Genomic DNA, 60,948 nt, shown 5'->3' with positions numbered 1-60,948 from the left:
CTCTCCAGATGGCTGCGCCAACGCTTACGCTAGCAGCGCCTGGCCTCAGCCAAAGCCTAAGTTTTGTGAAAACGTGGCACTACTTACTGAAGTGAAAAAGCCAAAACATGGACTCTTAGAGCAAAGGTTACCAGCAAGGGAGGGAAGGAGGGGAACAGCCCTGCCTTCTCAGGGACCATACAGACACACCATTGAACCTGGCTACTCCAAAGTGGGGCACTACCTCTGCAAAACTCAAAAGCACACATGAATCAAATTTCCTGATACGCAACAGGTTTAGTTTATAATTCCTGAAAGTCTGCTGCAAGTGTCAAAATATTACTTGACATCACTTTACACGATTTGCAGTGAACCTAGTATGCAAATCTAACATTTAAAAGCTCTCACTGCGAATTAGTTGGTTCAACAGTATAGCACACAGGAGTTTCACAGGGGTGTCGTGTAGAAGTCAAGGACAGCAGTTAAAATGCCACTGACACTTACTGTGTGGGGTTTTTTTTACACTGGTTAAAGCATGACTAAAACACACCCATAAATACAAATTTATTTGGAGAGTTTGAAAGAAAATAATAAAAAAAAATCCCTTTTGTAAAGCTCCTTCCCCACCTTCAAAAGTACCCAATTTTCATTATGCACATCTCTATAGAGTCAGAATCCTTGTGTTTATGTTCAGAGCAAGCTAATGTCAGGTCTAAAAATAGTTTCCGTATTTGGAAATATTTTGTTGTTGTTGTACTACTACATGCCATCCCTTTTTAGTATAGTAACTTGCACAGTTTTGCCTAAGGTAGCTACACTTAAATACACCATTTCTAGTGAGTTTATCAGTTTGCAGTTTTCTTGCAAAAAATAGTATCACCTTTACAGTTTCTACCAGTTTGATATGCAGATCCTAACAGGATTCTTTGGTATAATGACAAATTCAGTAGTAAACAGGTATTTCCAATCTTTATGCATCAACGAAAATAAGCAAAATTATCACAAGTGATGACTAAAATGTAGATGAACAAAAGTCTTTGGTTGCATAAACACAATATCTACACTATACCATTTCATGTTTGGAGTTGTCCATGTAGCTTCTTTTCATTTAGATATGCTGTGTCCAAATGATACATTTATTTCCTGAAGTTTGCTTATAAAAAACAGTACACTTATTGAAGTCAAATACAGTCTTCCTATAAATGCAGTGAAGGGAGACACTGAGTCAATTTAAATCTAATTCCCTTTCATTTATGGTTTTTGGACTTTAATTTCTTGTTCCCTTTTCAAAGGAGTATTTTTCTTGTAGGCCTGAATGAAGCAGCTTAGCAAAACAGTAATACTGACAAACAGCACCTTACACCATTAGCTAAACATTACAATGAAGGCAGTGAACATTTACAGTATGAAACACTGAGATGTCATCAGCTGACGTGAAGATTTATGTCAATCCAATTTCTTCAAGTACACTACGTGGGGTCTCTGCTTCCTATGGAGGGAAAATTTGAGACAGTGGTAAATGGACCCTGTGCTTTATTGAACAGTACCGTACATGAGTTAGTATGAAAGATGCTTAATTTAAAAAGCTGAAAGACATGAAAAGATAAGAGTACTGCAGTTCGCAAACATGGTATTAGCTGTATTTCTCAAAGAGCTGTTAATTAGATTGTCATGGTTCACAGGAATAGCTGGTAGATTTTATTGCCCTTAAGTGCAATAAAAATAAAGCAATTCAGTTGTACCAGCAGGAAACAAATCACAACCCAGTAACAGAGATATGAATCGGGGAGGGATGGGCAAGCATCTTGCAGTGGAATCAGTGATTTTTGTGGTGAATTGTTTCATGGGTCTCAAAAATCTGTTACAGAAGAATGAATAAATGGATGAATGAAATGACTGGCACAACTAAGATACAGTATCCCTTAATTGCTTTATAAGGAGCTGAGATTTTTTTTTTTTTTTTTACACCAGTCTCATGCTTAGTTCATAAAACCCGGTCAAGGTACCTTGGAACCCCTGGTGTCAATAAATTGACCCCTACAGAAGTAGAGGAATCACCAGGATTGGAATTCTATTATTCCACACCAAGCATAAGGTTTTAGGTTAATTCTAACCTTAAAAAGCTTTGTTTAGATTTAGAACAAGTCATTTAATACAAAATTCCGAAGGGTTATAATTCATTTTGTATTCATTATTCCTATAGCATCTGAAAAGAAATAGTCGTTTAATTAGAAATATGATGCTGTCCTTTTCCGTAGTTATTAACAATATCATAGTAAATAAAAAGGGATACTGTGTCCTTATGGAAACATAAAGTGTTGTAGTATCCAGGGCATGAATAAACTTACTTTAGCATCCTAAAACAAGACATGTCATGAAGCAGAAAAAAAGCAGATAATAGTTAAGGCAGCAAACAAATTATTTTTCAACCGCTTTCTAAATAGTCTAAATATTTATTTTTAAAAATTGTCAGTAAAATATATAATTAAACACCTTAAATCTTACAAATAACACCAACCTCTCTATAAACCTTGACTATGTAGCACAAAACAATCAAGTTTACAGTCTTCATTCAGTTCATACATAAGGTAATTTAGTATTGAAGGAACAAGCTATGATATTTTAAAGGCAACTTGATTTGAAAGTCAGTCAGCACTTTGAATAGGCCACCTGTGAGCACTTCAAGATGGCTTCCAAAATCCAGCAGCAAGTAAGAAATTGCAAGAAAAAGCCAAGTTAAAACTGGAAACAAAAAACTGGAAACAAGATACTCTGTGTATTACAGGGTTTTTTTCCCTCTGATGCAATATTTAAATGTTCTTGGAACTGCACTGACCTTGATAAAGCCAGACAGGATGGCACAATTAAAGATTTACATGTGTGTATACAAATCCCCCCAAAGGAGACACTGATTGAAGAAAAGGCTATGTAGCATTTTTAATATAAGATGTCGTATTATATTCCCAGATTACTTTGTTGCATTCGTTTTAGAGGACATGTGTCTCCCCTATCCATCAACTTAAAAGCATTTTACTAAAAAAAAAATCCTACATGCTTAACTACAGCAACAGAACTCAGAGTATTTAACAGAATATAAATTCTCAGGTATTTCTGGGTCTTGAAAACATTTGTAATAAAACAAATTTTCACTGTTTTCAGTTGATTACATATCAGTGGACACTTACAGTCACTCAGTGGTGAAACAGGATATTCACTATATTACCTGAAAAAAAAGTTGCTCAATAGCTACGAAAAAATACAGTGCTCTGCTGCTACTATCTTTAGAACAGTTTAGTATTGTTGTCTCCACTGCCCATTCAAAGTTGTAGGTAATTTTCACCAGGCATATACTTAAATAAAGATTAAATGTCTTCAAGTAAATCAAGGTCATTGGCTAACTATGAATTTAAAGCAATGTATTTCAAAGACATTGGCTACTTGTCCACAGTAAAATTCAGTAAGATTTTAATTTTTTAATACTACAGCAGTAACCTTGAGGCAGACATGCCTTCTTAGATTCACATGAACAATATAAACTCAAAAGGAACACCTAAAGGCTAATGTGTTTTTCTAAAGGAATAATTTCATCGATTATTACTTTTAAGAAACAAATAGAATTAATTATGTTTTGTTCACATTATTTGTTTTAGGAAGTGTCAAACATTTTATCCAATTGTTATGGAAAACATTCTGCAGTATTACACACTACCTGCAGCTCAGAATCACCCAAGGCAAACAATGCAAATTTGAAATATATCAGAACAGATGAGGAAAAAAAAGTCATTCACATGAGACAAAAGTGCATGCAATACTTTATTTCAAACATGCCAGGAAAGCTAATTCATTACCTAGTCGTTTAGAAGCAAGCAGCTGTATACAGATAACAAGAAAAACAGCATCTCATTACAGCTCAATGCACAGCATTTTAAGCCAACAGGCATGAAATAATGCAGGCTAAAGCAGCATTAACCAGACATTCAAACACATTGTTAATGTCTTACAGAAAAAAAGCAAACTTGGAAATGGAAAACCACTCCTATGATCTTGCTTTTTAAGATTTCAAAATGCTGCAAGTCCAATCAAAATCTTTTGTCTAATCCCCTAATTCTCCAATTTTTATGTCAGTTTAACATTTGAAAGGTAGTGCATTACCACATATAGTACGTTGAACTAGCTGATTGTGGTTAATCTCAGTAACTACCTCCTTGCTAGTTACCCTTGAACAATTTTCAGAAACGGCATTGGTTTTAGGATACAAATTATTTTCTTCTACTAGGCAAACAGAGGATGCAATACATACCCTCTCACCCTGCCCACACTTTTTAATTGAAAGGTACTTATATACATCCTTGTGGCAGTTCTCCGATATACAAGGTAGCCTGCACTTAAAACTGAAAATGCCAATTGAAGGACACCTATTTCAAATATGCTGCTAATGGACTTTAAAAAAAAAAAAATTTTTTTTTAAAAAAAATCTTTCCAACCCTAACCGTTTGTAAAGCAATGAACTTGTTCCCTCCTTCAGCAAGCAGCAATTGTTCAACTACTCACAAGACTGTTTTGAACATTTAAATATAAATGTTGTAACTTCAAAGTTACAACTAAGTAGTTCTCTTTGCCTTAATCAATTCTGCCTTCCTCCTCTTTATAAGGTAAGTCACACCATTGTGCCAGTCTTAGAAAAGGATATTGGTATGTGCATCTTTAAGATGCAAGGTATGTGTAGAATTGTGTGTAATATCAGTTAATACTTGTGTGTATACACATTTCACATACTACTACTTCACTAGCTTCTCTCTAAGTATTACCTTCATCTACAGGTTTTAAGTGTATGTTTAAATACCACCATAACTTATTTGAAAGATAAATACAGGTCACAATGTTACAGTATAGGTGTTGCAGTTTAGATGTTTAGCTCAGAAAACTCTACAGAACTTGTAAGCACAAGACTTCAAGGTTACACACAATAAAAAAGTTAAACCATATGCCAACAAGCACAAGTTTCGTTGAAATGAGACATATGAAGAGACAACACTGTAAAACAGAGGGGGAAGAGGAAAGTACAATAGCAGAGAATGGTTGTGGTATTCTATTAGATTCAAGATGACTGGATTCACCAAGCTGATGATAATGTTCTGTCATGAGTAAGTCACTGGTCTATCTCCTCTGAAATTCTGCATGCATGATGAAGCCATTTAGTACACTGGGACATTAAAGTATTCATGACGTGGCTACAAAAGAAATGTACATATTCTTATACATAATAGAAAAGGTGGACAGATATGCAAGAAAACAGATTATCTCACTGATATGAAAAGGACTCAGTACAGAAATACAATATTGTATTTTTGACTACTCTAGACATCCAAGGGGAAGGGCAGGGAGAACCATCATTTTACCCCTCCCATACTTGTGTGCTAGGTCCAACAAGATACAGTAATTATGATGTTAGGTTGTCCTGTATTATGTAAGCTCAGAGCTTCTTCTCAGCCAAAAATTCTTTGAAGCTGAGATACTGTTCCAGAGATGGACCACCCTATGTATCTGCTCCGTTCTAGCCTCTTCAGTAGACATTGACTATTGGCTACTGTCAGACACTGCACTGGGCTAAGTGAACTTTTGACATCACCTACCATATCCGCTCTGATAAACACACATTGGTAACAGGCCTCTAGAACATGGTTGTGAGCAGCACCATGCCAGGGTAGTACAGCAGTGGCATTATTTGTGACAAAAATTATCTTTCTATCAAAGAGTGCCTGTTTAAAAAAATGGCAGGTATCTGAGACACCTCTCACAGCAGGCAAAGTTTTCTTCACTTCTGAATTATGCCACTGCACTTAATACTCTATTACTAGCATGAACATTCATATACAATTGGTTGAAAGAGGAGCTGGAAAGCAAGCAATACTCAATTTTTTGTATTAAGATCAGTGCCCTGAAGACAAATGAGGACATTTTCAATGGAGTAATAGCAATTTAGGAGTATCAGCCCCACGTATGCCCATTACACATCTTCTGGGAAGAAAACAGATAAAAAGCACAAAGCAACTCTCTGCATATCAGTTACCATCTTTCCTGATGTACCAACACTAGATTTTAATCTATTTTAGCATCCCACTCCCTGAAATTATAGAAGTCTTACAACAGATCTGAGGAAGTTCCCATGACTTCTAAAGCTACCAATTTCCTCTGTGTCATCTCAGTTTATTCACACATTCAAGCTTGTATATTTTTAAATTCTAATCTCCAATTACAAAAAAGCACAACAAAAATATCCTGGAGGCTTTACAGGATTTATACTGCTTTTCAGTATCAGTAATCTGAACATTATTCCATAGTAGCTAAAATTATTCTGAACAAGCCAACTACAAATCCAATAGTTCTCAGAATAACACCACCTGTAGCTCAGTGACAGTTGCAAATAAGTTGTATGAAGCCTGCTGTGCTTTTTGGTATTACTCAAAAGAATTTGAGATATAATACAGAATTAAAAATGTGAATTTTAACTCTTAAAACCTCTCTTACTGCTTAAGTCAAGTGTCAGCCTACATTAAAAACAAAATGCTGAGGCATATTCCTAACTGGAAAAAGAACTGCATGATGGTAGTATACAGTACTAGCCCCAAGGAATAGGAGCTTTGACTAAAAAAAAAAATATTAACTTTAGAACTGCTGGAGCCTCCACAGACAAAAAATTCCCAGAGAGGTACTTATGGAAAACTTCTACTTTACTTACACTGTTGGCATGATAGATTCATGAAGACAACTGAAAAGCAGGAATATTTGTTACAATCGCAAATGCCCAATTTTTACAGCTTTGTATTTTCAGTTTTTACCTGGAACATGCATGCACACATGTGACTGATCCTCCTCCTTGTTGGAAAAAAAACCAAACAAAAACTCAGGTCTTCCAGTGTTTCACCCTTGGAAACCTGGAGCTGAAGTTGGTGTCTTCATCAAAATGCTTGTCAAATCTTGTAACAGATTTCTCCTTAATTTTTCAGTAGTTCTCTGGACAGAAAGCAGAATGCGAGCAGCTCATTTTCTAGCACTCTTATGAGGCTGATCACCATTCGCTGTTGTTGTGTTATCCCGGGCTGCACACATTCTTTAGCATACTCTCTGGCCTGGAAGCACTGACCATGTTGCCTTTTACACAACTATTATGAACAAATAAGGACATGGAAGTGTTTATGTCATGTTTATCCACCTGTTACCCTTCAGTACTTTCCAAACTTCTACTCTCCCCCACAGCCCTAGGGTACTCCCCATCCTGGTCATATTTTCAATGGTTTATAACTCGAGGAATTAACTGCCTTTGAAGCAAAAATCCTGGTACACAAAATTAGATGACTGACTCAAATTACTGTTATGGGATTAGTGTCTCATCTTGACAGAAACTTCTATCTAATGATAAAGCAAGATGGATTGCCAGATAACAATAGGAAGAAAGTGGTTATTTTGCTCCTGGTGACTTTTTCGTTTACAGAACATGTAAACACCACCTGCAACTAGACTAGCAATAAGCTGACACTATAGAGGTGAATCTAAAAGATTAAACAGAAGACAACAGTACTGAGATATGAAGCGATAACACAGCAATATTCTGAGATTGAAAACACTGCAGTTTCAGTGAGACCTCTGTAGCCCACCAAGGACATCCAAGTCCATCAAACACAGAAGGTCTGGCACTGTGGGCAGCCTGACAAACAACAGAAAGGAAAATAAAATTTTGATAAATTATTTGCCATCACAGAACTACAGTATCTCATAAGCTCCAACTATGACTTGTTAAATTTTTCACTGCGTTCTCTGCATTGTCTCCAGAGTAGTCAGCCAGAAAGGGCAACTTGGGTGAAAGGACAGACATCAACTTCTACAGTCAGGATGCAGCCTACCTTGCCTTCCTTCCGTGGGACTCTGCAAACCTTAGACAATACCCCGAGCCTGTGAAGCACATCCTTAGAATAGCTAGCGATCTGGATCTAATGAGTTTATAAGTGAGTTGATCTAGCAATGGTATCCTTACAGCACAATACAGTGGCAAACTAACGTGAAATACTACCTCTGAAAAAATCATCACTTATTTAAAAATTTGATGTTAATTCTTTATCTGACTTCAGCTAGGTCTTAGATCCTAGTTTTGCCCAAGCAGTAATAGTTCTACAGTACAAGCTGCATGCTGCAATTCCACAGTGTTTTAAAGTTACTAGAATTCATCTTTTCAAGCTGACATCTGTGTTTACAACTCATTTTAAAAAGCCAATAATACTCTCTGAAATTTGCAGCTTGAGTCATTACAGATTTTTAAATTAGAAAAATGGTAGAGTTGATTTGAGTCAACAGAACTATTTATCTAGCCCAACCCCAACTGACATTTTTCTCAGCCAATTTTGTCATGACCCAACCTAATTAAAAATCATAATCAAACTAAAATTAGAAAGGACTCCATTTAATCCAGTCCCCCAATCAGCATACCTGTAACATTCCTGAGAGATACTTAATCTGTTAAAGGCATCCAGTGAGGGAAACTTTTTGGTTTTTAAGTATATTTGCCCCCAGGCAATATACTTAAATGCTTCATTATCATCACCACTGGAAAATTTGCCTAACACCTACTTTGTAATTATTTTCTTGCTGCAATTTAAGCTATTTTATGCCTGTAGCAGACAAGAAAACAGTCGATTTCCTCAGGCAAGAGAGCAACAAGAAATTATTTATGCCTACACCAAAGTGACCCAAGTTCAGTGTTTTGCAGTGCTGCCATTTTACGGACAACATCACACAGCAGTGACATAGACTTCATGAATACATGGCACACCTTTTTCAGGGAAACTTTATTTAAGTTTTTGTTTTAACTTCTTTCCCATCAAAATCGGCACAAAGCCTATGAAGGCAAGCCATGTTAAACTGCAGGCAAAAATTACAACTGCTACCTTTACATAAAGGCTTGGCTCTTTTGACATTCAGCATCTAAACAAACCCCAAGCTAGAACAACAGACAAGATGTGGGACCATGGAGTGCACAGCAGTTTGGGAAAAACTTCTACAGAAACAGGCTATGGGGGAAAAGAGAGAGGACACATGAGGGTTTCTGTTTAAAAACATGAAGTTCTTACAGTAGGAAGAGATTAACATTTAACAAGCACTTCTTTAGCAATGCTTCAGAAGGAATTACTTTTACACTCTACTTCTTAATCTTTATTAGGAAATATTTCTAATTAAAGGCTGCTTCAGGAAATTGCTGCTGTTCACTTACTCTACTATTTTGAAATCCCTGAAAATGCATCTGTTTCCCCATTTTTAGTTAGCTAACTATTCAGAAACTCCAATTACATGGTTATTGGGAAAATTCTACTTTACTTTCAATGGAGGGCAAAGTGTTTTCTCAGAGAGCCTAGAAACACCCATGAGGTCTTGAACATGTTCAAAGACAAACATCAACTATGACGTTGTTCAAAGAAAAATCCTACATCAGTGCCAACTCCAAGTCATGATCTTGCCTGCAGTTTCCTGTACAGAGAAGACAAAAAAAGAAATCTTCAAGATTGGTGCAAATTAGTCAACACAATACTGAACTAGAGTCTGAAACAGCAACAGTTGCAATCTAAGTGTTATTCAGCAAAACATCCTAGCATATGCACACACTACGGCTCTAAAACATCACCTCAAGGGACCAGAAGGGTATTACATAAGATCAGCAGCGGCCTGCCTGCCCCCCTCTCAAAAGCAGAAGCAAAAATAGCCGTGGAAACTTCATGTACTGTAACTGGATAATAGTGGGTGCTTCCTCATTCTTAGTTGCTATTCTGATCTGCTGGATCAGAGGTGATAATCACTCTGGGACGCAGTGCTTTATACCTGCCTATCAGTTGCTATGCAGTAAGCTATGAAGAATTGAGAGTCTAAGGGTAAGGATGATTCTAAGCATCCACTGGAGGCTCCATTTCCCCACCACAAAAACACAAATGCTCTAAGCAAATACTACTGCTGAATACTTTGTATCGTAAAGCTAGAGCTAAAATTATTACAAATCACTGAGTTCTCTATCAAATAATTCCACAGTGTCTCTATGTTTGGCAGTTTGCCAAACTACGCACATAAGGATTCATTAACGTTTTCTTACATTTTCTTCCAGCACTGCAGCTACAAGTTTGCATTACTTATTCCTCTCTGCTTAAGGAACCATTTCTTAAACTGCAGGGCTGTATCTTTGAAGGGATGACCAGAATATACTGCTGTAACAAGCCATGTCACATCCAGTATCATTCAGCTTCCATGGCAATGGCATTTAAGCATTCCCCTTCCTTCCTGTTCCTGCAGCATTTTGCCTTCCTGTAGTTGTTTGGACAAATGATTGCAGGGCCAAGTTGTAAACATGGAAAAGCAAAGTTGCTGACTATATGTTGTTAGAAATGAACAATTTAAATTGGATCAGTTTAAATGGATCTGAAATCCAGTTCTAGAAGAGTCATATAAATAGTTTGCCTGGCACAAAGGAAAAAGGGAGGGAAAGGACACCTGAAAACTCCGGTAAGTCAGTAATGCTGCTGAAGCTCCTTGCTACAGGGCTATGACTCAAGCCAACAGCAGGGGTGTAGCATAAGACAGGTAAATTAGAGCTTACCTAACTATGCTAGCTGACTTGGGGGTTCACAGCAGACATGAGTCAAGACAAGATACATGGGGACCACTGGCTTTTTAAAACACTTAGATATCCTGGGAATTGTTAAAAATAAAACATAATTTAAGTTAGACTGTTAGCTTTAGTAGAAGTCCTGGCTGCCACCAAAAGCAGCTGCCTTTAACTTCCCTTTTCAGCGCCACTGCTTTCCTCCTCCTGGCACATACTTCATGCTCCCCGGCTTTAGCTAACAAGCTAGGAGCCACATAATCACAGGGTAAGTGGATCAACACAAGTGCCACCAGGAATGATCAGGCCTTCTCAACAAGAGTCACTGTCAGCATGGTTTTAGGTGATGAGGAAACTGCACCCTGACTCAAGAGCATGACTAACACCTGTAAACTGCTCTTGATAGAAAGCATAAGTTTTGTTCAGCAGAACTTCAGTGTACAATAAAAAATTTCACCCTGCCTAATTGTATACCACTTAAGTTTTTTAAACATTGTATAAGGCTTACCTTACATTTAACTAAATTCTGTATGGAATAGACTCCTAAATATGTGGCTTATTATACTTGCCCTACAGCACATGTAGAACTCAACACCCTAGTTTACAACCAAATCTGAAACAGCCCTCAAAAAAATGAAATTCTACTAATTTAGTGCTTGTTTATGCTTGACAGAGTAACACAGATTAAGTAATCTGAAGGTGTATAACCTATAGTTAAATATCAGGTTAACCCAAGCACAGAAGCTATATGAGTCAAACTCCTCCCCTTCTCCAAAGACAACCTTCTTTACCTCAGGTGATCTTTCTTTAGCATAGATTATCCTCATTCCTATATACAACCTGCAGTTCCTTCCAGCAGGAAAACTACTCCCATCTCCCATTAGGTGCAACCATCTATCTGTCCCTCTCACCCCCACAGATGCCATCCCCTTTTCTTCATATTCTGTGGAGTCATGACAACCATGTAAATTAAGCTCTGTACACAGAGACTATTCCTTTCACTCCTTCCCAGGAACAGTAGCGAATGGGAAAAAACATCCCATGGACATTGGATAATGCCACTGTTCAAATTACTTGGGACAAAGCACATTTCTTCAGCTAAAACTGTGCCCATACACAGAATTCATCAGGGACATACTGTAAACAAATAAACTGGAGTCACATAGAATTCTCTAAGCCTGAGCTTGCATGTTCCAGAATTGGTCTTTGTAGCCATCTAAGACAACAAAGAAGACTGAGACTCCTAAGTAAATGCTCTATGCTTAGCATAGGTCCCAAACAGTATAAATACTTTTTAAAGTTTTAATCACAAGGAAACCTATAGTCGCAGTATTAATACTAACCTCACCACAAGAATCACACTCTTTGTACATGAACTTGTTATCATGGAGAGAAAAAGCAATAAACATGGGGAAAAAAAACCTGTGGAAAAAATCAAGCTTGAGCATTTAGGTTTTCTTATTGCTGTTTTAGAATATGCCCAAACTTGTAAGAAACTTTATTTTGAACAAATGACTTGTTGGCTGCCCTAAGTCCAGAGGTCTAATAGGCAAGCAGGTTATTAGCTACTCGCCACTACCCCAAAGATCAACAGCTATATCATATACTAGGTAACTTTTAAATGGTAAAAATATCCATACAACAACACTGAATTTGATATTGAACATGTTAAATATTTTTGTCTATTAATAATTTTCTTTTGTTCGGAAACTAAATCCTGATATTTATAGAGCTGCATATGAAATTAGATCCATTACTGCAGTTCCACATTACAAAAGCCAATTTGTTTACTGAACTGCTTGTTTATCATAGTATTAAATAAGCAGCGGACTAATTAAGTTTTCTCCAGCAAATCATTTTCATGTGTGTGTTAAACTTGCCTTATGTAAAATAAAATCTTACCTTTATTAGTAGGACTGCCACAATGTATTCACTTATGCTTTGGACAAAAATATGTTGCAATGCACTATATACGCAAATAAGCTTTGTTCTGTCATGCAGCATCCGGCACTTGATATACAGTCAATTGCAGCAGCACCCAGTCTTTTTAGGGCCCATTTTCTTTGCACAGCAGATGTAAACAGCTCATTTTCCAGTAAATACACGTTTACATGAGTTGATTGTAAGTAAACAAAGCCAAACATCTGTTTAGTTATTAGTTTTGGTATCCATTTCTCTAACTTGCATTATCCCACTTAATTATCAACACCAAAGAAAGCTAGTAGAAGTCAGACACTTCAAGTTGATGCGGTTAGTACAAAAAAGGAAAATAACAGGGAACACTCAAAGCACTCTTCAAAGATCATCATGCAAGTGTTGCAGAAAGTTAAGCCCATCACCCATTTTCTGTTTACTCTTGCAAGGACTTAATTACACGTGCAGCAGTCTTTGCATAGCACCCGTTTAATCCATGCCACCAAAATGGTAAACTTGGTAGTTACCAATCATTTAGATGGGGGTCAAAAGGGCTAATGCCCTAGATTATCCTTAATCATAAGATATCCTCAGACAAACCTCCCCAGTCTTCATTCTGGCTCTACAAACACAAAATCAAGCAATAGTGAAAATGTAATACCAACTACTTAGTCAAGAAAACCAAAACAAAATCCCAACACCCACTCAATTATTTACAGCTTATTTCCATTTAAAACAAAAGTTAAAAAATATTCTATACTATATACAAAAGTAAATCCAGGTATTTCACTCAAATATGTTTCAGCTATGGTTATTCTTTAAGTTAATGCAATTTTATTAGGTCCTACTAAAGTCCACTGTTAAGGAAGCAAACAACAGAAATGCATGAGTAAAAAACATCTGTTCAAAAAACCTCTTATTTTTCACTTCTTAACAAGAAAAAAGATATTAGTACCTTAAAAGAGTAAGTTCTAGAGAGTTTTTTTAGAAAGCTTCACCTGTGCTCGAAGGAATATTAATTCAAAGATTTTTTTTTTAAATGAGAACTTAAGATCAGTTGTTCATTATTATAATAGACTGAGAGTGTAATAGAATAGGATGCTACCAAATTTACATATATTTAATTCAGTGACTAAGTTTCACACAGGATTATTACTAACATTGATATTGAAGTAAGATTTGTTCCATGAAGGGAAATAAGAGTTTCATTCAACATATCTACCTACCATCCCTGAAGTAATTTAAACAATTTAGTTCAAGAGCTATGCAGTCATGTTTACTACTGTTACTTGCTGAGCTGTCTGTGATAAGCCAGTCATTTTCATGTAGTAATGCTTGGTGCAGAGTTGAGCATTTTCACTTTAATCCATCTGTTAATCAAACATACTTAGGTTTCTCAAAGAATTATGAACAATAGGTCTTCTCAGACTTTTTTTTGCCTTTTTAAAATAAAATTTTCAGCATAAGATTTAAAATATATACACTTTTAATGTATCTTGATATCCATCAACAGAACTACTACTGTTGCTAGACAACTTGGCAACAAAAAACATAGCTTCTCCCTTAAAAATAAGTAAAAGCCCCAAAACACACAGCAGCAATATGCCTGACATCTGCACAACACACAGATAAGACGACAAAGAAATGAGAATCTAAAAACCAAACACAATGGGTTGCCTCCTGGGGGCATTCATATTCTTTTCACCTACTATTCTGTAGCTCATCTTCACAGGTAGTGAGAATTTTAGGAAAGGGTAGTAGTACTGCAACATGACACATCATCTCAGACACCACAGTAAAAATGGAATTTCCTCCTCACTATCTCAAGGTTCAAACATTAACATTGCTCTTTTCAGCATTCTGCCAGATTCAGGGAACATGTTCTATTAAAATGCAGATTAATGTGCTCATTCAGAAAGAGCATAATTTTGAAGATAAGATACTCCTTACTGTCAAGCAGTCTGCTGCAGTTGTTCATTGAATTTACTATGTTTATTGACCAAAAGCACGCAACTACGCTCCTAAAAACAGCTATGGCATATTCAGCACTGCTAAAATTTTCATTGTATCGCCCTGACACAGTACTTCTACAGATGGCAATAGAAGAATACTTCTGGAGAAAAATCTATCAGTTCAGTGTACAGATAATAAATATACCCTTAATAGAATTATAATCTATGAGGAGTTCAGTGTACTGTTAATACACCCTCAATAGTTCTACAAGGACTGCTTATATCTGTGAACTATCAACTTCATGGGTAGTTTTGTGAGGTATATGTTATTGGTTAGTATTGGAATTCACATCAGAGAGGGTACTGAATAGTTACCAGGCAGCAAGGACTTCACTTACACTAATTTGTCTGTCTTACCATTGAAACTTCCTAATGTCTCAATTTGCATTGACTGAATGCATACTGAATACTTATATGGAAGACTCCTTCCCCACAACTTGTTGATTCACAAGAACTTCTAATCAGCATTTTGCTTTCTTTAATAGAGTAAGATTATTCACATCTTACATGCATACAGACTAAACAAAACAGTTGGGAAAAAAGGAGAATATTATGGAGACAGCTTTACTAAAATGGTATTTTAAAGGTCTACACAAAAGCTGCTTACCTAAAATGGTATTTTAAAGGTCTACACAAAAGCTGCAAGTGAAAAGCAGACTTGCTTTCTATCATTTTCCATTCATAAAGCCAAGGATAGATTAAGATCTGACAACATGTTTCTGGAAAGACAACTGGATTTCTAAAGCATTTGGAAATCACAGCCTGCCAATCTATGATAAATCCTAAGCATCATGTCACATCCAGAAAAGAAACTTCACAAAGAATGTTAAGATACTGAACTGCATTTAAAAAAAAAAAAAAAAATCAAGAGTCACATACAGACCAGTAAAATATTTAAATTCTCAGAAAAAAGGTAGTCTGAGAATGGGAGGGGTGAAGTATGATACGATAACTTCCTGGATGTTCAATGACACTTTTTCAAGACCACATTTAAATCTGAAACAGTTAACTTCCCCTCTTCCCACTCCTACTCGGGAGGAAAAAAAAAAAAGAGATGCAGGTTCAGTATTAATTTTCTGGACCAACTCCTATTGCTTTAAACAGAGTATGGTTTGCTAGGTATTTGCAGGAAAGCCTAAGTCCATGGTACAAGGACATTTCAAAAATATCTACTAAAAATAATGGAAACATCTTTGATAAACGTTTACAGATCTGTCTGCTACAAATAAATTTACAACTAGTTGTCTGTAAAGGTTTGTTCCAAAGAGAAGCCATGTTCCTATGATTCCTGATTATGTGTACTTTTACAGTTCACTCCACCTAAAGTCCAGCTGAATTTATATTAGGTATTTATGCAGTCATGAAGACGTCTTAAAAAAACCTGTTGGTAGGTTTTATCAGTGATTTTATAAACTCAGTAGTCTATAGTACAGCCAATGACAAGCAAAATAGCTACAAACATGTACATATAACATCAGAAATGCAATTCTATGAAGATTTTAAGTCACTTTTTACTTGGAACAGAATACTACAAAGAGCAAAGTAATTAATACAAAACATACACAAAGAATAGATGACAGCATGACAAGACTTGGAACTTTTAACTGACAGGTTTAGAAACACCACACTTGCGTAGTTCCACACAATCAAACACTTTGTAACTTTACTATCTCCTTGTTCTCCATCCTATGAATGCTGAATTTAAGCAAGTGTAGTTTTTATGACCACAAGAATAACCTGTATCATAACTGAACAAGTACTCAAACTTTCCTAAGACGAGATGCAAATAAATTCTTTTAAAGTGAAGCATATTATATATACACAATGTTATAGAGCATGACTGTAGTCAAGCATGTATACAAGACCTACTTCCTTCAAAAAGTAACAACCATCTGTTCAATTGATGTGGAAAAATGAACACAAAAGCAACTGACCTCTTCACTTAGGCCCAATATGCTTTGTCTTGTTTTTCAGTAATATGTTTTGTGACAAACTATGCCAGTCTTTAAGAGCAAGCAATTCAGTTTTTTATTCCCAAGACTGGGAGAAAAAACCCTACCTCTCACACTTGAAGTATCTTAACAAAAAAACATTTCCACAAGTATGCATTTCCTCACCTACTACTTACAAAGCACCTACATTTTGAAGAGAACCATTAGGAAACATGTTATACCTCAAAAAGAAAGTAATTATGTTGCATGTACATTCCCAAACTGGGCTTACTTATTCTGCTTATGTATAGACCTCACCTATCACATAAAACTAGATATAGTTTCATTCCAGGTTCTTAAATAATGTCTGGAACCAACACCATAAACAAGCTCACTTTATTTTTGATCAATGTATCAGAGTCAATAACTTCAATATAAATGGACAAGGCATACACTTCATACATAAACCAAAAAATCAAACAATCTAACTGCATTATAACCTCTTTTCCTGCTACATATCCAACATCCTTCAGGGACCGAACTCTGAAATGCATTTTACAAAAGTGTCAGCTACCAAAACCCTACCACAACTTACCGTATCTTCTACAAGCTGGGAAGGATTCCCAATCCACAAAGATCATAGCCATTTCCTAATCCTTAAATAATGAACTACCAGCATATCCCTTTCTCATTTGTGGTAACTCTTATGACTCCCCACAGATCTTCTGAACTGTAATTACAGATCATTATCTGTGCCTAAAAATCAAATACACACATGTCTTAAGAACTGCAGTCTTAAACTGACCAACCAAGCTGACTACCTGAAACCAAGCTAGAAGTTACACATGAAGAACAGACCGCTATCAAGGCAGTCAGATCTCCATTATAATAAAGATTTCATTATTCATTCTTGTTTCACACCAAGAGGAATAAAATATAGCTGAGGCAAATAATGTCACTGCCAACATAGGAAGGCAGTCTATTTCAATAGTCTGTATTTAAAAGTGCTAACATTAAATGAAGACTGAATTAATTGCATTAATTATGGTAAGTTTCTCAGGAGACTAGTAAGAAACAGGTGCTTGCTTACAAAGGCTGCTTCCTAAATCAGACAAAAAAATCTTATATTCCCACCCACTCCAAGCTTATCAGGGATTCTCTTTTGTCATTGTTAATGCTAACATTCCTTTATTTTGTCATATCTCAAGGCCATCCTAATACCATCTCTACTATTATGCGTACCTTCAAACCTACAGTTTCCAATTAGCATATTTCATCTCCAAGAAAAAAAAACTTTCATGGCATATGTTGGAAAAGAAAATTTGGTGAATTTTCAAAGATGCTCATTCTAAAATGAAAAGCTTAAGTCCACATAGCAACCCTAAGCATCTAGTGCAAGTCAGCTGACATTAACAATTTAAGCACCCTTCTGGATATAGGATGAGGTGAAGGCTTACAATAGCAAAGGAGATACGGTTAATTGATAGCATATCTATTATTCTTCATGTGGAAGGACTGGTAGATACTATCTGAGGCCAAACTGCAAAAGCCTAAGAAAAAACATTCACATAGCTTTTTTATTTGTGATATTACTAAGATAGTGATGAAAACAAACAAGTGTGATTTGCTGATCAATCCACTGGTCTTTTTATTGAGGTATCTCTTAAAAATTTTTTTTTTTTTTAATATTTCAGATGTTCTGCTATCAACTACTAGAAGAATACATACACACCTATCCCTGGACAAACAGGGATAATTTCCGAAATACTTTTATTACGAACGATTAATAACAAAAAGAATTTTCACTCAAAGCCAAATTCTAGGAACTTTTTTCTACTTCAAATGAAGATGAGCAAGTCTGCAGAGTTTTGCTTTTAAGTATATACAAAACTGACTGTTTTAGATATGAGAATTACTAACTCCTTGATTTTAATGTTTTAGCAAAGTGAATGACCACGAACTTCCAAGCACCATACTGAATTACTTGGACTATCAACTAAACACAGAAATTAAACTTAAGTGGAAAAAAAAAAATCAGATCCTCTCTTTTCCATAGAACATCTTTTGCTGCTAGTTTCATGCATTAAAAAATTAACTATCATGAAATCATGCACAGGATTATCTTTTAGTTGTTCCACATACCACATGTATATAACTCATGCAGCAACATACCGCATCTGCCAGTTTTCTTCTCTCAGTATAACTGAGTTGTTCACACAAGCAAAAACCCCCCATCTTTTCATAAATGCACGCCTTTGTAATCACTAGTTAAGTATTTAAAATTTCTATAGCAAATTATATAAATTATCAAAGACACATGACAGCATTCTTTTGAACAGCAGCATTTCTAGCAATAGATTTATGACAACGCATGGCAGTGTTGGAATAATTAGTTTTTGCTACCATTCACATGGATAACATAGCCAGTATTGACAACTGACTATTGGTAAGTTATCAGGTGGTAATAAATGGGGGTCTAGGGAATTAATATTCAAACTGAGCACATTATTGAAGAGCTAACGAGAAAGTGAAGGTGAAAAAGGCTTAAAAAGTATGTTTCAGTCACATGAACTCTAGCAGTTATTAAGCGGACTGCACAAGCACCAAGAACTTAATGACAAACTGAAGTAGGTGCTCAGAAACAGAAGGACATTCTGGAAAACTGCCACAGAAAATACAAGTAGGCAAGGCTACTAAGAATTAATTCACTATTCAGCAGTTTATGCCTCTGCATATTTTATTTTAACATCACGCAAAGAGCCACATAATGTATTTGTAATGATTTTCCTTTGTGTAAGTATTCTGTACAGCTTTTAATCTTTAAGATGTTTCATACATTCATGTATGTAGTGTTACTAATTAATAATGTTGTGTATTCAACACTGATTAATAATTTTTAAATTAGGCAACATGAGTATTCATGCTAATCGTTTGAGTAGAAAATAAAAGTCCTTTTGTTGCACGTAATTAGAATCTGACATGGTCAAAAACAAATACACAACAACCCTGCTAGAAATGGTTTGTGTTTGGAATCAAACCACATTTTGTTCTGGTAGCTTTGAAATATTCTGGGAAGCAGAAATTAACTGAAAGTACCAAAAAGTCTCCAGTTGTGATGAACTATTATTTCAACAACACTCTTCATGAAACTCAGCATGCACATAGCAGGTGATGATACAAAAACAAAGCTCCGCAGAAGAGTCCAACTTTATTGGAAGCTAAATTCAAATACGAACTCAGACTTTTATGGGTTTTATAAACTAAAAATCAGATATATGGAGTAGTTTTATACTTGATCAATAGTCAATATAATATAACTAAGAAAGAAAACCAAAAATCAAACATAAGACTACAGTGGTGCTGTGATAAACTGTTACATTCCAATTTAATCAGAAAAGATTTAATAAACCTTGACAGAACAGACAATCCCTTAGAGAGGAGGAAAGGAAGGGCAATCAGACCAAAGCTATGAAGGCAAGGGAAAAGTCTCCCAGTGAAAAGGTGACACTTCCTTTTGCATAAAATTAACTTGGAATTATATCAAGTGTAAAAAGAGAATGCTAATCGTTTGAGTAGAAAATCGGTAATTCCTACAGGTAGAATGCAGTTTTGCTTTAGAAGAGCCCTAAGAAAATGGTGAAAATAAAATTCAAAACCAGTGAGAATGGGAAAAAATATAGTAATTCTATTTTATGCATAATTAACTGTGCATTTGCAGGAGACAGACTGGAACAGCTAACTAATCTGTTACATCTGTTTTCATATAAAGAAAAGCAAAAGTTTTTAAGAGAATAAACAGATTATTTCCCCCCCTCTTTGTAAACTGCAACAGCACTTCTAGTTAAGGTAATTCCTTCCAAGAGTAAAAGGTTCAACAAAAACTGCATCAAAACACAAGCAGTAAATAAGGCATGTATTTCATCCCTAGAAAAACAGGGTAGCAAATCTGTGTGTAATGGCTGACCTTGTTCATGACACTAACTAGTTGCTGACAGACAATAAGTTTAACATTGTGGATTTGCCTGGACTCTGAAAGGATTACAAACACATGGGGAAAGAACATCATGTGTTTCCCCGTCCTATTAATACCATGTTCAACAAAAAAAGAGTACCAAGTAGAACACTGAATGCTTATATGAGAATGAAGCAATTAACTCACAGGACAAAGTAACAAATTGAAGGTTCACATGAGGGGGAAAAAAAAAAAGAGGCACTTTTATATAGAATCTTACCAATGAATCTCAGTACATTTAAAAAAGTTATGTTCATCATCCCTATTAAACCATATGTTCCACTGACTTGCACACAAAAATGAGGATTCCCCCAGCATACCAGAGTATTGTGACTTCCATTTAGACATTCAAGGACCATAACATTGACCTCAAGACTACAGCAATTAGGTAAAAAAAAAAACCACAACACAAAACCAGAAAAACACCAACAAACAAAAATCCAACATGGGATGGAGAAACATGGGGAAATTATACTAAGTTTTTCCATTCTATTGAACTCCTTCCCATCAAACATTTTCCAAAGAAAAATTGTAGAGATGCAATCTGTCTGGGTTTTTTTTTTTTTAAAGTTAGTAATAAACAATAAAAGCATTCAAAGTGAAAAATCATTCTTATACTTCACATTCTGTATGTTTCTATGGCACTACTACTACTGCTTTGTCAACTTAAAAGACAGAAATGTGCCAGAGTAAGCAACCTATAGCAGAAAAGGCAGGTCTTTAGAGAAGAACTATACCTGAATGAGTCTCAAAGAAGAGAGTCTAGCTTCTGGATTTCAGCAATGAAACAGTAAAGAAGTGAACATGCATCAGGTATGACAAAAAACTAATGGCTGATTAATAAAAAGAACAAATGAAAGACACATGAACAAAACTAAGTTAAAGCAGCATGAACTATAATTATCTAGGTATACACATAAAAAAGCCAATCACATTTCTAGCAAAACACAAAATCACAGTAGGTTACAATATACACATGCCAAACAAAACTAAAAGAGCAGATAGCATTGTCATACTGCACAATTAGGACAACTAACTAGAAACTACATGCTAAGCATGCTAAAAAGCACTGTCTACAAGCTTAGAGAAACTGAAGCTTTTTCTAGTCATAGCCTACAATGCTAATACTTTGGCCAGAGAAGTTGAATTTACTTACCTCCTGTAAAAGATCTGCCTGTTCAATGGCTTTGAGAACATTTTTCTTGGAGGTCTCCTGAACTTCCCCTCCTAAAAGGAACTCATCCAGAATGAAATAGGCTTTTTCAAAATTGAAGATGATATCAAGTTCGCATACCTAAAAAGAACATCAAGCATTACTGCAAAATGAGAATATACTATCTATCGAGGTATATCCTCTCACAAAACTTAAGATTGTTCACAGCTTCACAAAACTTCACCAAATCAAGCTGTTAGACTCAGGCTATAACCTTTTAAGTAGTGGGGCAACAACAACAAAATAATCAGTCCTCTGAGGAAAAAAAAAAAAGAGTGAAAAATCTTTTTTTTGCTTGAGTTAAAAACAGTGATAGCAATCTCTTTGAAAAGCGTTTTCATTGTTAAGTGTTCATTTCACAGCTGTCAGTCTGACGTGGGTCTTCATGAGGCAAGAGAATACCCATAATAAAAGTTTTCTTCTTGCCTGCAGTATCCAGAGGCAGATCATGCAATCTTACAGATCTGAAATTTCTCATTCATCCTGTGCCTTCTCATTCATCCTGTGCCTTTCCTACTTTCCTTCTACTAGGCAGAAGGATGAGCAGCAGTTTTTCTGAAAGTGCTAATGTACATTACTACAGTTGTTTGCATTTGCTATCTGAGTAAGCAGATGTCTGTCTTTCCTTACCCCTCCTGATAGTTCACAACCAACTTCCTCCTTCGGAAGCAGATGTAAGAAGTGCTCACACACTGGAGCAGTGCCAAGGAGAAGAATGCTGGGCACCCAGACAGAAAGCTAAGGATAAGATTTTATCTGACCTCAAGTGAGACTAATACGAAATGAAAAAAACACAGGCAATTAATAACAGTTCTTCTCCCAGATCATTAATTTAATTTTGTATTTTAACAATTATATAGGCAATTATCAGTTTAGTTTGGCCAAGCAAGCAACATAAAATAGTAGATAACACCTTTTCAATAGCTAGTTGATCATGTTTTTTAAACATGACCATACAAAAAGTGCTGTGGGTGTAAACCAAAATGACACAATATAAAGAGACTGTGACTCTATAAAAATTAAAAAGAAATTGCTAACTCACACTGCCAAAATACTTGTCAAGAAGTTCTACATAGCGATGAATTATTTCCAGAGTTATTAGTTCATTGTCCTGATCTTCAATAGCACAGCAGAAATAGAGGCTTGCGTATCTGTAATAACAAAATAATCCTGATGTTAGCATAAGAACACAAGCAAAATAAATGCACTTGAGATGTATGACATTCTCAGTAGTCCTGCATACTCAAGTTTACCATACTGTTACTCTAAATCAGCAGCCATGTAAGTTCTACCAAAGAATGGCTGAAAGACCAGCAGACATACATATGTAAAAAAGCAATCCTGCTGTCTCTTTGATTCAGGCAAGACTTCAATCTTTACCATCCTTTAGCTGCCATAATTAAATTAGCCTAAGAAGCAGCTGGAAAAGGAAATGTATTTGATTTTTTGGCCTCCTGGCAGAGTTCTGCAGCAAGGTATTTTCTCTACTATCTGTAATATCCAAACACTGGTATACTAATCAACAGCTTCAATGGTAAATTTGTAGTACACAAGGTACCCATAGATACACTAAAAAGCACAGAAAATGCCTTGGGAAAGATAAGTTGAATTAGCAATTAAGATTTGGTCTTTATAGAGACTTTAACAAATGCCTCCAAGACTCACGCTATGTCATATACTCCAATTGATATTAAGTCAACAATGCAATCACTACCAACTATTCTGGTATCAGACTAAGGAGAGGCCATCAGCTAGTTTCTAGCAATCCACTTCCACCTTGGAAGACAGGGCATTCTTTACTTCAGATATGATCCTGAGTTCCACTTCAACAAAAAGCCTCCGTACAAGAAGGATGCTGAGGTGCCTGAGCATGTCCAAAGAAGGGCAATGAAGCTGGTGAGGAGTCTGGAGCACAAATCTTATGAGGAGCGGCTGAGGGAACTGGGGTCGTTCAGTCTGGAGAAGAGGAGACTGAGGGGAGACCTTATCACTCTCTACAACTACCTGAAAGGGAGTTGTGGCGACATGGGTCTTGGTCTCTTCTCCCAAGTAACTAGTGATAGGACGAGAGGAAATGGCCTCAAGTTGTACCAGGGGAGGTTTAGACTGGATATTAGGAAAAAATTCTTCACCGAGAGAGTGGTCAAGCATTGGAACAGGCTGCCCAGGGAGGTGGAGTCACCATCTCTGGAAGTGTTCAAAAAACGTGTGGATGTGGCACTTCGGGACATGGTTTAGGGGGCACAGTGGCGTTGGGTTAACAGTTGGACTTGATGATCTTGAAGGCCCTTTCCAACCTTAGTGATTCTGCGATTCTGTGAAAAAGACCATCCAATTCTACTGTGCACTACCATACCCTTGTTCAAGTCATGTTTAAAAAAAGCCGATGCAAAAACAAAACAGGAATGAAACCTGAAAAAAACATTTAGTCTTTTCTGAAGTGCCAAGACCATATGCCATGTAGACACACATAGCACAAATGAGATTTCAAATAACACCTGTTGTAACTGATAATTTACATGAACCAGAAAGAGTTTTTGTTTGCCTCTTTACAGAGGACAACTGGCCACATTAAGCACTGTGAGTAGTCAGCCCTATTGAAAAAGAAGTAATTCAGATGTGAATGACAAGTTTAAGATGCAGGTTTGTTTCCCATCCACAGAAACACGTACACCTTTTAAACGTTACACATATTTTATCAGCTGGGACTTTGTAAGCCCCCAAAGAAACAGACACACTTTTTGGCTACAAGTCCTGTAAAAAAATATTGTATTTTGTAGTATGTTCAAATTTGTCTCCCAGCCACTTAGCTAGCATCATTTATGACCTGAAAGTCCTCCCCTACACACTCTACTCTAGTTGAGTCAAATCATGAACAAGAAATGAGATTAACTTATTCAAAAGTTTTAAGCTATTATTAAAAAAAACAACTTGCACCCTACGACTTCTTTCCATCCTACCACAGGACATGGTGGGGGGTGAGGAAGAGAGGAAGACACCTCCACTGAAGCACCTAACACTTCAACTCCCGCACTCTTTCATCTCTTCACCATGGTGACTTATCAGCTCATCAGAAATTCTATCTAAGCACAGTTCTTCTGATTTTACACTGCTGTGTTTGTGGCTCACTAATTCTTCAAAGGACATTTACAGTCGTTGCAGTAGCTTACAAGGTTCAATCTGTATGAGGCATCTTTTAGATGAAGCTCTTTCAAGAAGTATTGGGAAGTGGTATTACAAAAAAAATGTTTTCAAACCTGCGGAAGAATTTGTAAGTCAAACTCCATGGTACCGTATTTCACTGTAGGAAAGAGCTTTGGCACATTAGTTGACATTTATGCTGATTACCAGCACTCAGGCCAAATCCATCTAAACAAAGCCTTCTTCACATTCAGATGAGCAGCACTGATTATGATTAAGTGTAGTTAAACTGTACCCTTAGAATGCTTAAACACAAGTTGAATCACATACCAGCAGACCTTATAAAATCGAATTTGACTCAAATATTTGAAATTTATCCACATGGGACACCCACTTTGTGCTTCCCTGTTACTTAAGAGTCTCTTTTGATGCACAGAACTATTTTATATAAATATCCCCAAAAAAAGAGGAGGCAGAAGGGAGAGAGGGAGACTACCTAACATAAAATACCGGAAAGCAGTCTGCTCTCAGTGTCCTCATTTAAAAGAGAACTTAACATACTTTTGAAAGACTTTATTTGGCAGCTAAGCTGTAGACTACACATTCAAGCTCTGCCAACTGCAGTTTTGGAGAAAGAATACCGAGAAACAAAGACTACTCACTGGGCATCTGAACACAAAATGGAGGCCTGGGTACCTATCATTATATGCAGAGAATATTTTTCGAAGTATTTTAAGTAGCAACTGTGACTAATGGATTACTACTCAACAAAAGAAAACAAATGCAGATTTAAGAAGCCTACATGGCAAATAGTAGAAGAGTATACACAAGTCAGCCATCATTGCAAAGGGAGTAAGCATACCACAAAGATATACCTGTATTCAGACCCAAATTCTCAAAGGAAATAATTTATTGGTTTTTTTTTTTCTCTGCAGGCCAGGGCTTCAGAAAAAAAGTGCTCACACAGGCTACAGCACACAAACTAGAGGTTTTGCCAAGTGTAGGAAGCTTACACGGAGAGTGTCCATACAAAGACAAGCAGATTACTGTATTCGGGCTGAAAAAGATTTCAGCTCTGCAGAAGTGGTTTCTTCCTAATGAGCCTGACAGAACCCTGTCTTTCATATGCTCCCAATGAAAAGGCAAATCCTGACAGTAAAGTATGCTACATCACACAAAAGCAAATGTAGTGCAGTCTGGAAGAAACACTCTGTTCCTTTTATTCCTGTTACAATTGGGGGGGGGGGTGGTTTTTTTCCTCAGTACGTATTAGTAGTAGAATCTTCAGCCCCAAATCAGCTGCTTACACTCATTTAGGGAACTAATTTATAATAACCAACCTCCACTTGCCAGAAAGGGGATCAAAACCAGAGACCAAAAGCAGTTTGGAAAAAAATCACCAAAGAATGTAACATCACAGAATCGTTTAAGTTGGAAAAGACCTATAAGATATCAAGTCCAACCATTAACCTAGCACTGCCAAGTCCACCACTAAACCATGTCCCTAAGCACCACATCCACACATCTTTTAAATACCTCCAGGGATGGTGAATCCACCACCTCCCTGGGCAGCCTGTTCCAATGCTTGACTATACTTTGGATATTAGGAAAACTTTTTTCACCAAATCTAAACCTCCTCTGGCACAGCTTCAGGCTGTTTCCTCTCGTCTTATCACTAGTTACTCTGGAAAAGAGACCAACATCCACCTCATGATAACCTCCTTTCAGGTAGTTGTAGAGAGCAGTAAGGTCTCCCCTCAGCCTCCTCTTCTCCGGACTGAACCACTCCAGTTCCCTCAGCCGCTCTTCAGAAGACTTGTGCTCTAGACCCTCCCCCAGCTTCACTGCCCTTCTCTGGACACGCTCCAGAACCTCAGCATCCTTCTTGTAGTGAGGGGCCCAAAACTGAACACAGGATTCAAGGTGCGGCCTCACCACTGCCAAGCACAGGGGCACAATCACTTCCCTACTCCTGCTGGCCACACTATTTCTGATACAGGCCAGGATGCTGTTGGCCTTCTTGGCCATCTGGGCACACTGCTGGCTCATATTCAGCTGGCTGTCGACCAGCACTCCCAGGTCTTTTTCCGCCAGACAGCTCTCCAGCCACTCCTCCCCAAGCCTGTAGCGTTGCATGGGGTTGTTGTGACCCAAGTGCGGGACCCAGCACTCAGCCTTGTTGAATCTCATACAATTGACCTCAGCCCACTGATCCAGATCCCTCTGCAGAGCCTCCTACCCTCAAGCAGCAAATCAACACTCCTGCCCAGCTCGCTGTCATCTGCAAACCTGCTGAGGGTGCACTCAATCCCCTTGTCCAGATCACTGATAAAGTAATTAAACAAGACTGTCCCCAATACTGAGCCCTGGGCAACACCATTTGCGACCAGCCACCAACTGGATTTAACTCAACTCACCACCACTCTTTGGGCCTGGTCATCCAGCTAGTTTTTTACCCAGCGAAGAGTACACCTGTCTAAGCCATGAGCAGCCAGTTTCTCCAGGGAAATGGTGTAGAATATGGAATAGAAGAATAAAAAGGAAACACAGGAGGTATAAATACTCATACAAATTCCTGCCTTCAGGTAGATGACCTTAGTGGGGGTTTTTTGTGGAAGGAAACAAATTCATGAACCTCCACTATAGTAGTTACACTAATTCAGTAGTGGGAAGCCTCACAATTGGCAGGCAATGCTTCAGCAAGGTTCTGCACTACTAGTCTGCTCACAGACAGGTTCAGTACTTCTGCTGCAGGATCATGTCACCATGGGCAAAGCATAACTTGCAAATCCCACCAGTTCAGTGGTGTTCTCCTACTAGATGAGAGAATACCTGCTTGAAGTCACCCCTGGAAGTCTGCCACCAGATAAAGCTGCAAGCCGTAAGACTGCCGGCATTTAAGTCACATTGCATGTAAATTCTAACTGCATAAATTTAAAGCCTACAGAACTTGGCAGGAGCAGAGCTGAACTGCAAATGACAACCAAGTTGCCTTTAAGAGGCAGACAGGCGTTTAAGGGAGCTCAGGAATCTGAAGTCTGGTGATAGTTTACCATAGTTGACCCAGTGAAAACTGGGACCACTCAAATTGTGCTTGGCAAAAGATATTTTTTTTTTCCTCCTCCAGAAAGCTTACACATTTCTTTTATTAAAGAAGTTCTGAGACTCTAGGACAGGCAGATCAGTCACTATTCAATCAAAGATCCAGAAATCAACAATAATAAAACTAGGTAAGGTAAACATTTTTTTTACAGTTTCTCATTTCATCAAGGCTATATCCCCCAGTAGTTTCAGAAATGAACATAGACTTGGTACTGGTAATTCACTAAAACAACACTGCTGCTTTTTCATGCTGAGGTCCTCCTAGTGCCACATGAACTAGAATCCTGTACAAAGAAGACCTGATCAAGTTAAAATAACTAAACTTATGTACCTAATTCACTATAATAATTGCATTCAGTCAGTTTTACAGCACCACCTAATCAACATCACAGTAACATTTTTAACAGATACAACCAGCACTTGAGACGATCCCTATGCTTCTTTAGGTACCTGTTAACTGTTAGGCACACACCACTAGCCTCATGACTGCACCCAAGCTCAAACTATTTTGAGCCCAAGAGGCACATTACCTGCAGAATGCACTCTTTTGTTGTTTCTTTCAGTGGGGGAGGGTAAAAAATAAAGTTTTAAAACTTATTTTTCCATAAGTGGTTAACATAACCTACGACTAGGGTTGTTTTATGTTAAACTAAAGATGACTGCCACAACATTAAAGGCAGCACAAGCTATGACAGCTTTATAACTTTATACTGCAAATACACATAAAAGCAAAGCAACAATCCTTAATCAAATTACCAATGAATAATCAAGTCCCATGTTCTCAGTTAACCAAATGCTAACAAAGTAAAATTTACATAAAAATCAGTTACTCTGCCATTTCTGACTTTGACTGCAATATACTACACAAGGAAAATAACTAGTACTGCCAGAAGCTAAAATAGTGAACAACTGAGATCTTAAAAAAAAAAGAGGGGGGGGGGAATCACATCCTTAACTTCCTTCTTTTCAGATATATTAGAAATATTAACATTTAACACATTTCTTTGTCACAAGGGGAAAGCTGCATGAACTTCTACCTTATATGTTCCAATACTACTACAGTCAGTTTGTAAAATGACAAAACACGAAGAGTGATCATTAATTGTGTTTGCTAAGTTTCTAATCAGCTGTCTGCAGATGCCTCCCTCTCTACTTTCATGAAGTGCAATTGTTGTTGGCTTCTTATAGTTGAATTTTTTTTCCCCAGCAAGTCACTTCAAATCTCTTTGTCTCAAAGTTAGCAGCTCACATCCTTTTTCAATCTTCTAGTGTCCACAAGCCTGAAAAACTCTCTTCCAAACCAACTACAGAATACATACATCCCAATTCATGAACCATGTCAAAAGCATGGCACCTTTCCATCTGTGTTTTGTAGCTCCTGAAAAAAAACAATTGACCTCATTTTGCAACCATTAGGTATGAAATCAAGGAAAATACAAGTTATTCACTCACATTCAGATGAATTTTAAAGACATTTAGTTCTATTTTCTTGAAGTTTCATTCAGAAAACATCATATATGGACGAAATGCTACAGAGCTGAGGAGGCTAATCAAAACAGTTCAGCTTTCCTGACAAATGTTAAGTATCAGAAGGTAACAAAAGCTACTGGTTTGCCAATTTTGCATTTGAGTTCATTCTGTTCTTGCAAAAAGGTACATCAATGAGACCCTTGAGTATACTTCTAATAATGCCAACCATTCTTTGAATCACAATATCTAGGTCAATTCTCTTACACCTGAAATGTTGACAGTAAATGCACTCTAAAAACAAGAGTAGCACATAAATTTCAGCAGTTTAAGACTCATAATAGCAATACACACATGCAACATGTACAGTAGCACTATGTACATACTTCTATAGCTTATATTGAAAAACATTTGCACCAGGAGGTTGAGATCCTTCCCAACACTAGGTCAGACAAGAACAGATCTCAGTAGAGATACTCGAGCCCTTTGTCTGCTAGCAATTCAGAGCACCTTTTACAATTTCACAAATCACACAAAGTTGCTGCAGGTGTGTTCCTCCTTTAGCCACCCACCTTTCCAGAAGTATTAGACTTTGACTGTTATGGTTGCCGTCTTGGGATTATCTACTTTTGACCTAACATCTCCCTCTTCAAAGAAATCACACTAGTTGGTACTCATCAACTTTAATTACAGTGTGATGATTGGAAGAAGTCTGTCCCACAAACCTAAAAGCTGTTACTTTCATCAGATACAGGAATTTAAACTATCACCTCTTATACCCAGTCCTTCTGGTAATGTTTCAGACTTATGAAACTTGCCAAAAAAGCAAAAGTAAAACAAGATTTGAGATCTTCATTAGCTTGATACAAGCTTATGTCCAGCAAGATTTCATAGGCCAACTCTGCCAGACTGGTTTGCAGATGGTGAAATAAGCTACCGCAGTCAGCTGCGCACACCAGCAGTCGTGCAGATACACTGTAGTCTACACCCAGGCAAAAATGGTCTAGATAGATCTCCCAGTAAGTTTCTTCATTCTCTTTGGCCACAGGACCCACACCACACTACTGAGATGCATGAACACCACAACCTTCAGCAACTCAAACAGTCATACCCAAATTTCCACCAGTTCCCTAGACACAAAAGGACATGACAAGTACTTTTTAACAGCAAAAAACAGAGCAGGAAAGCAGCTGCATGGCATCAACTCACCACCAGAACAGCTACTGCTGTTCAAGACTGGGAAAGGAAGGGAACAGACTGGCCTACTCATGCCTAATTTTTCTGATCTAGTCCCATAAAAGCCCAGCTGAAAGAGCACTTGCAGGCATTATTGCTTAAGGGAGCACACAAAGCATGTGGCCAAGCTTGTCTACATGTATATACAAGAAGTTTTGTGAGGAAATCAAGAGGCAGAAGAAAAAACTCTGTATCGTAGAATCACAGAGTAGTTGGGTTGGAAAGGACCTTTAAAGGCCATCTAGTCCAACCCCCCTGCAGTGAGCAGGGACATCTTCAACTAGATCAGGTTGCTCAGAGCCCCATCCAACCTGACCTTGAATGTTTCCAGGGATGGGGCACCTACCACCTCTCTGGGAAACCTGTGCCAGTGTTTCACCACCCTCGTTGTGAAAACGTTCTTCCAGTCAAAATCTGCCCTCTTCTAGTTCAAAACCATTACCCCCTGCCCTATCGCAGCAGGTCCTGCTAAAAAGTCTGTCCCCATCTTTCTTATAGGCCCCCATATGTGTATGCTTTCTTTAACCACAGCCTTATGCATTGTTCCTCTTCTTTCCTCCTTCTGTTAAAGGACTACATGCATTAGATAGACTGGTAACATTCACATGCATGATGTTACATACACCAATGTATATATGAAAGCATGACTTAAAATATCTAAACCTTTTTGATTCTATACCTTTGGTACACTAAAAAAGTTAACTCTTCATTTCAGCTCTGGTCCTCTCTGTCCTCCCTACTGAGAGAATACAAGAATATTCATTGTAGGGCACAAAATATTTAGCATCTCAAAGAGAAAATAAGAATCCGTGAACCTTTTGAAGTTTGTAACTAACTAGGGAAGGGAGACAACTCAAGGTTTCATAGCACCAGCTCAAGCTGCAAGAGATGCAGCCTACCAAACCAGGATGAGGATTACTCTTACTTGTGTAGAAAATTCTTTTCACACCTCTACATTGTAATACATTATAAAGATCAGTACAAAGCTAAAAAATGCTTGCCAAATACTCCTAGGAAAGTTAGGGAACAACTAAGAAATAAAACTATTGCAAAGAAAATTATAGAGCACTTCCACCAAAAGAAAGCTGGTCATGATTTCGTCAATTAGGAAAAATGCCTTTTTGTATTCATAGCAAAAAAGTAATAAAACAACAAAAAACAAACTAGGTACGCTGAAAGAATTATTTCCTTATTTCTATAAGGGTTTAAAAGCAACCTAGATTTGCAGGTGATTTATGAAGTCACTGCCGGAGATAAATGTTTATAAAATTTGCTTTTTCTTTATCACCTATTAAATCTTACATGCTTCATATTTGTATGCATTTATGTACTACTGTGTGAATCTAAACAGAGAACTAAGAACCACCACTCCATATGAAAGTAGAAGGAAACCTCATTTCTTTTCTTCAGCACATTTCTAAACGCATGAGTGATTTTCCACACATGAATGATTCCTACTTGGTTATCAAATTAGAGTCAAAGGAAGAGTCAGTCTTCTCCATAACCAGCAGAAGGAAGGAAAAAAAGCAACAAAAGAAAAAAAAAATCAACCTTCATTATTTTCTTGCTACTTATTACACTGTTTGTGATGCATGGCAATTATGAGGTTAGTGAGACAGAATAACCTTTTGTAGACAATCTTCAGGTCTCTCCACTCCAGGAAGCTGCACATTTTCGGTTTGCGGGCTAATACTGTTTGAACAAGTTCCCTTGTGATTTTCTTCTTTTCTTTGTCAGATAATGGGACATACCACTTCTGGAGTCTCAGTTTCCCCTGGCGACTAAAAAGCAACATAAACTGCATCTGTTGAATTAGAAGGAAGAAAAAAAAAGCATTACTCTCAGTCTCTTAGTTCTAAAAATATTTCTGTGAGGAAAACCAAACAGGAAGCTAGACAGCTATCCAAAATCCTAACTACATAATGTATTTCTATAGCAGTGGAAGATGTTACACAAGGTTTGGAAGTACCAATAATACAAAGGACTCCGCTGAACAAGGTCAGTCAAAGTAAAGACCACAGAAAGGATACACAAGTTTCAGAAACGGGCGTCGGAACCACCAGGCAGCGAGTGAATACACTCAAATTTCAGACAAACCATGTTCAGCACTCGTACGGTTGCATTTGCGTTTACTACAGAAAGCGACAAAAAACCAGCACAGCCGCCTCCCCAAATACCCCAACTCATTTTCAATTCACGGATTAGAGCCTTACGGCAGGAGCAATCTGCACTTAAGATCTTTCTGAAAAGCCTCAGGAATACTTTAAAAGGCATTAAATCTCCCAATGGAGAGTCCTACGGCATAGAAAAGCCTAGTCTTTTCTCACATTACACAAAAGCAGTAGAGATTAAGTGCTTTCCCTGCGGTCCTATGTTCCAGGTCTCGTTTCCTCTAAAGGAGTGATGTTGCAATTATATTTTTAGAGCAACTTGTCGGCTGTGTTTTCCAGCAGCTGTAACATTAAAGGAAACTGCTTTTTTTTTTTTCCTCCTTTTGGCTCAAAGTTTTATCGGGCTGAGGAAGTTTCCCAGGCAATACGACAGACGTGAAACAGGACAAGAGAGAGCCCAGCCCAGTCCCGGGTGGCAACTCCGACCAGCGCCAGCACAGACGGGAAGCGGCGGCAGCGGCTCCGGAGCCCGGCGCTGCCGGGAGCTCCTCTCGCGGGGGCAGCCCTCCCGACCCGCAGCCACCCTTCCCCTCCGGCCGCCGCCGCCACGACACCCCCTCCCGCCTCCCCCGAGCAGCCGCTGCGGCTCCCCCCCACGCGGGAGCGGTCGCGGGCGACCCGAGACGCGCCGCCGGCCGCAAAGGTGTGGGCCCGCCCCGACCCGTGAGAAGAGCAGCGCCCGCTCCCCTCCGCCGGGCGAGGGGCAGCCGTCGCCCGTCCCAGCCCACGGTGCGGAGCAGGGAGAACCGCTGCTGCCGCCGGGGCTGCGCCCGGCTCGCCACGTTGTGTCCCGGCGCTGGGGGCGGCAAGAGGGAGAGCCGCCGGCCGCCCCCTCCCTCGGCCGCTAACGGCCGCTCCCCGGGGAGAGCTGGAGGCGAGGGGTCCCGCAATCCGGGGTGGGGAGAACAGCACCCGCGACCCGTCGCACCCCACAGCGGGCTCCGCGTCCCGGCGCGGTGAGGGAGGCGAGCCCGTCTGCACGCGGGTGTGCTCACCGTGCCGCGGGGCGGGGGGGGGGGGGGGAAGAACGACGAGAAGAAGGACGCGGCACCGCTGCCCAGGCTGCTGCTGCTGCTGCCGCCGCGGCTGCCGAGCGGGACTGAAGGGAGGGGACGGGAGATGCCGCCAGCTCCAGTCCGGCGCGAGCGCGCGCGCGCACCCGCCTCAACGGCCGCCACCCCCCCCCCCCCCTTCTCCCCCGCCCGGGCAGGTCGGGGCGGGGCCGGGCTGACGGACGCCGCTCTCGGGCAGGGGGCGGGGAAGGAAGGGGGTGGAGCCCAGAGGCACCGCCGTCGTTTCTCCCTCCCCCCAAACAAAACTTTATTAGCTCGCGGGCCGGCGCGGGGGGGGTGGGGGGGGTGGGGGCGCGAGATGAGCGCATGCGCCTTGTGGCAGTGAAGGAGGACCTGAGGGAGCTCGCCGCCACCCAATCGGGGAGCTCAGTGCGGCCGAGGGTGGGAGGAGCGAAGCACGGTATTGACCAATGAGAGGGAGGAAAAGGCGGCGAAAGAGGAGCTGGCGGCGGCGGTGGGAGGGGCTGGGGCAGAAGGCAGGGTTAAGGAACCTAATCCGCGTGGCCCGAATTAGGATAGGGCAACAGCCGGCGCGGCAACAACCAACCAGGAAAGGCAATGCAGATAGCGGTCCTCAAACAGCCAATGGGCCGGCGAGGCACGGAGTTGGGGAAGGGACATCACTCAATCAGGGTCCCGGAGACTGAGACTCCTCCTTCAACCTTCCCATCCCTGAGGCCGCGGGGGAGGGAAAGGGAGGGGCAGCTGGTCCGCGCCTGCGCCGCGCGGTTGTTTCCTTCCAGCACGTGCGCGCTCCTCCCGGGGTGGAGGCAGAGGTGCGCGCGGGGCGGGGAGCCGTTGGGCGGGGAGCCGTTGGGCGGGAGGAGGCGCTCCCCACGAGGAGGGAGGTGCGGCCCTGGCCCGGGCGTGGGGCGTGGGCGCTCGGCCTTGGTGGCGTTGGCGGCAGCGGCAGCAGCTGCAGTGTGCGGGGGCTGGGCTGGGGCAGGCGGCACCGCGCTTCCCCGGAAAGTTTTTCCCCGAAGTGACCTTGGTTGCGAGCAGTAATTAGATTCGCAGGATTAGTCCGCGGTCGCAAATGCAATTTGTTCGTGTGCAGCTAGAGAGTTTTCGTTGCCAGAACAGCTTGATTCGGGGTTTTGTTTAATTGGCTTGCTCGGGGTTTTTGTGAGTGGGTTGGTTTGGTTTTTTTAGTTCTTATGGAGGTAGGCTGAAAATACGTGGTGAAATTTTAGTTGAAAGAAATTGAGAGATGTGTCTTTTCAAAGTTGGAGCAACTTACAAAAAAATCTTTTGAGAACCTAAAACTCTCTACATCATTAACTGCTTATCCCCCCACGAACAGTAAAGGTGGCAATAATCAGAAAAGATTACTTTTACCGGCTGACCTTTTAATAGCGTAACACAGTGATTGACAGGACTAGGGGAAAAAATAGTGCTCCCCTGCGCAGATCTCTGTTAGGAGTAGCTCCAAGCGCTTTGGGATGTGTCACGCTTTTATTACTTTTTATTATTGACACTTTAAAAAAGCCTATTCTTCTGGCTACAAAACGGCTGTGGCAGCAGAAAACCAGTGCTGGAAATGGTTTTGTGTAAAAATGTGGATGGTTTGAAAGGAAAGCCAATTTTCTGGCATTTCCAGGAATGCTATAATCAATTGTACTTGAGGAAAACTGCAAATACATTTCCCATTTTATAGCAGAGTTTATATCTGCAAGAGAAGAGTGACATGAGGACAAGGATGTGTGCATGAAACCAAACTGAATGGATAAGGCAATTACAATATTAGAGGTCTCAAAGAAAGTGAGAACTACTGTTGTAGCAGCTTGTTCCTGTTATAGTTAATGTTTGTTTAGCAGCCATCCTGTTCTCATTTGAACTTGCCTTTTATCAAGTGCAGGAACAGACATTTATGGATCTGTTATCTCGCAGAGTCTTCCCTTACACCATTGTATTATTTTGTCCTCAGTAGTTGCCACGCATTGCAGCTCTGTTTCTTGTGAGGTTGTTCCATGGTCTAAAATATCCTGTTATTCAGAAAGCTTTTATAAATGATCTCTTCCCTGATCTGCACTTACCTATTCTTGAATTTAGCATCATCAGTCCCATGAGTTCTCGATTATGAGTGCATGCACACTTCAGGTGCTTCTAGATCTTCTAAGTCATTACTTAAGCCAGCAATGAACTTTCGTTCCTCTTCATTGGAGCTACTTCCAGTATGTTAGCATCATTAAGGTAATGGGAGCTCAGAAGTTAATTTCTGAAGGAGTTGCACACACCAGACCTGTGTTGTGATTTGTCACTTCCCAGCTCATTGAAATACTTCTGCATATGGATCAAGCCACACATTCTACAAACGCTTAGTTGACTGAAAACAGCCAAACTACCAAGATAATTCAAGAAATGTATGTATTTTGGTGGCATAAAGGCAAAGTCTCAAAGCTCCACCGATTCTTTTTTTTTGATCCTATATCTTTGCTTTAATTTTTTGCCAGGGTTGCTGCTCAGTTTCAGTTTATGGTTTTATCCAGTGATATAAGGGCATTGTTTCCTTGGTTTTTTCCCGCCTCTCTGTTACATGGCTGGATTTCTTCAGACCTTAACCTCAAGTTTCTTAATTAAACCTCCTTCTGGTTGGAATCACTCCGCTATATGCAGACTCAGATGGTATGATAAGGCATGTGGGACCAGTGGTATGTTTGGCACAGTGGGAAATGTGTCTAGTCAGGTCTAGCTCAGCTGAAGCCTTCTGTTTTCCTCGGCCTGTCCCTGCCTCCTCATCGCTGTTCCAGCTGGGGGATGCAATTTTTCTCAACCCTGCTGGGATTGACACTCATATGATCGTTCTTTAACTTGTTTCTCTCAAAACAAGCCAGCTTATTTTAAGCAGTTTAAGGTGCGATTCCATGGTAGTTTCGGGTCATCTAAATCCCAACTTCTCCTACTCCCTCCTCCCATTCCCAGCTCCAGGTTCCCATCTCTTTTCCTGTGCTGGCACTTTGCTGCGTCTGTCACAGGGCATTGCCAAGGAGGCAGCTTTTGGCTGTGCAGGTGAGGATACAATAACCACCTGAGTGAGTCAGTGCAATATCGAGTACCTCCATCGGGAGGGCAGTGACAAACAGAGGTAATGCTGTCCTTTCTGTTTGTGCTGTTTTTTTCAGGACCATCAGAAGACTTGCTGTTAGCATTTTTTTCAGTGTTGCAATTTGTACTAATTACCCCTCTGTATACGTGCTGCATCGCTTGTTCCTGTAAGACATTATTCTGTCACTTACCCATTGAATTAGCAATATACTGAACTAGCTGTAATTACCAAATTGATAAAGATACATATGATGCTTAAAACAACAATAATATAATAGCTTTTGAGTATTCCACAAACCTGTGACAATGCAAATGTCCTGCAGTCTAATTTTAGACATGACACAGCGAGACTACTGTTCATTAGCCTTTGTTTATTGTTTATAACCAATTTTAACAAGATGGATTTTAAGAATGAGGTCAGTATTTTGGTTTCTAAGCTGTGAATGATAACTCCCTGGTTTATTATGGATGGACTTTTTTAACTGCTACAGTTGTAAAATCCTTGGTATTCCATTTCAGATGTAAGGCAAGACTTTATCCATATATATCCATTGACCATAAGACATTTGGGGTCCCCAGTCAAGAGTTTGCTCTCTAGGTTATTTCCGGCATGACTTGAGACACAGAAGACAGCTGCCTGGAGCTGAGGAGAGAGGCAGGGTGGAAGGAAGGAAGCTTACATTAAATGAGAATAAATTTGCTTGGGTTTGCCTGCTATGGTTTATGTTGATTCTTGAGGGTTTTTGGTTGCTTGCTTGCTTGGTGTCTGGTTTTGTTTGTTTGTTTTTTAAATTAATTAGAATATAGTATTTTTGTCTGGAATATTGGGTCTTATATCAAGGCCAACATCCTGGCACTTGGCACTTTGTGCATGGTATTAGCGACAAACCTGAAGCCCCTAAAAGAATTTTGTTGTGTTTTCATTGTTAGACAAAATGATGTATAAACCAAGGGGTCTTTATAACATGAATTATATTCATACTAGTGGAAGATTTGTTTACTAAATTTTAACAGCTTTTTTGGGTTTTTACCTTCAGGAAAGCAACCCAGTATTTAGTAAAGAAAGGCTTTGTTCTTGCATCCCTTTCAACCATCTCACCACCTGAAGGAGGAGAGCAACGTCTTCAAAAGTGCATACTGTATCTTTGCAGGTCTCCACTAAAGTAGGCAGTGGATGTATGAGTGAGACTCATTTTATTGTTAATTTATCTTCTTGATGCTCAATATCAGGCTCCATTTTCATTGACTGAATAACTGTGGAGTCATTATGAAGGCAATAAGAACTGAGTTACTAGCCTTGGAAGTGATTACCACTAGATTTTTTGCCTCTTAAGCCTCCAAACAGGATGTTGTGTTATTATATGCAATTCTCTTCCCTGATGTACTGTCTGAGCGTTGGCCAAACTATCGGTGTACCACTATGATTCATGCACAACACTTAATCTCAGTGGAGCCAAAGTAGGTCTACATAAGACTGTAAATGACAGTTTTCATTGCTATGCTCCTTTTTTCACGTAGAGCTCCCTCTTTTGATGAAATATTATTTAGTGCAATCTAGTAGCCTGATTGCTAGATGCTAGTAAATCATCACATCATGCCTGGAATCCTTACCTGCCTGTCTTTTCTGTATAGACATTACAGGTTTGCCTGTGAGAGACTTCTGGACACTGAAATTCTTTTAAATAAGATTGGTTTCCAGCAGTCATGTATGGCTCTCCCTCAGGAACATGGGTGTCAGGCCACATGTGAGATAGGCACAGCTGCAAAATGAGCATCATGGATGTTCATCCTTGAAGTTGAATTTTCAGAGCTGAAGGAATAGTTTGAAGCTGAAGTCTGGTCTTCCAGTCTGGCTATGAGAATTACAGAACCTGAACCATGGCTTACACATGTCATTTGCTTTGGAAAATAAAAACCTGCTTTTGAAATTATCTGAGCATGCAGAAATGAGGTAAGGGAATGTGGTAGTTGCCAGTCAGTGAGGGCTTCCTCTTATTTACCCTGTTCATTAGCCTGAGCCTGGTGCAAGGCACAGCAGCTATTTGAATAAGACACGCACAAGCCAGCCAGTAGCATTGTGTATGTTGGGCTAGTGAGCAGCAGATTTCTCCCTTTTTACTTACGTGATGTTCTTATCTTTAATTTTTCAGTGTTTATATTGGAGTAGTACCCCGAGGCCCCAGCAGTGAAGAAATGAACTGCTCTGCAGACATTTATGAAGAAGTTGTCACGACTCCTAACGCTCCTTCCTGCTCCACTGCTACAAGCTGTGCCACAGCACAACAAAGAATTGAATGGTTTCTGAAGCAAGCATGTGAGGAAACCTGGCTTTTCAGACTCACAAGGTAGTTGCTGTGAGGAAGGGAGAGAGGAAAGGGATTTCTGAGACTGCATCAGTACTTTACTTTAAGGAGTTGTTGAATAAAGCGTCTTACACATATCTTGCTCATCCTCTGGCACTCCTGAGAAAGCAGTAGCTGCCACTGCGATTTGTGAAGTGGCTGATGCTGCAGGTTTAAGCAGTACATACTTAGTGGATCCATCCCCTCAGATGAAGTACTTGGAAGCAGCTTGTGCAGAGCTGCTCAATTTTGCCCAGGGTGAGGAATTTTTTTTAATATACCAAAGCACAAGTCTGGATAGGACACCTGTGGTCGGACGCATTCAGAATAAGACAGTGCATACATTTTCTGGAACACAATTTGATCACCCGAAATCCACTGAAGTCCTCATTTAGGCATACATGTCGTCTTCTGTCCTTGCTATGAGACATGCTTTGTGTAACCAGGACAGAAGATTACAGACTTTCATAGCATGTGTCCTAATTTTCAGCAGATAGAAGCTTTTCATGGAAACTTGCAAACTGATCTGAATATGAAATGGTAACCCAAAACTAAAATGTTCCATGTTATAATCGGACTCCTAAATTTCCCAAGCTTCCACAGTGATCCTACAGTATTACACTAAGCTTTCACTTCAGATCCTTCTGGAAAACTCAGCACAACTTCTTCTGTCATTTTAAAGAAAATATATTACAAGATCTGCCTAGTTCTTGCCACTACCCTAAAGGCACGACACGGTCTGCAAGGCCTTAATTTATTGCCATTCTCTTTTTGTCTGACATGTTTAAAGGGGATGAAACTGGGGCAGCCAACGGCCTGTAAACCATGTACTCCCTAATTTTAAAGGCTCAAGAAGAATTTAAACAGTGCATAGATTTTGTGCTGGCTGTGTCTGCATGTGAGAAAACTTTATCCGTGTGGATTCTTGTTCAAGCTCTCTAGTCCCCTTGTGTTGCCATTACCTCTTAAAGCCTATCTTTGCAGCGCCACCCTCGTCCTACCTTAAAGCTGCTAATCAGCAATTACAACAAACATCTTTGCCAGGGGGATGTGTGCATCAGTTGAAAGAGTGTGTGCCTGGGACCTCTAGGTTTTGAAGGATTTTGAAGAACTCAAGAGCATAGGAAATGAGTGTGACAAAGCTCACTGTGAGCTCTTATGGAAGGGGAATGTGATTTTTATAAACAAAATCTCTGTAAACAGTTGACTGTCTCCCGTTACACTTCCATACCCACATGCTCAGAAGCACCAAAAGTTGTGTGTTCAAATGGTCTGGCCAAGATCACGTGTATGATCACACAGAGGATAAGGATGGTGTCTGTTAAGCCCTCATTGCGCTTCTGGGTTTCTTGACTGGCAAATTAACTGATTTCAGACTTGCTTCTTGTACACTCTAGGAGGCAGTGCTGTCGAGAATACTTCGCCTCACTGTTTTGTTTCACCCTTCCCAAATTCATGAATGTCTTGTTGTCTTTGGGTATTTTATGGCTCTGGACTTGTTCTTTGTCTTGTTTGATACTTTATTTTTAGGTCAGTTTGTGCCTTCTCTTCGTTCGCATACCTTTCTTTTTAATATGTGTTAAACTGCTGCTTCTGGTACTTTCGCACACACTCACACACTTCTACTCACACTCCATTAATACCAATCTTAATATCTGTTACAAATCAGTGCAACAGAATGAAGTAGCTCCTCCTTTTTCCCTGAACACTTTCTTCCTCAAGCTCAAGCCTCACTTTTTATATCCATCTGTACAGTAGCATATCAAATACAGTTAGAAGCCTGTCCCAGTAAGAAGACCCCGTTTACTCTCTGACTTTAGGATTCCACCCTATTCCAATGGGTCATTAGTGGAACAAAGGCAAAAGGAGATTCAATTATTTGCTTAAGCCTGAAAGGCCAGTGTTTCAAAACTGCGGAGTGTGCTATTAACAAGGATGAATCCTTTGGCAGTGTATCCTTTCTACTGCAAAAGATTTGCTGTGTGGAACCCAAGACCCTTATTACAAATTCATGAATGATTTTAATCCACCCTGGCAGCTTTCATAAGCATTGCAGTCATCTGGAAGCAAAAAAAGATCATTGGTTTGTGCAAAAATAATACAGCTATGCTCATATTTGATCTAGCTTTGTAGTAGGAAAGGAATACTTAAACTTTTTTAAAAAAATTAATCAAGAGACATTTCTGCTATAGTACATCTCACCAATCTATTTAGAAGTCATGTTCAATAAGAGATAATAACTCAATGTAGAGCATCAACAAAAGAAAAAAAAGATGTCTAAAATGTGCACAGCACTTGATGAGTTGGAGGAGTTGTAAAATCATGTTGTAAAACTTAACTACCAGTTGTCAGAAAGTAACACTCTAATAGGAAAATCTGGCTATCAAGAAGTCCTTTCATTTCTTCATAACATTTTAAACACTTTCCCCAAAATGTGAATTCGCCTTTGAACACTCTTAACTTAGAGGCACTGTTTGTTGTAGAGACGAAGCTGTCAGAAAGGAAATCGGATCTGAGAAGGAGCAGCTTTTATTTCCCTGGGGCACTATGGTGCAAAATGATAGCAACAGTCAACAAGTAACATTTATTGTGGTAGATGCTTGAAGAAGTACCCAATAGCTGATTTCTAGTACAATTTTCATAATATTGTTTTTCCCCAGTAAGCAACTGTTGTGGAAACAAAAGAGATGTTGTATGATCCCAAGTCAGAGAGGAAGCATGCATGGGAGGGGATGCACTGGAATGGATAATGTTCCAGAGCTGCTGTGTATAATACAGTTGACCCTGAGGTAAGGCCAAAGCTAAAGATTCAAACTTCCGGGTCTTATTTCTATAGAGCCAAATGCAGCTGAGCCTTGGGTAAGACTCCTAAATGCTATGAAATCTCTTCCTTCTGTAAGAGGAAGAGGTTTGTCCCCCTTGCTCAGATTTGCAAACGGAGCTCACATAAAGAAAGCTTATAATTAATCTTTCTTCCCAGTCTGCCATGAGGAAATTACAGTTTTACAGCTTGCTTTTCCACTGGATAATCAGAATTGGGCATCCTTCCTCTCTGTTCCATCATGAATAATTTGCATTGAGGGATACCAAACAACAGAGTAATGAAATCACCCCCAGGCAGATAAGCAGTATGAAGAAATTAAGTCTATGCATAAACTACATGTAGATTAAAAAAAAAAAACACAAACCAAAAAACCAAACAAAACCAGAGACCCATGCCTGAAACAGAGGAACAAGCCCAGGAATATTTAGGTTGGTTTATATTTATTTACGAATGTTGGTAGCAGATGTTTACCAACATTTCATCAGTATGGCTGTTTAAGTAACTTAAAAGCTGTAACAAACAGCACAAATTCAGTAGCAGCTCACCTTCTTTAGCTCACTCTTATTTGTGTTACCCAGAACAGCTCCCATTACAATTCATCACACAGCAAGGTAGCTAAAAAAAGGAACTAGGTGCAAGTGCAAAACCAGGAAAGCAGCATGGTTGTCCAAGACTAGAGATCAGTGGTTTCTCCATCACAGATGCCTGCTTTGAGTGATAGTTCTGTGCACAAAAGATCATTTTCAGAACATTTCCTCCTCTCCTAAGTACAGAGTGTACCTTGGTTATTAAAGCTTGTAGAGGCTATAGCTGCAGACACTACCTGAGCTACTAGATAGGCATAATTTATCTCACCACTCTCTTTTTAAGAGAGCACGTTTAGCAGACAAGCTAAACTAGTCTGCTTTTTTCCCACATTACCCTTTTATTGTCATGCAACACCCCAGCTGGCTAAGATGCGGTGATGGCTTTGCAGATGAAGCTAGCTGGTCAAATGGATGCCTATGATACATACTGGTTAAAAAACACTGTCTACAGAAAATAAGTAAGTACAAATGGCAGTCTCAACTGAATTTCCCCAAAAGAAGGCCTCGCACCTAAGAATATCGCATCTAGAGTTGTCATACAGGTTATACAGCTTTTTCATACCTCCCACTAAAACAGTTTAATTCAGTTGGGCTCCTCTCTTGGATACCTAATTCACTGACAAATTCAGGAAGAAAGGTTATGCCTTCATAGGCAGCTGGACGGAACCACTTGTGATACTGAAGTTGAGATCAGTTATATCACCATAAAAGGGATGGGCAATATCATGAGCACACAGTGATTTAAAAATGGCAACACGAATGCTTGCTTTGTAAATATTTACTGTGAAGCTGAGTTTCCTGCCTCTATTCTAGCAAGTGGCAAGGAACATGGCAGTCACGTGTTAAGGAGAATGTCGCTGTAGACGGCACAGAGAAGAGGGTTCCACCACCATCGTTGTGTGGTTTGGCTTGGCCTCACAGCCTGCCTGGCCTCAGAAGCCTCCATTCAGCAAGAGATCAGATCAAGAATTGCTGACTGTGCACTCGCAAAGAGAAAGAGTTACTGACCACACTCATTTGTTCCTTCCTGGGAAAATTCTCTGTACGGTGGCGATGCAATATCATAAAATCCAGGTGGAGTCTGACCTGGAAATGGATGTAGTTTATGCTGATGAGTATCTCCTTAATTAGGAGTGGTGTGCTTTTAAAAGGTTCTTTCTGCCTAACTTGACACGTTGCACAGCAAGTTTTATTTAAGACCAGGATGTGCATGTTTAGATTGGAAGTTTGCAGGGTAGGTGCCCGCTATGTGTCCCACTGAGGTCCTCCCTTAGCGGTGAGCAGCTCTGAGCTTATGCATTAGCCCAGCGTGGGAGCATTTCCATGCCATGGTGTGACCGATGCGCCCATTGCCTCGTTGTTTCCACACCCATTTGTGTGTAGTGGAGCACGGAGCCGGTGGCTCTCTGTCTGCTGGGTCCTGTCCTTGTGCCACCCACGGGAGCCCTGGCACGGCTCTGGCCGGGCCAGGGTGGGGGACAGGGATGCAGGGCCACCAGTGCTCTGGCTTGCCTGCACCCTTGCTGCAGGTCCGCCCAGTCCTAGAAGCAGACAGGCACTAAGTCCGTTTTGGGCCTTAAAGCAGTGCCAGACTGAAATCGCCAGACTGAGGAGTGGATGATGGATGGGTGCAGGCTAAAAACTGGCTGAGAGCCCCGAATAACTCTCCAGCTTAGACATCACCACACCAGAGGAGACTCTGGCAGCATCCACACTTACCTTCCACCGAGCGCTGAATCATCCTGCTCAGCTGGGGTGAGCAGCACCTGGCCAGGGAAGGGATGCCAGGGAAGGATGCCGCCGTGCCAAGGGGCCATGCCTGGCTGGGGCTCGGGGCGAGCTTTGGGGCTCGGGGCGCCCCTGGTTTCCAGGGGCAGGCACAGCCACCCTCCCACCCATGCAAGGCAGATGCCTCCGGAGCCAGAGAGCGCCAGACGTGCGGGGTCCCTCTCTGAGAAGAAAGCAGGTTTCGCCAGACAGCAGGCAGATGGATGCATGTGGTCGCTCCTTTCCCCCTGTGCTGCGGCGTGGGGCCAGTGCCTCGCCATCTCTGGGGAGGCAGAAGCTGTGGTCCTTGCCGGCACTGTATGCAAGCAGTGCCGGTAGAGTTGTCTTAGAAGTCGCTGGTAATGATGTATTTAGGTTACAGCAGATCACATTTTCATTAGTGGGGCTGCTTCTGAAGAGGAGCGCTGAGTACTAATCATTATTATAGCTTTAACAGATTCTACCTGTGCATTGCTGCCGCCTGCCACTCTCAGTACTGTGCTGTAGAGACAGCCCTGGTTTTAAATCCTGAGTGGCTGACCTTATTATCAGCTCCATGTTTTCCAAGCCCGCAGAAGCCTGGCCCCAAATTATACAATTTAGAAATAAATACATTGAAGGGTTCCTTTTCCTTGCTGTTTGGCTTCTGGGTCATTAGCATCCATACTAGTCATTTTTCATTTTTCTTTCTACAGCGAGCTAAGATTTTAGGTGCGGGAAGGAGAGAAGAAGGGGAAGGGAAAAAGGGAAGAATAGCTGGCGAGAAGAAAAGAAAAATCATTTCTACAAAACAACACCAGGAACTGGGCCTTTAAGAGAAGCAGCAGGTAAAATAAGTTTCACATAGAAACAGAGACAATAGCTCTGTCAAGACTTGGCTTGCTGAACAAGAGTGAAAGGCAAATTAAATGAATGTATTTTATCCAGCAATACCTTGTCAACTCAGAACTATCCACGCCAGCACAGACTTTAACAGGGTTGTAAAGCCCCCCCATTCCCACCTCATAAATCTTCTGGCTTGAATTAATGAATTTGGGACCCATGTCCCCTCGGTACTCATGGTTGGTGGGACTCTAAGCCCCAGCAGTCCAGGTAACGGACTACCTTGGTGCTGAAATTCTGTTTTATTTTCTGAAGTCAGAGGGCTGGGATTTCAGGCTTTTACACTTGAGTGCTACCTTTACTTTCTGGGCTGTTGAACAAGCAGGTGCAGAAGGACAGAGTAATTCGGGATCTCTGGTTTCTCTAGCTGGCTGAGGGTCACAGAGGTGATATTTCAGAAAAGGAGTTAAGGCAGTGGGAGATCCAGGAATACATGTTTGGATGATGCTACAAAAGTACAAAATTATTTTGGGGAAAACGCCATGCTCTGAGCTTTTTCTGGAGAGCCAACCTCCCTAAGACCTGTCCAGGCAGTCACCTGGGTCAGCATGAAACATGGCATAGACTTTGGATCCTGGTGCTGTATAAATCCCTACATACACTGATTTAATGGAGATACACAATTTTACACCACTGGGAAGTTTGGCCATTTCTTTAATTTGTAATCCAAAGCCTTGTCACAAATCTGGAGAAAATGACTCCAAAATGTGTCCCTTGACACTGGGAACAGTGTCATTTACATGCAAACCGTGGTTTGGCTGCGGTCAAAGGTTTGTTGTGTGCATCGCTTCTGTTTTAAACCTGTGTAGAAAGAATAGATTTTGTAGCTGAAAGCCTGATAATGCTGTTACCCTTGTTCAATTTTTAGCACCATCTGTTCTTCCCAAGTAGAAATTCCTGACAGATCATATGAGCAAAAACTTACTTTCTTTCTCTGTGCAGCAGACGAACCATTAGAGTTATGGAAATCTGGTTGGGCAAAGAAATATGTTTATAAAATGATTGGTTTAAGTCTTTTTTGTCTGAGGAAATGACTTTTTAATGTACTGACAGCTGTCTCCCTCTGGCACGTTTTCAGTTTAACAGTTTATGTTGGAGCCAGATCATTTGTTTCATAACTGGCTATAGCATAACAAACAGCACTTTTAAATCTCCAGTCAGCCCACGGATCACATAAATATTATCTGTCCCAATTGGGATACTTTTCCAATCACTATGTTTTCTTAATCATGCCTAAAAAATATGTAAATAATATGGCCACATGATAATCCTCTTTTAAGTCACATAGATAAAAGTGTGAGTTGCCTGAAACATTTGGATATTTTTATTAGGTCATTTTACTTTAGTCAAGGAAGCTACCCAGCACATTAATGCATATTTATTTATTTGCTAAAAGAGTTCTATAGTGCTTATTTAAACCTTATCTAGGAAACAAATATTATTACTTTCTGATTCCTAGAGCTTCCAAAGCCCAGTGTGCTGGGGCACTGTGCAAATACAGTGTCATTTAAATGCCTTCCTACCTCACTTTCAGACATGAGAGCGCTGGGCTGCATGGTCCAATCCCTCCATCTGTATCCGGCCGTGTCCAGCTGGACCCAGGCTGGTTTTGCGTGGGTGGGCGCAGAAGTTTGCCGAGAGTTTGCTGTCACTGCTCCCATCCCTTGAGCATCCCACAGGACATCCTCACCACCACTTTGGAGCAGCGCCTGCACCTTGAGTAGAAGGCTGCAGTCTGAAATGAGAAATCATGTCCTAGTAGGGGCAGCTGGAAGTGAAACAGAGAGAAGTTCTCTTCATTTCCATCTAAAGTGGTCTTTTGAACATCACTGTATCTCTTAATGGTATGTGGCAGACATGACATAGAAACAGCAGCATTGAAGTATTTCTTTTACTGGCACTGTGATGCTGCCCTTCCCTGGTTCACAGGGAAAAGACAAGATTATTGGCCAACTGATCTTGCAGATGTACCGTGTGTATTCTGTGTACCAGTATGCATTTGATAAGGATTCCTTAACATAGTTTTGAAGAGATGTTACTGATTTTACTAATTGATTAGAACCACTTGTGGTAGAACCAGAGGAATGTTCAAGGCTTAAATTTGTTCTTTGTTCCTGAACCATGGCTTTTGTACCCTCTCCTAAATCCCATCCTTCACATAAAATTTTCAACCAAGGTGGGAAGGATCTATTGTAAGCAGAACATTTTCTTGCTAAGCAAACAGTGAATGTTACCAATCTCTGGTGTGTTTCTGAGGCGCATCTGTGCCTGTGATCTGTCCCTCGGCTATATGCATTCTGAACTGAAACATTTCTTTTGTGTCACAATAACAATGCTTATGGACCACGTAAAAACAGAACAAGTATTAAAATCTTTGCAAGCCTTATACCACAAATGAACAGATGCATAAGGAAGGAAAAATACAAGCTCTCTGTAGAAATAAGTGTCCAGATAAAACATCTGCAAGGGAAAACGTGTCTGGAGGATGGCTTTTTAGATGAAAAAAAGAAGCCCCATTAAATAAGTATTTGTCAGCAGGCTGTTGGAGGTTGTAAGTAGGAAAGACAGTCTTCTGACCTGTGGCTTCCAAGATTTTCACCGTAATCTGTGACAGTAATTTTGTGATACCAACATGAAACCTGGAGCTACAAAGGCAGCAGTATCAAGGTTATACTGACTGTGCATTCTACGGCTTCTTTTCCCATCCTTTCCCTATGATGGCTGACAAATCTGAATTAACTCAGGTAAGGCTTGGATATCATGACAGGATATGTTGGACCCGGGGAGATCTCATAGAACATAGTATTCACTGTGTGCTGGTCACAACTCTAGAGCAGATTGTACCATATGGAGCCACGTGAGGGGTTCTGCGATAGAGGAAGAGAGAAAGTCAGGAGGGCTCTTTTGGTAGGAGGTACGATGAATGGGAACACCTTTTAACCACAGGACTTGCCACGTCAGGTAGTCTGACCTTCAGTGGCAAAAGAAGCTTAATGGTCAGAAAGGGAGCTATGGGATTTGCGTGAATATGTTAGATGATCCAGTTCCAACTTAAAGGAATACTAAGTGAGGAAAGTACATGTCACTTTTATTATTAAACCTATCTCTTTGCACTGTTTGCATAACCTTAGTGAAGATCCACTCATTCTGGAATCTGAGAAACCTGCATGTATTACATGCTACATATGTCACATGTCTTTTAGGACATGGACTCGTATTATTGAAACTCTGGCAAAACCTTCAGTTTAAACTATTTAAGCTGAAGCTGCACCTGTTCTGCAGATACATTGCAGCTCTCATCTGATCATTTTGCCTGTGGGAACCAGAGTGGAGGAGGGAGGCCAGTTCATAGCTGGTTATTGCTCTAGTTCAGGCACCAGAATTTGAGTGTGCTCCCAGATTTGGTCACAGAAGTAGAAGCAGAGGTAACCCCCAGGGCTAAACAGTTTTATTGTGAAGTCCCAGCTCTCAGGTGTTAGTAAATGAAGGAGCTGGTCCCAAAACTTATGTGGAAAGACCTCAAATCTGGGTCAGTCTTGCTCCCTCTCTGACTTCGGAGGCTCAGACTCGTGGTATGTAGGCAGTCACGTCCACCTGAGTAGTATCCAGTTCTGGGGAGCTCTGCCAGCACGCTGGCGTTCAAGGTGGGCTCTTCTCCGAGTGTCATGGGGGTGGTGCAGCACAGGATGGAGCAATAGCTCTCCTGAGTTAAAACAGTGTAGAGGAGAAAAGCTGAAATTAAGCCACAGTAGTAGAAACAAAACATTAATAAGCCTGAGTACAAATTTCTTCTTAAATTTTATCAATACCCCAGCCCTCTCGATTCTGTGTTTTAAATTGTGGAAGCTCTTGCAAGATGCTCTCAGCTCTGAAGTGTATCCTAAAGTATGTTTTTTTGCAGCTATTCCGATGACAATGGAGTGTCAGGAATGTCATATTAGGTGTGTGCAGATATGTAATAGCATTCATGAGCTTCCATGATGACACAGGCTTTGTTGAAGCTCTCTGAGTATAACAGATCTCAAATAAGTGATTGTTCTGAATAAATTGTCTACGCTATTGTTTTCCCACTGCAAACAGAACAGAGCCATTTTTAAACAGGCTGGATAAAAATGACACAGAATTCAACGTGTGAAAGAAAAGGATAATTTCAATTATATTTTCCCTGATATTTTCTGAACACTTGTCATAATTATTTTTTTTTTTAATTGCATGGTTCTTTCAGTTCAAGAACAGACAAGGCTTTGCAAAGTGCTGCCTCCCAGTAATAAACATGGGAGTAGTGCACAATCATTCACTTAATGTTTTGGAACAAGGAGTCTCTTATGCCGCTACAAAAGGGACAGAGCTTGGGAAAACTTTGATATGGCATTTCTCCAAGGCACAGCTGAAGAGAGCTGTGCTTTTGTTTCTTAGATTTCAGATGCTAATTGCAGCAGGATACTTGTCTGATGCATTAGTGAAAGCCTTCAATAAGACAAAGGTGCTGCAGCAGTCAATATTCATGGTTCAGCAGATGAGCTGAAGCCTCAGTATTTTACTGAGGAACATGGTGCTGTCTTCCTGATGTGCCATTGTGGTGGGTTCATGACCTCTCACGGTCATTACAGATCCCACGTCAAATTTTGTGAAGAGGTGGTGTCAGTCCAATACAGATGATAGCAGCCTGATTCCTGAAACTCTCCCTGCAGTTTCAGCCAGATGCAGCATTGTTGCTGTCTTAGGTTGTGATTTACGGAACATGTACAAGATATTTCACTTCAGAGCGAGCAGAACAGCGGCAGCGAGTAGGGCAGCATGCCTGGGCGAGGACTGACGTACACACGCGCCCTTAGAGGAGCAGCCTTCGGAAGGACCATGATTTACAAGGCACTCTCTTGTCCAAATGGACTGATGTTTCAGGGGATTTCACAGGCCGCGCTGCCCACCTTTGCAGCACATCTGCTTTCCGCCTGCTTGACCCACTTCGCTGCTCTCAGGGCTGCCTGTAATCCCAGCTGCCTCCGGCGTGGAGAGGCACGACTCAGGCCGAGGGGGAGATCTCAGGCAGCTTCTAGCTAGCAAGGCAAGTGGTTCTGCCCTGGCAGGTCCCTCGTCACACGGCTCCTGTTTAAGCCCTGGCCGAAAGCGGGCAGTGGTGGATGCACTGGCGATGAGGATGCCGTGGAGCAGAAGGCAGCCCGGAGCCCGGCTGCCCCTCCTCTCCCTCCGCTCTGGGCGCTGGGGTCCCTGGGGCACTGCCGCTGCGGCAGAGGGACATAGCGTTACACAGGGAAGGCGTGGAGAGGATCCACGCTGGTGTGTTGGCTCCTTAATTAATACAGCACCTGGAGACCGTAAAGGTACTACTTAATAGGGCACGTAAGAAAGAAAAGGCATTTAATTTCTAAAGCCTTCTGTTTGAAACAGCAGTGTCAGCGAAAATGTGTGTATTTTTAAATTTAGCTTTCGTACTGTATCAGTTCCAGAGCCAGTCACATTTTCCCCGTGGTAGTATTACTAAAGTAATTCTCAGCTGAGTCCATAGCCTTATTTTGTGTCTCATCACTCTTCGATAACTGGAAACATATCGTAGATGTTAGACATGTTCTGGAAATTAAGAATTATAGAAAATGGTTGTCTCATCCTTGAGAATGACAAAGTGTTTTGCTGTTAAGAAAATCAGCCACCGATTGTCTTTTGGATCAATTCGCAATCAAAAGGTTCTCAAATCTGTTTTAATGATAAACCTTCCCTTTAAAAGCCTCAGAGTGCCTGCATTATATTAATGGTGGATTCAGATTTTTTTTATTATTATTATTTACAGCAATTAAAAACATAAGGTCAAAATTTCATTAGGACCCACGAACGGAGGAAGCCGCAGCTTGGGTGGGGCGAGAGGAAGAGACCCTCGTTGCTCTGTGTTTTGCTGATCCAGTCCTGTGCCACGCTGGGCAGCACTCTGAGCGAGTGCCTTATCTAAAATGGTTTTGGTTTACTGAAATGCCTGTCACGGCCTCATTTTCCTTTCAGAAATATTCCTGCTCATTACTGAATGCTACTGTGAGAACGAGATGCCATCTTGTGGTCGGATTCCCATCACACAAGCCTGAGCTTGCTTTTCTGAGAAACTAGTTCAATTATCCCTCCAGCCTGGGGATGCAAAATAACTAAACCAGCATTTTCTGATTTCGTTATAAGCCCAAGTGCTCCATTAAGACCTACGGGCTTTTGCAGTAAAAACCGGACAGTTTCAAAGTAAAATCATCTGCTTTTAATCATAACCTAGAAATTGGCATTTGGAGATAATAATAATTTTTTAAGTTATCAAAACAAAATGCTGATATGTGCAATTTATTTTTTCCAAAGTCAAGCAAACATTAATTTTGCAAAGTGTAACGATTTTGTGCAGCTGCTTGGAAGAAGGTGGTGCAAGCATTATTCAAAAAGAAGGCTTATGTTTTCCATAATTTAGGGTGATATAAATAGCTGTTAGGACTACCTCATATTTTCCACATTTCCTCGCTTCTCAACCTCCAGTACAAAGTTGACTAATAAGAATACTGAAATGCAAAATCTGCCTGGGGTACCAAGCTTATAGTCTTTGGGAGCACTTAAGCATAGAATTTTGTCTAATTGGTTATTCAAGAATTACCCATGAAGTTAAGCTACAATCTGTTGCTTTTGATACGCTATTCCCAATGCTCTGGTGTATTTTCTGCAACATAAAGATCCGCTTTCTTATTCCGGCTTTTTCAGTAAATGAAGGGAAAGCCAAGGGCATGGTTGCAGAAATATCTAGCAATAGAGGATAACTTCCATCAAGGTTTCTTCACAAGGACTGTACCATGAGCTCTGGTACAGGGCACGTTATGGGCAGAGCAACAGAGCCCTAATTATGTCAGAGACAACTCCAGTCTCTGGAACAGCTGAGGAATGAAGGCAATAAAATGGATATGAAGCTGCTTTACCTCCCACCCCCTTTGGGCTATGAGTTCAGTCCAGCTTGGTTTTAAAAAACAATGTTTGCATCTGTTGGATGTGCTCTCTGGGTACGGCTATGCCCCATCTGCAGACGGACATGGGCTGCGCCGGTGCTGGACGGACTCACGGGCGTGCTGACTGTCTCCATGTGTCTCTGCTCGTAAATGAAGCATGCCCAGAAGCTTCCCTGGGCATCAGGACCGACCGCTGTGGGACAGCCCGTATCCCTGCCAGTTCACCATCTGGCTTGCAGATGGAGGCAGCTGTAGGCACGCTGCCTCTAGCCGTGGCCACTCCGCTGCCTTCACAGCCAGGCTGTGCCTGGAAGCTGCTCAGGGGAGCTCAGCCAAAATGGAGGTCATTTAAGGTTTAGGGTCAACACTCGTGGTCCTGTGCTCCGGAACCTGCTTGGATTGACAAGGATGGACAAGCATCGAGTACCAGAGGTGCTACATACACGGATGGGGGGAGGAACAGAGCAACACGGACCGTTACAGGTTATTTATTTGTTATTTGATGTAATACTGTGCATTGCCCGGCAAAAGAAGAGAGCCCCAGACTTGAGGAGCTTGCCAGATGAGGGAGCAAAGGCTTAGTGATGGGAAATGCCTGGCCAAAGGTGCCAAGCCAGCCTGCGGCACTGCTGTGGCCAAAACCCACCTGCGGGAAGGGGAACCCCCAGCCGGGTCCCAGTGGTGCCGCTGGCCCTGGTCAGCACCCAGCCTTGCACCCTGGCCGAGCAGAGGGGTGCGGGAAGTGTTGCCATCCCCGTGCTGTATCCGCCTCTGTGCTGGAAGTCAGGGGATCAAGGCGAGTTAGGAAAAGAGGGGGGCGGGGAGCTCCCCCAGGCCAGCCATGTAATAGCTCCAGACAACGTGTGCTGCTGCGTCTTAACTGGTGTCAATTTGAGGGAGAACACAACGGAGTAAAGGTGCGCGTGTAAGCAGGGGGTACAGTGAAGAGACTCTGTACCGCTGCCAATTGATTTCTTCTTGGCAGCAAAGAGGCTTTTATTCTCACTGCATCGCAATGAGGGCTTCAAAGCCCAGTTAAGTGCCTGCTTGCCTTTCCTTTTACTCTGCATTGCAGCTGGCATGCCCAAGAAAGACAGCTTGCTCTGAATGCACATTAAGGCTTGGCCAGCACATGCATAAAGCAGAAGTGATACACCACCATTTCATAGCCAGCAGGCATCTGGATCCAAGAAGAAAACCGAAGACGTGACGGTGTTCCCATTCCTCCCAGGTGCATCCTCATCCATGTCAGCCGAGGCACTGCCGTCAGTGCCGTGGGCTTCGCTCGGACGTGCCGCACCGAAAGGGATGGGGCTGAACAAAATACAAACCGCCAGAGCTGTTTATAGGGATCCAAGTGACCTGTTTCTTTACGGGTACTTCTGCCTGCAAGGGTAGAATTTCTCTACATTTATTTTGAAAATTTGATCAAACATGTACTGGGTGTTGGTTCTTTTCTTTCTGCCCTCATTTCTGTTATTTTTAATCAGCTGCTATACTGATTGACATTAGGGGAAAAAAGTGAGGAAAATGCATTTTTTTCTATTTTGCAAGTGATTCATTTCCCTCCCCCGGTATCTGCCAAATTTGACAAATAGCAAATAGAGCATCACTGCATCTGCCAGTCAGGCCGGGTCAGGAACACGCACTGCTGCAAAGTCAGCATGATCTGGAACTGAAGCATCTATAAATGTCAGGTGTATCTTTCATAGACCGTAGAGGTGAAAGGAACCCATGTTCATGCGCTCTGGTCTTCTGTAGAAACAGGACATAGAGCTGTTCTCTGCAACTGGATGACAGCCAGTGTAGAAAGACACTTAATTTCATTTTAAGAGCCTATGCAATTCCCCTGGTAAATCATTCCAGCTCTTAATTTCCTCATTTCCAGGAAATTGGGTTCTATTTCAAGGCTGAGTTTATCTGGCAGAGCTCAGCTTCTAGCTGCCGAATCCTGGTAAGCTGCTGCCGGCAGGAGGGAAGAGCCGGGGCTGGAGGAGCTGTGCAGCTTTCCGGGGAGGCAGGGGAATGTGTGGGTGTCGCTCCTGCATCGCTGACAAAGCAAAAGCACAGCCCCAGCCAGTGCCGGTAGTAGGTTGCAACCCTCTTAACATCCTCCTCCTCCCTCTTTCCCACAAATTCACGCCTGTAAAAGTAACACCCAAGCCAGTGTTTTTTTATGTGTAAACACCCATCTAAGATGACTGTAAGATCTCTCACCCTTTCTTGAACAAGGGGAATAACTCAATCCTTCTTCACCCTAAGAATCCTCTCCCCTTTCTGGATCATTTTCTGTGTCCTTCCCTTGAATTCCCCTGCTCCGACATCCTCCCTGGTGGCACACTATTCCAGCAGCAGTCTTACATTAGCTGCATACGGGGGCAAGATCACTTTCCAGCCCTAGCTTGATATTCCTTTTTATGTATTGATTTTTCGGTGTCACAGTGATCGCCAAGCTCTTTCCAAGCAACTCATTGCTTTCTGTGAGAAGCAGTCTGTTCCCTGAGCTGACACAGATACATGGATATATCTCCAACAGGGTGGCTGAAAAGTCTTTCCAAAGACAGACTTGCCTTCAGCAAGGTGATTGTCCCCCGGCCAGGCCTGGAGCTCATCTCGTGCTGTGACATCCTCAGTCCTCCTTTTGCTGGTCACCCAGAGAGGTCAGCACAGGTCTTGGTCCCAGGTGGTCTGTCTAACAGGCTAAGCCCCTCAGATGTTTCTGCTGAAGTTTAAGTTTCTGCTTATCTCTGAATCCTGACTACCCTTCACTGACTACAAGTTCAAATTTCTGTATTGCTATTAGGAAGAAATTTTTTACGATGAGGGTGGTGAGACACTGCAACAGGCTGCCCAGAGAAGTTGTGGATGCCCCATCATTGAAAGTGTTCAATGATGCCAGGTTGGATGGGGCTCTGAGCCACCTGAAGATGTCCCTGCCCATGGCAGCAGGGTTGGACCCGATGATCTTCAAATGTCCTCTCCAACCTAAACCGTTCTGTGATAATATGATTTATGAAAACTTGCGTCACCCATATTTAGTCACCTAGGAAGCTTAAAAGCAGTCCAAAAATGGAGATAAATACTTAAATCCGAGTGCCACCAGGACATAGTAGCCTGGAGAGCTGGCAGCCTCTTGCAGCCAGGCACGAACCACAGCTCCTAAAGGGGATTCCTGTGGCAAAATAACCCACCCGAGTATAGTCACTGAGCTTCTACCAGCCCCAGCCCTGCTTACAGTTTAGTTTGTAGAAGCTGGTCAGGATTATTTTGCAACTCTAACAGCATGGATGATCCTAACAACACACTGCTGCAGCATCTCAGTACCTGCCTGAAATGACACTCCTGGCAAGATCAAAACAGCAGACAAAGATTAACTGAAAACTCACAAGGCCATCATCATCCTCCCACATACTAGAACCTACTTCTCATTCCCACTAGTTAGATTTCCTAGATAAATAGCCATCACAAACTAGTTTTTAGATTTTTTTGCCAAGTAAAATTAAAAAAGTTTATTTAAAAAAATGTGTTCAATAATGCTTATCTACAATGTTTTATAACTGCCAAATGTGGGAACAGTGCTAAGAACTGGAAAAATCCCTCTAATTTCTACTTACTTGATGTTCTGACAAAAAAATTTGTCCACTTAGAATACCAAATAGGCACCTACTTTCCTGCTTTCACCTCAGAGGTATCAAAAAATATTGCACTGTCGATTCTGCTCAGAGCCAGCCAGAAGGGATTGCCTTTCACCATACCTGCTCACAGTCCAAGCCAATCCTTTCCTAGCACTTGTCTGTTAATATTTAACAGGCTCTAACATGCTCAGATTCAGTGGCCAAAAACGTTGCTTATAAAGTAATCCTATAGTCAGATTCTTTTTTAGTTTCTAATACTTAATCATTGCCTTTGTAAAATACTTTTGATTACTTAGAAATTCTGACATGACCTTAATACATCTTTCATAAAGAATTACTGCAGAAGTGACAGGTTAATTTCGTAGTGAAAAATATGAGGAGAGCAGTAATATATTATTGGCAGAATTTAGTCACAAATAGGAGATAATTTTTCTACTAATATAAACATAATTTGATCTCTTCAGTTATTCATTCCTTTAATTTGCAGTTATTCAGATATTTTGTGTGCATTTAATTATTGCTCTCCCCTAACTCCTGAATATATTTAATATATATTTACCTATAAATAAAATATTATCTATATTCAGCAATTAAAGAAACACCATTAGGATTGTAAATAATTGAACAGTAGAATTTATTTCTTACAATAAACCATGAACTAAAACTGAGGGAAAGCAAGTCTCAGTCCCCTTTTCTAATTTTAAATAGACTTAAATAGTATATTCCTGTCAAGCACATAAATTAAACGTGTCATCTTTATTAATTCTCTGGTCATCCATTGTAAAGATGGTAATCTCAGTAAATTTGCTTGGTAACGCTATAGAAGCTCCCACGTAGCCGTAGCATAGGAATTGTACAGTGTCCAAACTGTGGCAATGAAAGCAGAATCGCTCTGCTGGTCAATGCATTTTTACAAAAACAAAAGGCATTTTAGTCTATCTGCTTGTCATTTATGTGTCCTATGCGAAAAAATAAGGCAGTTAATTAACTATGCCATACACCTGTTCTCAGGCTTTTTATGGAACCGGCAGCTGTGGAATCCAGTCCCTGAATCTGTAGCAGAGCCTTTCTCTTTCTCCAGTCTTGGAAGTGAGCAAACTGAAGAGGTTATGTGGATACCTAAATTACCTAAAAGTAATGGGACGAACAAGGACTACAGCGCAAGAATACATTGCCCCCGCCTGTGTTAGCGGGGAGGGTGAGTTATCCCTCCAGCCCTTAAGATGCAGGACACACATACACAATGCTGATGCATCCTCCCTTCTTCCACCCACCGTGTTTACGGACCTGCCCGGTGCCTGGGTGGGAGAGCTGGGGTTCCCGCTGTGGGATGATTGGGCAAGAGGAAACAGTGCATTGGATTGCTTTGCTTGTGAAAGCCTTCCCGGCCCCCCAGCCGGCCAGGTGCTGCCGTGGCTGCACCGTGTCACTTGGAGACCTGGTTTGTGAGCCGTGGAGATCAAGAAGGACTACTTTTGACCAAGGAAGATAAGCAAGGTGTGAGGAGCCCTCTGGAAGCTGCGTGATAAAAAGCAAGAGGAGGAAAACAGTACTGAAAAGTTTAAATTGATCAGTGCCTACCTGGTTCTGCAGCTAGTGCAGCTGAGGGGCTTCAGAGGCTGCTGGTGGCCCTGGACTCAAGCCCAGGAGGCCACTAGTGTGGATGTAGCAGTGCTGTGACCTTGCTGAGACCCTCTGTCTGCGATTCTGTCCACCCTGCTGGCAGCGGCTGAGGCTGAATGGGGCTATGGCAGCGCTGCAGGGTGCACCCACATCCGTGCAGTAGTTCAGGTCAGGGTCAGCTTTTGAAGCAAATGTCCCTGTCCAGACACTCTCTGTGCACATCGGTTCAGTGATCACAGAGCACTCCTGGGTTGCAGGGACTGGATTTCGTTGGGAAAACTGAAGGGGTGGAGGTGCTTCAGGAGCACAGCAAATGTTCTACAGCCATAGATGGGCATTCGGTTTACAGAGCTGGACTAGAGCTGGGTACACGTCCCGTGTAGGATGGGTGTAGCATAAATGTCAGGTCCTCAGCACCAACTGTTTCACTTCTAGAGACTTTCTACTATTGACCCACGTTACCTGCTAATACAAAACCTCATCGAAGAGTGCCACCCCCTCAGCTTCCTGCCTGCCCACCCCAGCCCTTGCTGTCCCAGTGTTTGTTCCCCTCAGCTCTGCCCGCCAAGGTCTTTGTGGGGGCTGAGCTGTGGCTGGATCTGAAATGACGCAGGTCAAGAATGGGAAGAAAAGCTATATTTTGCCTAGAGCTGAACTTCTTGTTTGGCACAACCGAAAGCGCAGTATGATGCAGTGGGGCAGGGGATTGAACAGCCCAATGTTGGGGAAAGACTATCATCACGTTAGTGTTGCTGAGAGTTTGCGGAAACAGCATTTTCCCTTCAGCCTGACAAGGTGCTGTAACCTACTTCCAAAACACCTTTCCCACATCAGCCTTCCTTCCTTTATTTAGCCCAATTAGTAGGAGTTTTTGAGGTCAAGTCAATCAATTTAAGAAAAATACAAACACCGTTGACAGCTGACACTTGAAACTCAATAGCTATGCAAAGGTTGGTCAGTAAGAGTAGATATTATATTGCTCATTATTCTTCTATGCCCTGGCCCCATGATCCATTCATGAGGGCAAAAGTATTTTAATACATTAACTGGAACCTCTGCCAGCTTTTGGACTGATATAATTTGTGGCCTATGAACTCTTGTAGTCCATCATTAAATTCCCTAATAGGTTCTTTCACAGGCTGCTGTTGAGGAAAGCTTGCCAAGTCTGAATGATTTTTGCTCAGGGCTTTTCCATATGTTTCCAAACCCCTGGATGAAGCCTGGGAGGTTAACAGAAAAACCTCAGGAAATAATTATTATTTCTCAATGGACACTTTCTGCATGGCATCTTCCTGAGTTACTTAGTGAAAGTATTGAAGGCATAAGGTCCAGCTGTTTTAAAATATCTCTTAATAGAAAAGTCTATACACTAAAATTATGCACTGAGGTAAAAAAAGCTGTCTGTTACAGTGATGAACTTGTCTAGTTGACTGAAGCTACTTATTTTCTTTTAAATTATTGTTTGATTATTAAATCTGTTTGATGTCGGAATCAGGATTGAAATATTTCTCCATCAACTTTCTGAAAATCAGGCAAACTTGCGTTCTGCCAGCACAGCTGGAGACAAAATAGGGATGATATGAAAAATTATGTAAGTAAAGGGTTTTCTAGAAAGGTTATGTAGAAAGAAAGGGATATTGACCAAGAGATATTCATCTAGAAATCCCACTAGAAATGGCAGCAATGATAATTAGAAGACATCAAGGTTTCTAAGATCTCTACTTGCTTGTAGATACACGTGCAATATTTCTATGTCCTTCCCCTAAGAAACCGAATGAAAGTTCATTTTTATTCTTATAACTCCCTTCATATCATGTGGGGTTCCTGAAGCTGTGGCTTACTGGTTGGTCACTGCCTAATTTCTGTCAGGAGAGACTTAGTCTTGATAACAGATAAACTTAAGAACAAAACACAAAGTTTATTCTAGAAAAGAAAATTATGATGTCATTTGATTACAGGAATTTGAATTAGAAACACATAAAAGAAAAATAAATCTATGAAGCGCAATTCTCTATGATGCTTAGCAGTTAGAGCTTCTCCCACATCTCAGATAACATGAGGGCCTGACGGTGTCAGGGGCTCAGCCCCCCACACTGAGTAGTATCTTTTGTGACTGTATTTTCTGGTTTTGTCCAACATCTAGTCTTCTCCCTCTCTGTCTTGTCAGCCTGCAGGATGCCCTTCCCACCTTTTCTTCAATTCTTCAGCACAGATTTAGCATCACCGAGCTCTTCTATCCCACCTGCCTGTGATCATTTATGGATCTGCCCTCCTGAACAGAGGGACCCATCTTCCTCTCCCCTTTCCTTGGAACTGGGTTCTGATGTTTAAGGTACAAAGACTTTAAATGGGACATGTCCCAGTCCTGGCAGCTCCTCTGCACATACACTGATGTTGCAGTCATTACCAAGCAGATCTTTTCAAGCTTAAAGAGCCTTCTTGCTTTTCATATCATTTTCGGGATTGCTATGGAACTTTATAAAGCCTGTGCTATGAAAAAAGGTTCGCAGTGCTGATACCTGATTATATCCACAATCTCTGGCTCAGTGGTAATGCATTGACAAGACTACAGGTGACAAATTAATGACTGGGTTGACAGACTTGGAACTCAAATGGAAGTATCCAGCTTTTCCAGTATGTTCCTTTTGCCCTTTCACCTTTTATTGGTTTTAAGTATTCTACTTATGTTTTATAATTGGACAACTCAAGCTCAGCTTCAGTGGCTGGGCAGAGTAGGACTGGGGCTCTGGGGCACTGGAAATCTGTTTAAGCACTGAAACTACTGCCTGCTGGCAAAACTGCTGCTGACCAGCAGTTTCCTGGAGGCACAAAGTCCTGTGTTATGAGAAAGGGGCTCTGGTGACCCCAAGCAGAGACTCTGCAAGAGCAGGGAGGCAGGAGTGCCAAATTCTGCAGCCAGAAAGCCCTGCTGCTCCTGAGGGAAGGATGCAGGCACCTTCCCCTGCCAAATCCTGTGTCCAGTCTTGGCCCAACACGGGGAGATTTTGTGCCCTGCAGAGCTCTGTGCATGGTGTGCTCAAGGAACCGAGCCCCGACGGGGGGAAGGTACCAGGGACTCCCTGGTTGGTGATATCCTGCTGCCATGAGCAGCAGAGGCTTTCTGGCCAGTTCTGCTCCATGACACTGGCAAGAAATCAAGGGTTGACCAGCAAAGTTCCTGGAGGCTTCCTGAAAACTAGAGGTGTCATTATGGTAAATATTAGAAAGGAAAAGTGTGGCTATGGATATTGCTCATTCAGGTTACAGCTTACATCCAGCACATGCTAGGTCCCTTGAATCTTTCTCAGCCTGTATCACTGGGTGTCCACCTTACTTGCTTTCAGCACTAACTGATGCTCTAGGGAGATGTTGGCACCTG

At 41.0% G+C, this 60,948-nt stretch overlaps 1 protein-coding gene across 3 annotated transcripts; it reads right to left on the bottom strand.

Moving 5' to 3' along the window:
- Positions 1 to 1,420: 1,420 nt before the first annotated feature.
- AP1S2 (adaptor related protein complex 1 subunit sigma 2) lies at positions 1,421 to 32,470 on the bottom strand (the record flags this gene model as incomplete). 3 transcript variants are annotated; one of them, XM_082006543.1, is made up of 5 exons in its annotated part: positions 32,269 to 32,470; positions 22,740 to 22,848; positions 21,641 to 21,778; positions 2,328 to 2,336; positions 1,421 to 1,468 (listed from the first exon to the last, which is right to left on the bottom strand). In XM_082006543.1, exons 1-5 carry the CDS (start codon positions 32,445 to 32,447, stop codon positions 1,421 to 1,423), a joined length of 483 nt encoding a protein of 160 aa, XP_081862669.1. In that variant the 5' UTR covers positions 32,448 to 32,470. The 3 variants fall into 3 exon arrangements, with proteins under 3 accessions (XP_081862669.1, XP_081862670.1, XP_081862671.1); XM_082006544.1 differs by lacking the exon at positions 2,328 to 2,336; XM_082006545.1 differs by lacking the exons at positions 1,421 to 1,468; positions 2,328 to 2,336 and adding an exon at positions 5,175 to 5,210.
- Positions 32,471 to 60,948: the final 28,478 nt, after the last annotated feature.

Source organism: Phaethon aethereus, assembly GCF_964289735.1.
Source record: "Phaethon aethereus genome assembly, chromosome: 1".
Lineage (NCBI taxonomy): Eukaryota > Metazoa > Chordata > Aves > Phaethontiformes > Phaethontidae > Phaethon > Phaethon aethereus.
This window is presented reverse-complemented; position numbering and strand designations above follow the sequence as displayed.